The sequence below is a fragment of the Semicossyphus pulcher genome, unplaced genomic scaffold (assembly GCF_022749685.1).
Source record: "Semicossyphus pulcher isolate SPU_LCO1_2020_fin unplaced genomic scaffold, fSemPul1.0.p SCAF_14, whole genome shotgun sequence".
NCBI lineage: Eukaryota > Metazoa > Chordata > Actinopteri > Labriformes > Labridae > Semicossyphus > Semicossyphus pulcher.
This window is the reverse complement of record NW_027211648.1, coordinates 14756824-14813888: the sequence shown is the minus strand read 5'-3', so window position 1 is coordinate 14813888 and position 57065 is coordinate 14756824. Positions and strand designations below refer to the sequence as shown.

General features: G+C 41.9%; 1 protein-coding gene across 1 annotated transcript; it reads left to right on the top strand.

Annotated features, from left to right (window-relative positions):
• Positions 1-5913: 5913 nt before the first annotated feature.
• Positions 5914-53844, top strand: mboat2a (membrane bound O-acyltransferase domain containing 2a). The gene is made up of 13 exons (XM_069662377.1): positions 5914-6083; positions 29528-29673; positions 34034-34111; positions 40664-40759; positions 42636-42691; positions 44987-45041; positions 45856-46042; positions 46551-46743; positions 47171-47274; positions 47365-47429; positions 47649-47781; positions 49103-49254; positions 51399-53844. Exons 1-13 carry the CDS (start codon positions 6000-6002, stop codon positions 51577-51579), a joined length of 1530 nt encoding a protein of 509 aa, XP_069518478.1. The 5' UTR covers positions 5914-5999; the 3' UTR covers positions 51580-53844.
• The last annotated feature ends 3221 nt before the right edge of the window (positions 53845-57065 follow it).

Sequence of the window (57065 nt, the reverse complement as noted above, 5' to 3'; positions counted from 1 at the left end):
GAGAGTGCTGCATGAATGGAGCACACAGGCTTGTCATCTTTCCTGAGTCAGATCGATACACAAACCAATGGGGACATATTACATCTAATGTAGTTATCAAACATATCCATGATGTATCACTTAATTTATTTTATCAGGTTAGACAAAAGATAAAGCTATGAGCCTGACATCAGCTGAATTACTATGATAAGTCCCTGCCTCTTTGGCCTATTGATTTTATTGCGTAAAGTCACCTTGAACACAAGCTGATTATCTGTCATTAATCAAATAATCTGTTCTCTTTATTCGAATGAGTTACGCCTGCACGCACAGACCCTTTAAAGCTGCGGTTATTTGCTTTAAAGGGCCAGTTCACCGATTTTCACCCTCAGTCTTATCGCGCTATTATGAGGAGCTGACGCCACTATGGTAGGAAAAAACTACGTACAACGCGTCATCTGACAGAGGCCAGGATGCTTGCTGAACTACACTTCCTCATTTTAGGACGCCCGCCTCCGATGTCATGTCTGGTACAAAATCGTAAGGTTTGAAATCTAGACTGCAGACCTGAAGATTTTTTAGACGATCCAATGGTTAATTCTCGTCATATTTCAGATTCTGTACCGCTCTGAGCCATTGCCTGCAGCAAAGCAGTAGTATTTCACTGCAGCGTCTCTCGCTGGGCCATTCCTTTCAGAGGGAGGGGTGCAATGCACGCTGGGTGTTGTAGGAATGTAGAACGGGCGAAACCACGAGCTGTTTGTACAACTTTCTCCACAGCTATGGCGCCAGTTTCAAATATTATTGCTTCCATTGATGACAGAGAACACCAGCTTTGACTGACAGTGGCTTTTTCCGGGGACAAATTGCTCCTTTGAATTTGCTGTTAAAGCAGAGCCAGGCCGGTTGTTTTCCCAGACTTAATGCTAAGCTAAGCTAACTGGCTGCTCAAAGTGGCTTAGTAATAAATCATGTAGACAATAGAGTGGTATTAATGTCCTCTTTTAACTCTTATAAGGAAGCAAATAAGTGTATTTACCTAGCTGTTTTTATTATTTCAAAGTATATACTGTATGTATAGTAAGATTTCCTCATGCTTCTGACCTCATAATCATTGTAAATGTCTGTTTCCATTCAAATTTAAAGATAATAATTGAATCTGTGAAACTTTTCAGGCCTCCTTAAATTCTGCTACACTCCCTCCCGATTACACTCCCATCCTCTCCCTCCCCTGCAGCCTCTATTGTGTTTCCACTTTGCATGCTGCACTGGTTTGTGCAGTGCTGCCCAACTTTGGTGCACAGGTTTTGGAGTGAATATTGTATCATATATTCTCCGCAATAGTCTATGATGCATGATTTCAAAAGACTATTGTGTATTTTATGCAATGTTTGCAGAACTGAAAAAAACAGAACAAAATGTAGGCGTGGAATATTTGACTGGAATTGAGCTCTAGAACCATGTTTGAACGGGTACGCACATAAACCTGACACCTTGTTAATCTCTCCTGCATATTTTTCTTTTAGCATCCTTAAAAGAAAGGTAAATATAGTTCTTCTTTTAATTAAGATATGTCATCAAAGACCACATAAGGCTGGAAAACCGAGGACAACAAAGGCATAAGGACAAATAACGTCACACAGTAAGTGAGGGAGAATGAACGACTGCCCCGCCTTCATCCAACAATGAGCTTAGAGAGCTCATGTTTCTGACACTGAAATAGACGGTGGTTACAGATTTGACTCCACACTTTCTAAATGTATTGTTGATGTGGGAGAAGGATGGGTGTGTATTTCTGCACTCAGCATACAAGAGTCTCCTCTCCTTGCCTCCTTGTTGGAAAAAGGAGCAGACACACTGGTCAGCAACAATGCTGAGGGACCTTCAGTGCCTCATTTATTATTTATGTAAAGGAAAACAAGAGTATTTCTTTGTTTTTGGATATTACACAGGATGTTTTAACATGCAGGAAGTCTTTACGAGTAACCCCAGTATCCCAGGGCAGGAATTTGTCAGGGCTAGAGCATATTGATTGGGTAACGCTGCGTATTGATTGAAAAATATGGCCTCAGTCTTAAGCAACAGCTCAGTGATTCCTGCAGAGGCTGTTTTGAGTGATGCTGTTAACGTGCTCCAGGAGAAATCCCACCAGGGTCTCAGAACCAGTCGAGCTTTCTGTGCATGCTTTGCTAACACAAAGGAAGACAGGGGAAGACTCTTATACATAGAGGCCTGTTGTGGTAAATAAACAGTACACGTCTATCTCTGTGGACTATTTCAAGAGGCCTCGTTCAGCGGGGAGAACTCTGGCCCTGGCCCCGAAACACAAAGACACTTCCTGTCTGATTTGTAAAGAGAAAAGGCTGCACGTCCCTGGAGGAGCAAGCTGAGTGCAAAACATGAACTATTGACTATATAAGGAGCTTATGGACTCTGTCACCACAATACAGATCCGTCTTACGGCTAAACAAATGTCAGTTAAAGCGAGATAGGGAGACATTTTGGAGGAGAAAACAGCAACAGGAAAAGGAGAGAGTAAGTCATCGGCCTTTTAAATAGATTATGCTTAGTCTCGCCCTGCTCTCTCTCACCTCTCTTTAAGTAAGTCTGAGAGACGCAGCCAAGATTGAGGATGAGGGTGACGCGCCATGCCAACTTAACGAAGTGCGCCTTCTCTCTGTGATTGCGGGTTTAATTGGATATCATTGAAGAAGAACAAAAGCGCAGTCGAGTGAATGCAGTGATACTCAGCCTGCCTAGCTGTCTGCCTGTCTTTATGTCTTACTCTCTGCCTCTTTGTGTGTGTATGAATGATTAATGGTGATTGTATAAGAGCTGTAGTACATGAAGTGCATGGTGAGTGTAACAGAGAGCATAGTAATAAGGAGGAGCGATGGGACTACCAGAGGTACTTGGAATAAATATTTAACCTACAAAATGAAAGCCCTTCACATACTTTAAATTAAGTGGATTAAGTGGATTGGCGCATTTTATTTACAATTCATTATTGCTAAGAGATAATCATTCTTTTTTGTGTAGCACACACTTTTTCTACTTATACTATCTTTATTTTGTTTGTCTGTGTGTGCATTTATGCTGTTTTAGGTGTATATCAAATATGCCTTGACATTTAAATAAAGGTTGAATAAATGTATAAGAGGTGCAACTTTTTCTCTGCTTTCAAATGAATATAAGTTAAATAACAGTTTTTCTTTGCTCTGCCAGCTTTTCTTCAACATTTTATGGAGTCCTTTTGCAGTCAATATGATGTGCACTCTCAAAAAATGCAGCAGTGATTGCTAAATAATTTAATATCCCCATCCCTTGCAGGCAGACACACACTTACAGTATATACTCTCAATAAGTGCTGAGTCATTCTTCCACATACAGCCTAGGTGATCAGGTTCACTTAAATTTGATGCTTTAAGGCAAAAATGCAAGAGGTTTATACCCAGTGTTGGTGTGATGCTAAATCATATGTTGTATTACCACTGAGACTGCAGCAACTTAAAGTGTAAGCAAATGTAAAGTAAAGGTGCTAATGCTGCAAAAACACAGAAACCATAATTCACAAAGTAATTCCTGAGAGACACATAAACTTTATTTTGAAAATATTAATCATGTTTTCTACTCATGCTCATTTAGATCACTGATTTATTTACACTGAAGTCATGCTGTTTAATGTAATTCAAAGAGTCACTTTCCTCCTGCTTGAGCAGCTCTGTTGGCCTTGCTGCACCTCATATGATGATCCATAATTCCTCACAGGCTCAAGCTCCCCTTCCTCCTCCCTTTCCCCCCTGTTCCTCCTCTGCTCAGTCATAATAACTGGAACCTTTCCTCTAGGGCACCTGAAGGTCTTTACTGTTAAGTGCTCTGCAGCTCTGCTCTTCATTCCGCTTTGTCTCTCCTCTCTGCACTCATTTCTTAGAGCTTGTAAACAGCTCATTATTCTGTGTTGGGATGTAACAGCGGCCTGCATATGGAGCTCTCTGGGGAGTCTTGCTTTTATATCTAATCTAGCTTCAGTTGCTTGTAGTTTGTATGATCAATATTATGCTTGACATTATTTACTGTGCGTCCTCATCACTTAGCTGATGCTCTTTATGATAATTAATAATACAGAGCACAGAGGTTACAGTCACAGAACTCTGATATTATTCCTGCCAGACAGGTTTAGAGATAAATATGAGAAAAATAGTGGAGCCTTATTGTATGCTCAGCTGTCTACTGTGTAGGTGAGAGATATGCATCTTTAGTTATTGTCTTGTCAAAAACATTTAAATAAAGCTGTTGTTACAGGACCTTCCATGGCCTGAATTAACAAAAGGGGAAGGTTGCAAACTCAGAATGTCATTAGTTTGTAGGTGCTGCCCCCTGTTGGTTGCTGTGAATTGTTGCAAACCTTCCTCGAGCAAAACATTTCTATATCCAGTGAAAAATATCTGGAATCAAGAAAGTGTGATCACAACTTCAGAAGACAAATTTAAGATTATGGTAGAAATATATAGATTAAAATAAATACATCATAAAAAAAATCAGGCTATAAACTTATTCAGACAAATACATACAATGTAAGTAACCAATTGTGTCTCAGGTTCTGGGACAAGATACTTTAAAGCACTAGGTGGTGCTAAAAGATCAGGAAGGAAAAATGGCTGCTTCTGACTTCCAGGGGCTATTGCATAACAATTCTGGCAACCAATAGCTGTCTAATTCATAAAAAGAGTTCAAATTTCATAAGAATTACTTCTTTCCATTCACTCTACGATGCATTTTTTTCATTGCAGCTTCATAATGTATCGCAATCAGCATGTTGCAGGGCAGAGTAAGATCCTGCACTATATTCTTATTCGTTTCTTTTTATTTAATCTGTTTCTTTTGCTCTTTCTGTCCTTCATGTAGGGCCAAACTTGGAACACAATGTATATTCAAAATACACTTAGTATAATATAAGCTAAATTGGACCCTAAGCAGTCTACATTGGTTTCCCATTGTCTATTGTCTACCAAATGCATGTAGTTGTTACAAATGATATTGCTGATTGTGATGATGCAGGCCTTGCTATTCGCTTTCAACCTCAGCCACTGGCCCCATTGTAGTCTTTCGCTTTCCAACTCAATCCTGCCCCAAATGCCCCCTTACGTCACACTTTTCTTCTCAATGTGTGGAATGCTCTAAATATGGGAGTGGTGGGGGCCACAAGAAACACTGTTCAGTCCAAATTCAATTTGCCTTAAGCACTGTAAATCAAAACCCCTCTTTCATGTACAAAGTGGGATTGGCTGTTGGATTTCCCGTTCTCCATACGATAGGTCAGAAAAGATGGTTACGGAGGGCCGGGCTGCCATCTCTCCACCCACATTATCACCATCTTTATTGTCGCCAAAGACACTATGCTATCAAGATAATTCACGTCATACACGACCGTTATAGTGACCATTGTGTCCTTTGTGGGTAGCGTACAATTAAAATAATAAAAGAAATAATAAGAAGCCACAGGGGAGATTAGCTGACGGATGGTTACAATGTTAAACCTTTAGTAAATTGATTTTTGACAGCAGACATACTACGCATGCTCACCACAGGGGCGTCCGTTGAGTTCTTTAGACACTACTTAAAACGAGTGAATTGGCATGTTTTAAAGCCTTTACCAGTAGGTAATTCTGCTAACACATATAACGTTACATCGGTAAGCTAATTTAAATCGAAACTGTATTCACCACAGCAATATAAACGCCAAATGTGAGGCACTTTAACCAACTCCTATTCGTCGTAGTGTGTTTCCTGACGGCCGTTAGACAAAAGAGAAAGTGGTCTAGCAGTGAAAATTTCGAATCGGTTCAGTACTCTTTGTTGGATGTGTGCTGTGGATGACAACCGTCCAGCCCGTCGCAACAACAGCAGCACCAGCAGCGGCGGCGGCAGCGGTAGGGTATTTATCATCGCAGGCAGCAGCCGAGGGGAGTGTAGTGAACCGGGGGAAGGAGAGAGAAAGGATTTACGGACACCGACCAAGCATGGCTACCCAAACGACAACAGCATGCACTGGATCCACTCTGTTGCAGCCTATCAGCGAAATCATCAATCTCCCCCTTGACCAGGTATGATTTTGGATGGAGATAAAATCGATACACGAGCCGCTCGAGCGTCTTTTAATAGCATATTTGTATCCCAGTTAGCTAGCATCTGTGTATGTAACGTTAGCAGAGGCTGATGATGCGCAGTGCTGTTCTTCTCAAACGTTAGCTTAGCCTTCATACGTTGCGGATGTATGGAAAACGAGAACACTAAATCAGTTATTTCACTTTCTATACTCTGCTGCTAATGCCCCTTGTCTCGTCCCTTTGATGCCCAGAGTCTAATCCAGAGGTTCCCAAACACAGACATCCTTTGATCTGTCTCCAATTGGATCATCAGTTTAATCTGGATTGACTAGTTACATTTCACCTAACACAAACTTGAAGTTAGCTCCAGAATAGTGTGTGTTTAGGCCGCTGTGATTAATCTACCTTATGTAGCATTTTTCTATGAGCTGAAGAAGCAGACAATCAAATCTAAGGGACTAAACAGCCTTAAAATGGTTTCTAAAATGGAAAAGGTTTCCAATGTAGTTTCATAAATACCAGATTTTGGATTTGGCTTTATTCCAATACGGTTTTAAAGAGGTCCCTCAGTTCAAAGACACCTATTTTACATTGTAATTTGGAGAAAGCAATGCAATTCCTGTGTTATTATGAGCCAAAGCCTGTTTTTACCACTCCATATCTGCAGAAGCCACAGCTGCACAGTTGCAAACTTACACCAGCGAGGAGATCGTCAAAAACATGTGGTTTGCTGTGTTCACTTAGGCAGACTACTTTGCTGCTCATTGGTAATGAGAGAGGGCACACCATCTATGTTAGACCTTTCCCTTATTAAAGCTTCTGTAAGGAACTTTTGGTTGGTGTTGATTTTGGCGCCTACTATGGACAAAGCTGTACCTCTTATCTCTTTGCTGATTTTGTCCTGTACATGCTTAAGTGGTGGATTTTAACGAAAAATCTCATCCTGCTTTCTTTAACAGTCATTTCACTCACTTTAGATGTTTGCCCTGGAAAATGTAAACAAAGGCAGCGTGCAGTTATTCGCTTCATCTGACACCTACCCCCCACCAGCGGTTTCAGGCATTCAAAATAACTATATAGAAATAATCAATATTGTCGCTGATGGTCTGGTTTGCTTTTGTAGGTCATATAGAGTTATCAGAATTAATTTCAATCTGCTTCATAACCAGTGAAAAACTCCTCACTGGGGCTTGAAAGCAGCTGCTGACACAGGTTAGGCAACTGCAGCAGTTCTGGTTAGTCTGGAATTATTGGATTATATTACCTAGTGATAATTGCTCGAAGTGGAATTCGTGTGCAAATATTTGCATTGTAATCACTTTCACATTCATACCATACCCACAACATTGTGCTTGCTTAGACAGGTGATTGCAAAGCTCATCAGAGATCGCCTGTGGTGTTGTGTGGAAACGTCCAGCTATGTCAGCATGCACCAGTAGCTCAGGGTTTGTTATATAGGCTTCTGCAGGGAAACACCGATTTCTTCCCTTGTCCGCCGTCGGCTCAAGTTTGGGTCGTACTGTAATTTGTGGCTTGTCTTAGGAAAGTAAGGAACATCCCATGCTAACTACAGTGGTTTCCCCTGACTACAGTGTCGACTTAAACACATGGGAATCCGCTGTCATGCCCTTTTAAATGCAACAATCAGAACGTAGCCCTTTTTTTGCGCAGAGCAACAAAATATACATTTTCCTTCTTTATTTTTCAGCTGGCATAGTTTTGCTTTGCATTTTTTTGGCTTGTGATGGCAGCTTCAAAATCACTTATTCCTATCTTTCTTTATAAGCATGGGGTCCCATTTAGATGAGCCTATTTCCTTCTGCTGCCAAGCATTTTTACATGCAAGCCTCAAGCTCATGACTCATGCTTCTCTTCCCACTGGACCGAGGAAAGCCTTGTTGTATGCACCTGAGCTTATATAGGATGTTTAAATTCTCAGCTGTGACCTGGTAAACGTGTTTAAAATCACATTAAAAAGTATTTGCAGGCTCTCACGTCTCCCCATAACTTTTTTTTACCATGATCATTTCCTAAGCAGCAGGACTATTCAGGCACCTAACTCTTTGTCTTATTGTGCTTAAAACGACAAACCTATCCAACCATCCTTTCATCCTCTGTACCTACATGTGCAGGCTGGAATGCTTCATTTATCTCACTCCGCCCGACAAAGCTACAGCCTATGTCAGGAATGTTGCAGGGCGGGAATGTTCTTTTAAAAAGGTCTGTTTTGAATCAGAAAAACAGCACCTGAACTTGGCATGAGCCTTTACTGTGCCTCTCAGAAGTGGAACAGTCAGTACACTTGGGTTAAACTGCACATAATGCTTTACTTTGCATTTGTTATAGCAATAAATATTTATAATAAGTAAGTAGTTTAATTATAGTGTGAAATGACCCTCTAAAAGGACATACAACCAAAGCTAACCTGAGCTCAAACTAGTGTTTTGCATCTTTAAAGCTTCTTAATCCAACATGGCCGCTGTAAAAGAAGCGGTTGTTTCACTTTAAATCTGCATGAGTCTACTTTATAAATTAGCTTAAATAATCATCCACTGTTTTGTGTATTTGTTGATGATAATATTCCTATTGACTCTTAGAAATGTTCACCCCAGGCTATTCTTAGCTGTTTGTCTCCATTTGAATGTTCACTAGCTGAGTTAGAGAGAATGGCATTGTACAAATGGGACATATAATCGCAGCCCACACTACTTTGTTTGACAGGTGTCGCCCTTGTGAACAATGTGGTTTGTTTGCTTCCTGCCAACTGGGTGCTCTGTACTGTGCCAGAGCTGCTGTCAACACCACATAAATCAATACAGTCACTCAGATACACTGTGATCTGTGTGGCCCACAGACATTGACACTCATTTTGATGAAGCCGCTATAGTGTGGCACCCCTCTGTATGTCGTTAGGACTGTATGTATCCCATGGGAGAGCCAGGCCTCTGCACCGGCCTGTGTCAGAGCTATAATGGGAGCTGTGAAATCTGAACTGACGCTCTGCCTCTCTCTTCTTCTGACTCTTTCTTTCTGGCTCTATCACAGACAGCCTGTCCACTCTCAGTAACACGCTCTTAGCCCTCTCAACACATTTTTGTGCAGCAGCTCAAAAGTTATCTTTTATATGAAATGTGTGATTTATTGGCTCAAAGTACACATCAAGATCCCGAGCTGTCTCTGCCCAGGATTCTGCTGTATTTCTGTATTTTCATGTGCTTGTCATAAACCTTGTAGGGTGAAGGCCATATCCAGTATGAAGGGCTCCTCTTAGTCTTGAGTACATTGACCTGACAGTGTTCATTAAGAAAATCCTTGACCTTTTACTGCATCTCATCCGGCCTCTAGCTTTGAGATACATTGTGCAGCTATCAGTGAAGCCCCTTTTATATCAAGTGGACTTGCAACCAATTTCTCTGGTTATCTTTTACATCACCTCATATAGGCTTTTACTGATGCCTTTTAAGAGCAGATGCTGAGTACCGATCTATCCAAATCCCTTTAGGACTTAGCATTGCATTTGATATTACATTAACACACTAAAGAGCCATCTCGCAGATTAGCTAGCATTTTCCCAGGGCGGCTTGTAACTGAATCTGGTCCAAACTCATCCGTTATGCTGATGATGCACGTCATTATCTCACCAATTTACGTTTTGTGTTGACATCATTTGTGTAGTGCCACAGGGTTCGATTTCAGGTCTTGTTTTGTTTTCCTTTATATTGCATCCATGGTTCTTAAAATCATAATATTGAGTTTCAGTCTGAAATTTCCAAACCAGTTGACTCATATGGCCTCCTGAGAGTCTTGCCTTCACCAAGTGTAGTTCCAAATAGAGCTGATATCATCAGGCCGATAATGGACTACATGAATATATGTTTCACAGTAAATATAATGGAGAAAACATTGCTTGGGGTTAATTATCGCTCAGCTCCAATCTGAAATAATGGGAACACAAAACCCGGGTCCACACGCTAATCTCCGCCCCCTTTCTGGCGCGATGCTGCCTCCCGTCTCCATCTAAGCAGCACTCGGACATCGTTCCAAATTTGTCGGCGCTGAGTTTGATAAATAGACTGAATGATACAATAAAGACCTAACCACTGTAACATCTTCACTGGCCTCCATGCTGCTTACCAAAGAGTTCTTTGTGCGTATTATTGTTAACTGACCCTGTTTCCGGCACGTTTGTGACATCAGACGGTGACGCAGCAGAAACTCTCAAACTTTCAAAAACTCCATTTCGGTCTCGTGCCAAACATGGTGCGGCTAAATAACAGCATAAGAAATAGCCTGATTAAGCTACTCAAGCAATTGGTCTGAAATGCAAGTGTCCATGCCAGGAACCACTAGGTTGAAGCATCAGCTGCGAAGGTCTTCCACAGCTGCAGCTGTTTCAACACGCAGCAGCTGGGTGCCTGATGAATCTCTCCCCTCGCTTTTCACACACACAATGAACTCTATCAACTCGCCCTTTTGTTTGTGCAGCTCTTCATTGTCTTGAAACCCCCCCCCCCCATTGCTTTGTCACCTTACAATGCAAACAGGTCCCATTGTTTTTATTTCATTAGGGGCTAAATCTTAAGGAGAATGATGTTTCTGTTGACTGATACATGCCCTTCTATACTGACAATTTAGATCAGTTATTGTATCTTTTGTTTGTTGGATTACATGCTCAAGGTCTAGGCAGTTTGATTTGACTGAGGTTACATCCAGCAGGTTGACAGCACTACTGTTTTTACCTGTACATGTCTACAAGATGTATCTCAGGAGCACGGCAGTGTGGAAATTTCCATCTGCACTGTGTTGTGTTCTGTACAGAATCTACACCTGATACACTGACTGTTGTGATGTTTTAAAATTGAAGGTTTCTTTTGCTGTCAGGGTTATTTCTTTGACACAATAATACATGGAAAATATTTAGCACGTGGATCAGTGAGGATTTGGGGTGATGCAATGTTGTTAGTGTCAGCAGTGACCTTATGAAGCTTGGACATCTTGTCTGCTCATTATTGTTAACAGGACCGTGGTGGTACTGTAGAGTTGTTCTAAGAAACAATGTCCGATGGCTACGACAAATGACATAAACAAATGATAAAATCAGCGTTGCCTTTTCATAATAGCAGACTTTAAATGCATCTGAAGATAAATCTTAAGCCACCATGTTTGTTTTGTAGCTCAGCCATTTTTTCATTTCATATATGCACCAGCCTGGGTGTACAGGCGATGCTGCCGTGTGTCCTGTACTGTAGTCACAAAAGGCTCCATCACCCAGCTGTACAATCACTCTTCTGTTTATGTGACATATTGGATTGCCGTTTGTCACAGTCAACGAATGGCCATGTCTTTTACCACGATAACAAGCCTTCTTTTGTCGTTTCTGCTGCATTTTCCACCAGGCTTTTGTGCTGTAGGCCTCCGAGCCCACACAGCGCCGAGGGTTTGACTGCTAGCTTTTCTTTTATCCACTTACAATTCCAAATAGGTTGAACTGGAGTTTGAAATAGGCACTTAAAAGTCAAGTGTAAAATTGAGGTCGCTCATATCCCTGAATATTTTCCTCATAAGCACTAATATTAACATTTCCTTTAGATGACTTCTCCCTAAGGTTCTGGGTCCCCAAAACCCCCGCCTCGGGACCACTGGTCTTACTTTACAACCCTCCTCAGAGGTCTCTGTACCTCCCCAATGTCTTTAATTGGCGGCCCTCCTGGGAGTCCTATCCCTCCAATTGATTTCTTTCCCCCTCGGCTCCCTCTAATGGACCGCTGCTGGCTGCTGTCGTTATTATGGTGCACAATCAACACGAGCATGTGTGATTCCTCCGGGGGAATATGGAAAGACTTGGCTGTGTTGTTAACATCACTGGTTGACAACAGGCTGGTTTTTTTTTTTGGCTTAGAGTTTGTGATTATGTGTTTAATGAAGCTTGTTCGTAGCAAGTGTGACATTTAATCTAGAGAAAAAGAGTTCACCATAGAAGTGATACCACATGTTACTGAGGACAAGTAGCATTGTGTAGTGCTCTATTATGGATACATATAAACAGTACTTTATTGACTGATTTAAGGTTTATTGCATAATAGTAGGGTAGACCACTAGTGACCGTTTAAAGCTTCTTCTTTTCTTTTAAGCTGTAATAGGTAACTATTTAAACTAACTTTTTGTCATATATGCTCAAACTGTTACTTTAAATATGCAGTAGAACATGAGAGAGAAAAGAGAGAGAGAGAGAGAGAGAAAAAAAAATCCTCTTCCTCTGGCTCCTCCTACTGCTCCTAATGGCATTTGCAAGAACCCAACGCTCCCGAAACACACAACCAATCAGAGCCGAGCAGTCCCTCAGGCTGCTGTCAATCACACGCTGCGCAGCACCACTGCTCTGCGCATGCTCACACGGTCAAAGCTCCAGCTTCATTTCTGCTGTATTTGTTTCACACTGCTGAGATGTCTGCGGTTACTGTGACGTTGTGTTACGTTGGTGTTACAGTCGGGCTAACGTTAGCTTGTTCTCAATGTGGCTGCTGTTCAGCGTTGTTTCATGGCGGTGTGAAAATATCTTTGGGAAGTGCCCAGGCAGTGTTACGGTTTCAGACTTTCTCCTGATAGTTCCTCGGCCTGTGCTCTCATGGCTGTATGTTCACAACATCAGCGTGCTTAGTTGGCTCTGTTTTTTCACAGTTTCTGTTAGCAAACTAAGTGCTGGTGGTTTTGCCGCTGGTTTGATGTGCCTCTGCTGCGGTTGTTGTCGTTTCACGTTTTTATTGTATATCTGGCTCCTTCAGTTGCCGTGGTTACTAGCTTGCGTGCGCATGATAGCCTCCTCTGCGAGGGAGGGCTTTGGAGGCAGGACTGAGTGCCGCAGAGAAAGAGGGGGAGGCACCTGGAGGTTGTGATCTTTCAAATTTTGAAGCAAAGTCCACTCTCTTCTCCATCTTACCTACTGCAGCTTTAAAGCAAGCCATGATGTTCAATCCATGATGGCTCTGGGCTTATGGGAAATGGTGTTTAACACAACTTGAACTAAAACAAGTGAAAAAATAGTTTTGATTTGTTATTTTAAGATTTTTTATTACAGTTCTTATATGGAGTAACCCACACAACACAGTTATGAGTAAAATGTATTTTCAGCTATAGCTGTATTAAAAATGTAAAGTGGATTTTGAATAGGGCTGACGGATTATAGCCAAAATGACGAGCCGTTTCAGGGGACCAGTGTTTCGGAGTGACTTGCTGTCAAGTCTTCCTGTTTCAGCTTAACAACAAGCAGTGTTCACAATGCGACTGAGCATTAGTAGCCTACATGACATGTTTGCACAAACAGCCCTTCACAGACGTAACAGATACGTATATTTTCAGCTCGTAATGATAAACAACAAAGAGGCATTCATGAGGACAGCTACGTTTCCTCTTCCTGTCAGCTGCTGTAGCTACGACCACTACAGACGCATTCGGTTAAAAGTCAGGAGTTAACATGGTCACTCATTGAACCGCAACACTGTTGTTTACTCTTCCACTCTAAACTGCCTCTGCAAGGTAGGCGCTCATGACATGACATGCCAGCTCCCCCAAAAGTCAAGTGAAAAACTCACCCCATGAGGGAGTGGCTGATAGTTAAGGAGGCACTTGATTGAGTTTTCTAAGGGCGGAGCAGGCATTTTCATCAATATCGCTATCATTCAATTATTTACTTGTGGAAAGCTAAAATCATGATTGGGGTTAATACTCGGTTAATTGTGAAGCCCTAATTTTGAACTAGATCTTGTTACTTCCCAAACAGATCTTTGGAGCTCTGCTTTTCCTTCAGCTCTGTTAATGTCCTTCTCTGTATTATGAGGGTTAATGCATGTAAATGACTGCCATGGTAGTGGGTTCACTTCCTCCCCGCAGTAAACGCAGTCATGCAAAACGCAGGCCGGCTCTCTTACTGTTGTGTAGATGTGAAGGGAAATCTGTGCATCTGTCATTCCTCCTCTCTCTGAAGTGCTTGGCATCGCCATAAAAGTGGATGTCCACATGACTCAGCTTACTAACTCATTAGTTGTGATGGTAATGGTGCGCTGCTATGAGGGTGGATTGGGTTTCTGTGCTAAAAAAGCCTCCACTTTCAACTTAGAGGACCAGTTTAATGATGGCATGGTGCACGAGTAACAAGACAAATGTGATGTTGGAGATTGCAAATGAATGCAAACAAGCATGGCGGCTTTGCAGATTGCTGCCATCTCTTACTTGGACAGTATTTAGTCCGGCTGGAAGGTATTTAGCAGGCTGAAATTTGTTCGCTTTTATGTTCAATGTCAGGCCTCTTGAGTCTGTCTGAGCACTGGACCCTATAATTTCTCTACAAAAGCCTCCTATTATGTTTAACAGCTGATCCTTTCTGCTTCATTCACTGTTTTAGGCCGGGAGTCCAACAGGATGAAGGGGATGCATCCAATATAAATGAGAGGGCATGAATATTTATTGGTGTGACTTTGCACTGGCACTTGTAATTCAGCTGAGGTAAGACACTGAGGGCATTCAGCTGATTCACCTTCACAGGAACAGATAGACTCTGTCACCTTCCTCTTCAACGCCTCTACTCTCCGATAAATAGTCAATCCGAGTATTGATCATCTCTAACCACAAGCTGCGCTGTCATCTGAAAAGTTCGGCCGCTTTACTCCTCGGGGCATTCTGCCATTGATTCCTTTGAATCTGATCACCTGTGCCATGAATCAGTTGTATACTGCGCTATTCAGTCCCTCCAGAAAGTTGCGATGTTGTGTTCCCGGGAGCACTCAACAAATTCAACCAATAGCTGCAACTTTTTCTCAACCTTGCAATATATAATTACCGCAACTTATCTGCAAATTTGACCAACCATCCCATATCACTAGCCTCAAACTACAGTGTCTTTAAGGAGACTCTGTACAGTGATTCCATAATAATAAATCCAACACTTGACGTCTTTATTATTCATCCATTTTTCTGTGCTGAAAACTGTTAGCCGTCCACTTAGCCACTTCCTGATGCCTTGCGTTGAGTCGACTGACCAATCAGAGCCTGTGTTCCTAACTTTCCACCAACCACAGGCTCTGTTACTGATGTTTGTGTCAGCGTAATTGTAATAAATAAGTGCAAAATGACTTCAGTGTCTTTCAGTTTTTTGTCAGAAGACCAACGCTGATAGATGCCTTAATGGAGCATTTGTCCCAGTCGCTCTCAGTGTGCGAAAAAAACCACAGTACAGTCACATAAAATGCCCGTGAAATCCTGGAGGGGCTGGCTGCTAATGTTGGGTTCTTTGCTTGTATGAAACTTGCTCTACATTTGCAAGATGCCGCTCCAGTCATAAAGTTTCAGCAGCTTCTATCACCCTCGTGTGCATGCCTCCCACTTCAGTGTGTCTGAGCTGCTTCTGCTGCTATTTTTAAAGTCCAAATGTGAATGAGATAACACTTAAATAACGTTGTTTCGCTTTCACGGTTTGCGCTCGGTCTCTCTCGTGAGGTGTGAAATAGAAGAGAGATCAGAAACCAACTGAACACGGTTTGGAACAAGCATGTGCACCCACAGACAGGCTGCATCTTGTAATGTCACTAACTCCTCAAGCTGTAAATTACGCTACACCAAAAGTCTTCTAGCGGACACTGCTGTTGTCAGTGCTGACATATCAGAGCAGCAGAACAACAGCTGAACATTCACCCAAGCAGAAAATGCCAGTTACTTAACATGCTTATGTAACAATTATCTAGCGTTTACCGACTTTTGTAACATTACAAACAAACCTGCTTTTGTGCAGCGTTCACTTCTGAAACTTGAGCTTTATTCTGAAGTTTAAGTGCCGGATTTTGATTGTTAGTTGCACATTCGTTATAAAGCTGAGAAGTAAACACTTCAGTCTGAAGATGTGAGTGCTTGACTGCAGATTCTTTCAAGAGTGCCTTCAGGCGTTGGTAAGGATGTGTTGTTTAAAGGTTGTCTCCTCACTCTTAGCACCCATTGAAGACTTTTGCATAAACGGTGTTGTATCATAGCAACTGAATGCTTTCCCTTTTTATCTAGGTGGTGGTTGCCAGAGCAAGAAATATTGTGCTTCTTCTCTCTCAACTCAATTTCCCTGCTACACACTAACTATTGTTAGAAAGTCAAATATAGGTAGTAGTCTTTACATGCTGCTTAGGGCGATTTGGCTCTTGGCCCATTGGCCAACTTCTACTTCACACTGATCTCAACAGAGCGACCAAACGGATAAAATGCCTTTGGTAACACTCAGACCTTCAGGTTGGATGGAAAATAATTAGTGCTTGATATAGAATATGGTATATTGTTTGTTCTTTGTTATATGTATGTCCTCTTTTCTCTTAAGTGACAGACAGCTGCTGTTATAAAGGCATTAATGTGCTGCCTTACTGGGCAAAATCTGCCATCTTGCCAACTCTGTCAATCTATTGTAAATGAAATGTATGTACTGTAAGGGTGTCATTATCCATCTTTATACAACAGTTAGTTCTGACCAAGTAATCTGACTGGACAAGAGGAAACCCATGAGGACTTTTCACTCTGTGTATCACTCCGCCTCAGCCTGGTGTTCTGAACGCTGTTAATTAACATTACAGCAGACTTATTTCACTGGTTGATGATACATTAAAACAAACAGATGAATTTACATCATACTAAGTGGCAGCTCTGTAGTAACCTGTAGACACAGGGTGCAGCAGAATGTTTGGGTTGCTAGGCAACACAACTCCAGTTTCAGTTAAGTTGTGGAACTAGTGGAGCTGGTTGATATTGTTTTGTTGATTATTACCTTGTACTACTATTTATGGCTTGTTGTATAAAAGCAATATCACACTGGAGGTCGTGATGTTATACGGAATATCATCACGGCTGTGATTCAGTCGGAGGCACGAGGATGCTTAATTGATGGTTTGTATTTTTTCGGGAGCTCTGCTTCTGCCAAACTGCCTTTCATTTGAGATAATATTTTTGAGTACAAATTTCTTTGAAGCTGAAATATTTTATAGACTGATCATGGATGACTAAACACCCTGTCTCATATATTCTCCATACTGCTGAGTGACACATGTGGCCTCATGTTGAAACAACACGAGGGTGGTGATTAAAGTTTGGTCTGCCTCAGATGTTGCTGGCTGGAGGATTTTCCCCTCAGTTTTTGTATGAATGAAGTAGGGTGAGCAGACACTAGCACACTGATACAAGCACATTTTTAAAATCTTAGACATATAAAGCAATCCTTGACAAATAGATGGAATATTCTCCACCACATACAAAAGCCTAAAAATAAATCGCAATGCCACTACAAGTTGCACCTCTCTGATCTCTCTGCTAGGAACCTAGTCATCAACCTAATGCAGTTCTGCTCTCTTCCTTGTGGCTTGCTAAATGTTATTCCAGACAAATGCAGCAGTGTAATCCACTTGGATTGGTTAAATATTACTCATTATAACAGCAGAGTTAAGAGTTGTTTGCGTATTTGCTACATAGTGAACTAGCAAGCACACAGCTAGCAAGCAGACAGCTAACATACAAGCTGTGTCTCAATTCAGGGCCTGCAGCCTTTGAAGGATGTGGCTTATGGAGGATGAGTCATTCGTAGCCTGTGTAGAGCGCTAAAGCCCAGCTGAAATGAGACGGTCTGTTCTACAGAGGATTTCCTGTGTGCTTCACCTGCTGTTCCCGCCCTTACTCTTGCATCACCAAACGCCGCTCCCTGTTGCCTAGCAACAGGTAGCTAGCGGGCTTACTAGCAATCATAACTTTTAAAGATAATTTGTTTCAAGGCCCCTTTTGTTTGTTTTTACATTTGTATCGCTGTACATTTAAAAGCGTATTCCTCGGCTGCGTAAGAGTCCGACATGTCGTTTGAATTGGGGCGCAGTGAATCTCTGTATATGTTGGAAAGGATGCACCCGATGGATCCTTTGTGGCCCGGGAAAAGGAGGCCGCATTTGTCCACCGCATCTGAAGGAGCCTGCGAAATGGGACAGCCTTCAGTGCACATCTATAATCGGCCTTCAAGTATGTCCTTCGAAGGATGCAGCCCCTGAATTGGGACACAGCTACAGCGTCCTGAGCTAGCAGGCCACAATCCAGGATCCATCAGACCTGGACGAATGGCTGTTTTCTACCTCACTACTGCGGCTATCCAGTATCCTTCTTTAACCTAGACTGCTGGAGTATGTCGTCATTTATTTCACAGAATGCCTCGATGACTTGCCTCCAAAATTGTCCTCCCTGTGTCTCTGTGTGCAAATAAGTCATATTATAAATCAAATGTCTGCACCGCTAGCAGTTGTTTGCCAGAGGTTCTGTGCACACCAAAGAGGCTGTCAAACAATGCTCCCTGCATGTATTGACTCAGCAGTGTAGAAGAAACATGCAACCACAGGCAGCATGAATAGATCTAATAGATGACATCATCAGTCTGTTGTTTCACCACTTGTGGTCACAATGTGGACCGTGCTTTCATTAAGATACTGCAGACGATTTGCGTTTACCTCCGTCTGTGTCTCTATAAAGATGCCAGTAGATCTCCTGTATACAGCTGGCTGCTGTTTGCTAGGAGTTTCACTTATGCAAATGGGCAAGTGGGGTCAAGTGAAACTTGTCGGAAATGTAAAGAAGAAGATAAATAAAGAAGGAAGTGAGAGAGAGAAACGTCTACTCTCGATGGTACACAGGCGGTTGCTGGACTTTTTCTGTAGAGAATTCTGCCTAATTATGTCTAACAAGGTTGGTCTTTCCTCCTACATCTGTTGCTCTGCGTTTGTTGTTGCACTGACATGGTTACAAACTGTACATGTGCGTTAGTGCATCGAGCCAAGGTCACTCATCCTGCGGTTATAACATTATTTTTTTAACATTACTCTTTCCCCTCGGGCTGCTGAGAGCACGATGACGACGCTTCAGACCAAAAGCAGGCCTGTGATCTTTGCTTGGGTTGGCTTCATGTATTCCAAGAAGGGATCTACACACACACACACACATACACGTATTGTGTGCATGGTTCTGGCCCAGTGCTGCTGGCTGCCTTGTGGGGAATGGCTGATTGTTTGGCTATTAATAGCCCGGCTGACCGTAGAGCCTGACTGGGCTCTGTGTGGATCAGCTCAGAGAGGAGAGCGCCACTCTGCCTCCTTTAGCACTCTGTGTGTGTGTGTGTATGTGCTAGCTGTGTGGCACTTGTCTCATGACTTCTAGGATCAACACAACCACACATTTAGCTTTTACGGATGTGATAAATCTGTGGTCGCCTGCTTGCAAACACAAAATCCAAACAACCCGTCGTTTGATTTTCTTCACTATTAAAGCCTCTCTTCTGCAATTATCGCACATCCACATTCGATTCAGCAGACAGGCTCGTGACTCGACATGAGGTGAGGAACTTAGGAGAGCGTCCAACTTATCCTTTCATCTGCGTGTGTGCGCGCATGTGTGGGGGGCACAGGGGGCACTGTGAGTGGCATGAAACAAGTCAAAGCTTTGTTGTATTGATGCGAAGAACAAGAATACTGTTGTTCTCATACTGTCTGCATGATGTACTGAGCGCGCACACACACACACACACACACAAATGTCAGCTTGTCTTAAGGAGCCACATTTATCTGCTTGAATGACAGAGGATGGAGCACCACTATACGCTGTATTCTTCAACGATGATTTTGATTGACAGCTAAATGTATCGCTACATAAACAGTGCATCTAATAGCTTGTGCGTGTGTTCTTCTACACTCTCCCTTCATTTTGCAGCCTGATTCTGACTCTGTCGCCCCTTTGCTTAATTTGCTAACACTCTTATCATCCCCTATTCGTAATCCCCTGTGAGAATTAGACATCAGTGCTCTCCCCACCGCTCACCTTACACGAAATCTGCTGACAACAGGCTGTTTCTGTAGGCGATTGCCTGCTTTCTAAGAAGGATCAGGACAGTATATGTGTATCCCAAAGCCACTTTTTGTGCAGAATACAGACTGTGACAGTAGTTGGGTTTAACTTCAAGGCTTTGAATCCCTCCCTGTACTCCGGCGGTGAATCTGCATGAGTCACTGTGGACGAGAGCTGATGGAAATGAAATGAGACTGTGCAGAACCGGACTAGTTGCATTGTGTTGGTGAGGGTGGGGGTGGGTAGTGACTTAATGACATGGAAAAAAGGGTTTTATGCTAATGACTATGTCTAAATATATCCCCCACTTTGTGTAGACACACACAAACAGATCAAGGCACACTCACAGGCGCAGACAGAACCCCACCGGTCGCTGTGAGTGAGGCTCAGACAGGGAGACGTATGCTGCTTTATGCAAAAGGAACTATTTTTGGAGCCTGCACAGAGAGAGTGGAGAGAGAGAGAGAGAGAGTACTATTTATGAAAGGAGATATTACCTCCGTAGTGGGTGGCTGTGGGTGTGTGTGGTGTTTCTTGGGCTCATTGAAGCAGTGAAAGTCATTAGCCAAGCAAAGAACTCTCCCATGGGAGAGGTGTCCTCAACCCACACAGAGCAGGTCAGACTCAACAAGCCAGTTTTATTCAGATGGTTATCTGTGTCAGTGTCTCATCATGGCAACCGGATGTCCTACATTTTCTCCAGACTTCTCGTCATAAACAGACAAATAATGGTGAGAAAGTATTTATATACAGGCCGTCTAGATTGCCTGCAAAACAGGTTTGTTAAGTTTTAGCCACAATAGCACTATGGTTCAATGGATGTTGGTCTGTTGGTCAGTCGTACCACCACTTTGGCACTAATAGCACTTTCTTGTCTTGCGACCTCTCATTTACCCTTTCACTCACACATTCACGCACTGATAGCAGAGGCTGCTACGTAAAGTGCCCAACTGTCAGTCATCACATTCACACACTGTTGGCTATGCCACCGGAGGCAGTTTGGGGTTCAGTGTCTTGCCCGAGGACACTTTAACATGTAGACTGAGGGAGCTGGGGTTCGAACCACAAACCTTCCGACTGAAGGACAACCCGGCTCTACCACTGCCACAACTGCCCAACTAAAACAACAGCTGCTAAATGGATTGCTCTGGAATTAACCCTGACTTTTCTCTTACTTTTGTGTCAAACCCCTAGCGCCACTGTCAGGTTAGCGTTTTTGGTTTTGAGTCAAATATCTATTGGATGGATTTCTCTGAAATTTGCAAATATTTGAGAGCTTCATGCTAATTCTCTTAGCCTTACCATTTAGCCATTTTCCTGTTTCTTCTGGAGGTCGAGGGGTCATCTAACCCTCCAAATAGCCTTTGAAATGGATTTTTTTCAGATGCAGATAAGTTGTAGGAAAAAATTCCCAGAAAGCTTTGCAAATAGAGGCAGTGAAACTTGGAACTTAGCAACAGAAATCCATAATTGGATGATTATAACAAGCATTTTGGAAAAAATGCTATTCGTAATGTTATAAGAGCTTGGTGCAAGCGATGATTTGTGAGTGACAGTACAGTTATTTTTCATGTCACTGTAAAGTTTGATAAATGACATAATGAGCAGTGTCCCGCTTCCTAGGTAAAGATTTCAACCCCGACCCCTTGTAGCTCTGTCTCTAACCTCTGTAATCATAACTCACAGAGCCACTAACATGGCCGCACACTCTTGCTTTTGTTTCTAGAAAAGGAAAAAGGAAAAGCCATGCCCCGAGGACAAATGACTCGCCATCTGTCTCTTCCCTCCTTCACCATCCGTCCTTAATTTCTCCACAGCCTCACTTCCAGGCTGCAGCGCCTCCTCAACGTGACATTTCCAGCTGACATGTTAAAGTTAAACATGAGCTGAGAAAGTTATATATAAAGTGACCTTTACACTTTGTAGTAAATTCTGGTGGTGGGTGAAGCACTACTTTTGGGGCTATTTCAGGACAAACGGAGAGAGAGAGAGAAAACTGCGAGTGAATGAAAAACAGGGAAAGTGGAAATCCTTTATGTTTCCCTCCTGCACACGTACACAGACAGAGAGACATGCACTGTATTTTACTCCACAATGAGCTTCAGGAAGCTGGCTTATCTCTGTCTTCCACTGCATCCACAATGACTTCCTCTCTCCCTTTAGCTCTTTCCCTCTGCCAGGCTGTGTGTCAGTCTGTAACATAGAAGCTGAGCATTCTTAAAGCTGAGCTGAGCCCTGTGCCGCTGCTGCCGCCGCCGCCGCCGCCGGCGGGAGGAACTGCCTCAGAGATTGTTGGCCCTCAGCGCTAATCGCTCACTGGCGCCTACCGCCCATCATAGCATCTGCATGTTGTCCGTCTGTCTCCTTGTTCCACTCCGTTCTATGTACACTTTAATTCTATGTGATTGATCCGCTATCATCACAGGGGTGTACTACAAAGCAAGATGAATAGGTCAGCCAGGTATGTTGAGCCTAAAGCCAGGATTTTCAGTGTCACAAAGCTGGCGCTCTTTAAACCTGAGTGTAATGTTTACAACATATCCAAGATCAACATCGGCCCTCCCTTCCAGAAGCTCCTGAATCTCTTTATGTCCGTTAAATAAAATGTTCAACTTCTTCTTCAACCTCGGATGTTTTTATGTTTGCTTATTCGGTCTCGCAGCGGTCACATGATCGAAACGTCATCACCCCACCCACTCGCTAACGGCGAATGTTGCCCGCTGCGTTCACACATCGGCACACCCTTACTTTTTGCAGACATTTTACAGGAAAAAGTCTGCGTAAAGTCTGGGTGAAAAATTCGGCTGTTTGCGTTCACACATGCAGCCCACCCAGAGAATATCAGGAAATATTCAGTGCACATGTGATACAGAACATTCCTCTCTCTGTTTAATTCAGAAATTTCTAACACTTACAATTTCACAAAGCAGATCATCCCTACACTGAAAGAGTAATGAACTCACAGCTGCCACAGACACTGTGGATTTGATTTTAGCTTCGTCTGCATTTCCTTCCAAATCTGTTTTACACTGTTGGTTTTGCAGCTAAAACGCAGATTATAAACTTTTATCTCTAGGTAGATTAATTCTTTCTTCAGGTTCTTCCTTAACAGATTAGGAATCTTTCATTGGAGGCCAGTGTCTGACCTAGTTGCAATTCCTTCTTATAAAGTTGAAATCGTGCACAAATGTAAAATCTAAAAGGGGGCTACAACATGTGGTTGTCAAGTTATAATTTAATGGGAGGCACGGAGAATAAGTATATTATATATATGTTAATTTATGACCTAACACAATATGTTTCTGCACAATACATATGTTGAACTTGTTGTAAACGCCTCAAGTGTTGGGATAACTTGTTGTAGCTTCAGGTTGTGTTCTCGCCAAACATTGTTAGGGGCTGTTTTTAAGCAAATAGCAAATAGTTTGTTAACACAGGTGACAGGAAATATTAGAAACAAATAATGGTCTCTGTCCTCTGCCAAGTCAACAGTGATAGTCATGAGAGTAGCAGGTTTCTAAAACCTCAACTGTCCAGCATTTATGACAAGCCCTGCTTTGCTTGTATTTGCATAGTTTCATGGTTTGCACCACGGTCACACCTTGTGCCACACTTCCCCACTTCTCTCTTTCCACTGCCTCTTTCTTTTCCTCAGGAACATATTTCAGAGGGTTTGCTGCAGTGCACTTATGCAAAACAGTGGCTTTCTGTTTTTCTGTTGTTCCCTTTGAATCTCCTACAAACAATTCTGCAGCACAGATATTCTGCCCCACATTCTGAAACAATAAGAGCGCCGTACCCCAGGGTAAAGTTGACTTCAGAGTGAATCAATAATGGAAGAGGAGCTGCATGTATTATGAATGAAGAAACATCGCACCCTGGCATAAGAGCTTGTCTATTGCAAAATGTTTATTCAGTAAACTACTATCCCGGCACTGGCGAGCAGATGAGTGGAAACACATTTAGCCTCGTCTTTTAACAAATCCTGTGAATATCAACAACCATGCTGTCTCTTTAGGCTTTCACATCTTATTGTTTTTGTCATGCAGCAGATTATTTGACATGATAGCATAACTTTGCAGCATGCACTCAGGAGGCAATAACAGCAGTTGCTAGATATCCCACAATTATTGGATTTTAAGAGTAGGGCATCTGTAAAGTAATACCAAATTCCAGGATAGCCAGGAGAGTGCTTTGGTATCGTCAGTCCACAGAGTAAAATCACATCTGTGAGTAAAATGTAGCAAAGCGATGAGCATGTGGTCACATTACATAACAGCTGCTCAGGAGAGACAACTGTCCCAGAAACAGTTGTGTTTACTTTGACACTTGATTTTTCAACAGCTCGTATTAATATCCAATGTCTACTTGATATATCACAACATTTGTGGATCAAGCGTCATTCAAAAATGCTGATTTAGTGGTACTATGGCAGCTGTGAAATCTGAGACATCTCCAAAGCTGAGGATGGGCCTTGAATGAATTGAAGAACTGTCGTCATCTTTACCAGTAGCTATGTTTACATGCATGTTGAGATTATGTGTGTTCATGGTGATCTTGAACAAAACAAGAATCTCATGTAGTCTTTGAATAATTAATGAATCTAAAGTTGATCTAATACAGATACCATTATTGTTATCGGTACCATACCATTATCTGTATCAATACCATACATCTTTATCGGTATCGGTACCATACCATATCGGTACCATACCATATCTGTATCTGTATCGGTACCATACCTTTATCTGTATTGGTACCATACCATATCTTTATCGGTAGCATACCATATCTTAATCTGTATCGATACCATACCTTTATTGGTATCAGTACCATACCATTATCGGTATCGATACCATACGATATCTTTATCGGTATTGGTACCATACCTTTATCGGTATCGGTACCATACCATATCTTTATCGGTAGCATACCATATCTTAATCTGTATCGATACCATACCTTTATTGGTATCAGTACCATACCATTATCGGTATCGATACCATACGATATCTTTATCGGTATTGGTACCATACCTTTATTGGTATCGGTAACATGCCATTATCAGTATCGATACCATACCATGTCTTTATCGGTATCGGTACCATACCATGTCTTTATCGGTATCGGTACCATACCATATCTTTATCTGTATCAATACCATACCTTTATCGGTATTGGTGCCCTACCTTTATTGGTACCATACCATTATCGGTATCGGTGCCATACCTTTATCGGTGTCAGTACCATACCATTATAGGTATCAATACCATACCTTTGTCGGTATTGGTAGTGATACCAGTATTGGAACTGATACCGGTATAGCCATACTAGTAAGACTTAGACTTAGACTTAGACTCAACTTTATTGATCACTTTGGGATGACTCCCTCTGGGAAATTCAGTCATCAGAGGGAGTCATCCCAAAGGGATCAATAAAGACTCAGATACCGGTATTATATCTGTATCGGTATCGATACCAGCACTATTGGTATCAGGCCCCTATATTGACTATAACAAGGTATAAGGTAGGGGACCAAAATGTATTAACTCCCTCAAAAAATCAACTGGTTTTAGTTATCATGTGCCGATCAACAACAACACAGTGCTAACTGAGATTGTATTGTTGGTAAAAGCTAACAAAATGTCAGCAATATTTTTCCAACATAATGTGTATATTCTTTTATCACATTAGTATCGGAGGGGCGCATGGTATCAGCCAATACCCAAGTCTAGCTATCAGAATCTGTATCTGGAAGGAAAAACTGGTATTGGAGCATGTCCACATGAATCAGTAGAGTTTTTATGACACTGTGTCAGTGCAGTTTCAGGGGGCCTGATATCTTTGATAAACCAGCTACTAATCAACAGCCCAATTACAAGCCAGCACAAGGAGACAACCGCAGGCTTTTTCACAGTTGGACAGACTGATTTTTCACGGATCTCATCATCATCATCACCAAAGAGGGGTCTTTAAAAAGCCAGCTTAGCTTATCTTTTCAATACACACAGATAAGCTACTGGAATGTTGCAAGGTTTAAGTTTGGGAGGATTGTCAAATATGAGCCCCTTACTTTTTCAGTATTGACATCAATGGCTTATTTCACTTGTTAATTATGGAAACAAAGTCACATTTTGTCAGACATGTTTTTGGATTTATGTGTGCAGGCCTTAAATTGGTGTATAATAACAGTGAGAGTACAAGCTGTTCTACAGGTTTTTCACAGAGACACCTGCTGTTTTTATGTAGCTCCAAATTATGTTTTGCTCTATTATATGGTAGATATAATCAACACTGTAAAAAGTCAACTGCTGCAGTTTTATTCTTCATATTACACAGAAAGCTTTGAATACATAATTCAAACACAGTCAGCTTTCAAGTAGTCACCCACAGCTTTGCTCTGCTGCAGCCTTGAACAATACAGTTCCTCTGTCACGCCCTTCCAGGCTCCCACATGGAATTCCTTCCTTACAAAGCAATGTGTTGATATCCAGGGAGGGGCTGATCTCGCACCGTCTTGCTCTCAGGCTAGTGCAAAGACAGAAGTTGTAGTTCCTCAAGCTCAACTTCAAGTATATTTGTCATCCCACTTCTAAAGTCAAGAAACACTCAGTTTATTTTTTAGTCTTTAAACAAGCTTCAATTTCCTGTGACTATTAAAAAATAAGCCTGATTCATGCTGTCACCATCTTACTATTTAACATTGCTTCCTATTTTTTGCCTCTGTGGGCTGCATTTATAAATCAGTGACTATAATAAGTGTCAGATGTTTCCCAGCTTGCAAATGAGCCAGTCAGTCACTCTGTGTGCAGGCACAAGTCAGCTTCTCATTCAACCAAAAACTAGCGATGTCCTCCCCTCTAAAGAGAGCAGCTTGGAGTAATCAAAGCGTGAAATGACATCCAGAGCTGTGGATTGGGTAAATACGGTCTGAAAAAGAGGCTTGCATGAGAAGCGGGGAGCCAGGGGAGGTCTACTTGATCGTCATTACCGGGGCGTCATATTTTATTTTTAGCACTTCAGATTTATAAGAAGGAGGGAGGGATTTATAGTTGAACTTGGCTCTAACTTTGCCTGATTTGTTACACTAGAGATTGCCCAAACTGAATCAGCACAACATGGAGTTATTCACATGAGGAGGATCAATTTTAGACTGAAACTAGGCCCACATACTCACTGTATTATTCATGGTTGAATGATGGAAATAGCTCCCAGTCTGAACAAACTCATTTATTTGCTCATAGAAGGGAAGGTTTGTTTGCCTTTGATACTAAACGGCCCTGCAGGTGACAGGTAGTTTGCCTTTTGATAGCACAGGGCCGCTATCTGCCGCTGAAATGACACACCTTCATAGTAAACAAACGGCCAGCAGCATGACATGGATTACTACTTTTTGGGTTTTGCTTAGCATTAGGCGCTGCTCAAGGCATTTTGTTTTACATATTCCTAAAGGATTATTTGTGATTTATCCTCCACTTAGTCCGATTCGGGGTCCTCCCTTAGCTCCTGTGCATTGCGTGTGTAAAACCCCCTTATATCTGCAACATCTGATATGATGCTCTCGGGCTAATGCTGCACATGATTTGTTGCTACATCTGTCAGTCGTGCAGACTAAAGGATACTTAAGGCTATATCTGTCCGCTCTCCCTCTCTCTCATTAATCATGCAGGATCCATAGATAATGGATGGAGCTCTAAGTGTCTCCATAGCCTTTCACTGCTTACTGGCCAGACGGATCTGTTAACATGACCTATATACAAGGACTGCCCATTGTGCATTCAGACATGCATCAGTGAACGTGACATCAAACAAACACTGAGGGGTTTTTAGAGGATAAGTGTTCTGTTCACCTTTTACAGTATTGCCATGCATTTCCTACTTCTCTTTGGTCACAAATCAGCCTTTAAATAATCTGTTGTTTAGTCAGGGTATTAAAAAGATGTGCACACCCGCCATGTTTGACCACAGATCTGAGGTGATGTCACCGTACGGGAATAACAGCAATTGCCTTGCCAATTGCAATTACTCACACAGACCCTGGGTGTTATGTTTGTGTGGTATTTGCATTTTTCAATGGATATTAAAGAAAAAGAAGGCTGAAATTATTACTGTTAGTGATAGTGTTTGTGTGCAAGTGTTTACTTTGACAAGGAAAGGAACAAAGGCACATACGCAGATCCTTAATTGCAAGACTCATAAAACATCATCCCTGAGTCATCACTGTCTATGGGCTCAAAGTGCATATGCAGACACATGCACAAACATAACTTTGTGACTCATCTCAGTAATTATGTCAGTCTGTGTTGATTTAACAAAATTCATGTTGGTGGTTTAATCACAAAGTCTTAAAAATAGCCTCATTTCCAGAATAACAGGATCCAGTTAGATCCATAGAATATAATAAATACAATAAATATGTCCCTGTTTGCTACATACACAACCTGGTTCAGGATGAGTACGGATGAAATGTTGGTAATCAAACAGAGAGGTTTCCATTGTCCTCCCCTCGATGGATCCAGTCAATCTCGCTACAGTCTGGAGTAAAGCCTCTTTGCTGTGCCATTTAGAGACATTAGAGATGAAACAAGGTCTTAAGCACCAGCTCTAACTCAGCTTTACTGTGACCTGTCAGACACAATGTACTTTCTCAAAAAGTAATGTACATATATGAAACACAATAATAGAGTTATATTAAGTAAAGGCTGATATCTGTTGTCTTTACTTAGAGAGAGAATGCAACATAGCTTGCTTCACCGAACCTGTGTTTTTGCATGTTTTAGCTGAATTACTACGAAACCTTCACCTGTAAGTGAAAACTATGAATATCTTGTATGAAGCTGTGTTATTACTCTCCATTGTAATGGTGAATACAACTGGAGTTACCTTAACAAATATTTGTTTGTCAGGAAAAACTTTAATCTATCAAAGAAATTACCCTTAGCAGCAATGTAGCTAACAAGCTAATACATGAAAACAAAAAAGTAGCATAATACTTTAAATAGAAAGAGGTAACACACAAGTCTCTACAAAATATATTATTTCAAAGTTAGTATTATGGCTTTGTTAAAAGACTCGGGTTTTGGTTTTCATTTTTTGGTGGTTAATGAGCTAATTGTGACTATGCAAAGAAGTTAGGTTTCTAGCTAGCAGGTTAGCCAAGTAGCTAGTAGCAATAACAACTCCATACTTTACTTCCTGTTTGGGTTGAATTCTTAACCCCTTATGTGACACAACTAAAGGGGAATACATTTTACTTTTTAACAGCAATAAAAGTTTCAGTTTTGATATGTATTTGAACATTGAGAGACCATTTAAAGAATCATTTAGGGATAAAAAAAAATGTATGCTACTTTCATGCAACTGAAGTCTGGGACTTCTCTGTTGTGTGTTCACAGTTTGTGAAGTATCCTCTGAATTTCTACGATATGTGCAATCTTCTTCTACACATTTGTGGTTCCCATCTCTTATTATTTGTCACTATTTCTAAAGTCTCGGCTCAAGGCATTTATCCATATGTAATCTGTGACATTGTTTGTTGGTGTCCTTCCGTGCAGGTTAACTTTGTGGCATGCCAGCTGTTCGCCCTGCTGATGGCTGTGTGGTTTCGGATCTACCTCCACCCCAGTAAGACCAGTCCTTTCATCAGGCATGTGGTGGCCACTCTGCTGGGCTTCTACTTGGCTCTCTTCTGCTTCGGCTGGTGAGTCACCACTCTGTTTACCCCGCAGCTCTTTTTCTTGTCATCGCTGTCATTTTATACTCCGCTCCTTCCTTCCTTCCTCAGAATATCCTCCTACAGTATTATTCAGTGAAATCCTTTTCCTGCAGAACGTGGCCATGATCCAACTCCACACTATTGTAAATACATTACTATAACCTCCTTTGTGGTTTAAAGGGATGTTGTAAATCTCATGGTTTGGTTATTTGTGTATAAAATTTTATGTAATGAAACAGTATGTTATATAAGAGTCCACTTGTGCTTAGTGATTTTCTACATGTGTCACAAGGTGTTTCTGTTGGTTAATTAGACAAAGAGCAAGTTAATTGGAAACGATTTTGATAATGTATATATCTTTGAAATAACTTAATAAGCAACAAAGCCAAGCATTAGCACAATTCTAACTTTGATATTGATATGATATTAAAGCATCTTCTATTAGTGTCGCACCAGAAATTTGAATACAGCACCTAGGGCATTGAGAAATATTGAATATTTGTGTGCGTAATACACAAGTGATCTGAATTGATCATTAAAATTATCTTTAGTTACAACCCCTTATTTCAGCTGTATTATTTACATGTATAAAGGTGTACCCTTTGGAAGGAAGACAAGTCAGCTGTCTATGATAGCATGACATCACCAGGCGAAACACAGCATGATTTATGCCTGTGCTGCATAAAGGTCATATAATCATTCAAGACTAAGTCCAAATAAACTATAGTGAGTGGAACTGCAAAATGTTTGGGCTTATGTTCAGGGGAGGCCCAGCCCTGAAAGTGTTGCTAACTTGCTAGCATAAGCAAAATGCTAACATGCTGCATTTGAATGCTCTGCTACAAGCATAAGGACAAAAAGCTAGTGAGTATTTGATTTAGTTTGAAACCACAATGTGACAGTTCTTCAACTCCATTTTGGAAGGATTTTGAATAATATATTCTTTAATTGAAACAGCATAATGAACAGAATAACAAGGATTAACAGATTGGCTAATTGATTAATTTAATTAAGTTAATTCACTGCGTAATAGATTTCTTTTTATTCCAGTACTAAATATCTATTAAGCAGTCATCACTTACAAAGACCTTATGGCTCATGACATTATTAGTTTTTACTGATCTGTTAGCAGTTAGCTGATCTGACACGAGAAAATTAATTTAGCTTTTATAATCAACTGTTAGTTATTTTTCTGTCAGTCAGCTTTATTGTTTGAACTTGAGTTTTAAGGTAGATTTTCCCGTGAAGGGCCGTTATGAAATGAGCCTGTTCATTAATATGGATTGCTGTATACTCGCTGATCGATGGTTTGAGTTTGATCTGCAAAACATGTTAGTTCTTTCTTTGCTTTATTTTGAAAGTCTCAGTCACTCCCTTTAGTTTCCTGTTTCTTTTTCTGCGTGTGTTCTCCTGTCATTTCTCACACCCTTGTCCTTGTTTGTTACTTGCCCGCTACCACCCTCCTTTCTCCTCTCCTCTCACTCTTGCCTCCCCCCTCCCTGTCCTCCCTCCCCCTTCTCATTCTCCCTCACCCCGTCCTCATCTCTTCATCCTTGCCAAAGCAAATGGGTCGATCGGGTAGTAACTGATATCCAATTAGAAAGCTATTGCCCTGTAATAGACAACCCACTGTACCTCTGGCAGAGTGCCTCTCAAAGTACTGCTGTGTGTGTCTGTGTGTGTGTGTAAGAGAGGGAACCTAGGAAACATTAGACAGACAGTCTAGTTGGAAAATGCTAACCAGGTGAAATGTTACCTGGTCATCAGGTGGTTTTATTTGATCACCTTGCCAGCAGACGGTCTCATACATGATGCATCTGACCAGGAGCTGTGGTTGGATCAAGTTGTTTGTTGTGGCTGAGAGATGATGTTTAATAATTCATGACTGAATCAGGAGCAAGACCAGCTAAAGCATAGTATTACAGTATTATACAACAGTGACTCATATTGTTTGATAAATATCATAAATAATGCAACTCTCTTATGTTTAAAATACGTTTACATTCATAAGGTTTGTCCCTCTTCTTATGCGAGTAGAGATCAGCTTTTTTTCTCTGTTATGATATGCTTGGATATCTATTGCTACTAATGCTGTAGTGTCATGCATGTCAGATATTTGAAAGGGATAATTATATTAGTACTTGTAATAATTATATTAGAGATACATACAATTTATTTTATAACAATTGAGAATCACATTTGAACCTAATGTTAGAATTGTTTAACAAGCCCATCAGGAATAAGATTGATTATTTCCATAGTTATTATTAATACTTTTCACAGCTCCTGCTGTGTCAGTGTGAGATGAAATCATTTACAGTGCAGCAAAATCGGAAATGCAATTCATGATCTTTTTTTTTTTTTTTGGCCTTTTATGTCTTTATTAAAATGAGGACTGTGGCTAGTGTTGGAGGCAGAGGAAGACAGAGTGGGGATGACGTGCAGCAAAGAGCTGAGGGTGGGAATCGAGCACAGGGCTGCCGCATCGAGAACTGTAGCCTCTGCGTATGTGTGCGATTTAACCGCTGAGCTAAACCAAACCGGTGCCCCTATTTTTGATATCTCAAGTGGTTAAAGTTACACTAGTTACAGTCCTATAACATACAGGATGCAATGGCAGATGTCTGAAATTGACATTTTAACACGTGAGAAAACAATGACTGTTATGGAAAATTAAATTAAAGATATCTGTAAATCAGATTTGACTAGTCCAAATGTATTTCCACCTAGAAAAAAACTTTAGTAATATGTCAAATTTGCTTTACAGATATCTTAAAATAATATTCTCACTAGTCTTCTCACATGATAACATCTCTAAATGTCATTTAAACTTGTGAAATGTGTCAGCCTTAGTGGTTAAAATGTCGACATGGCCTCTGGAAGGTGGTGATCAAAAACCTTTTACCAGATCGCTCTTTGCTGTACAACAGTTATATATGAAAAAAGGAACCGAAACTTAAGGTAAGTCAGCTCACATGAGTGAAGTGACTGTACTGTGGTCAGGTCACTGAGCTGTGAACGGGTGCTGATATATTTGGCAACCAAAAATGTTTTTGTGAGTTATGTCTGTGCCTCTGAGAGAAAAAGCACATTCTAAAATTATTATATTATTAGGGAAATTATTATTTCCACATTTTAACACCCTTGTGATGAATCCACTTGATGTATGACCGAGACGAGACAGCCTCTTTCCTCAAATGGGCGGAACAATCAATAAATGAAGTTAATGTGTGTGAGAGCCTGCCAAACAGTTTATACGCTGCGGTAATTAAAAGAGCATAAGCTGCTTTAAATATCTATAAACAAATACTTCTTCGACTATGCGGTATTTATTGTGCTCAGTGCTGCAAGATAAATATTTATGTTACACAATAATGACGGGGATAAAAGTGTTCATATCACTAAATACCGTGTGATGCAACTTAGAGCTATGCACATGTTAGAAAGGGACCGAGCCTGTGTCTGTTAGTGCAGCTTGCTCGTGTGATATGCATGAATGGATCTATGCACACACTTCCACCACATGCACACACATTATAATAATGTAAGCTTTCATTGCACACACACTTTCATTGTTCTTCTTGGGGCACCTGGCTGCAGCCCATGGAGGATCTGCCTCGCACGCTGCTGTAGAGCGAGCTCGTTTTAGCTTTTTAGACATGTCTCATATTTCCCTGGCTCACGGGTCAGAAATTAACAATGTCTTAGAATTGTTTCTATCTTTCCCCCTATATCGGATATTACTGCGTTCTTAACCCTTTTATTTGCCGGCCAACTCATTTAATCCGCCCAGCGTGTCCTCCATTGTTCCCTGCAAACCCCCCGATGCCCTTGCCATCTTTGTTGACTCACCGCTAACACATTGTGGCATCTCCCCTCACCTGGAGGGCTTGACGTCGCTTGCATCACACACTGTGCCCTTCAAAGACCCATCTGGTAGGTGCTGCTGCTATTGAAATGTGTGTGTGTGTGTGTGTGTGTGTGTGTGTGTGTTTGTGTGTGTGTGCGATAGCAGGGGACACAAGTCAGAGTTTTCCAAATGCACTGTAGTGACGTGATATAAGGAATCTTGCATCTGGATGGGATAAGAATCATTTAAGAACATTGTGTGATAGTGACTGTCTCTGCCGCACCCTGTGACTGCAGATGACACATTAGTGGAACAAAGGTCTGGCTTTACATGGTTGATGGTGTGACTTTGGTTTCGTAATGATGTTTTTTCCACTTCCTACGAGCACTGAGAGCATATAAAGGTTAAGTAATGTCTAGTATAAGGAAGAAGCATGTGTGATAGAAAGAATGCCAAATAAAAAACTGATCATGTTTGTCGTCTGTCTCTCCACAGGTATTCCCTCCACTTCCTGGTGCAGAGCGGCCTGTCCTACAGCGTGATTGTCTTCGCTGGCTTGGAGAACATGCACAAGTAAGTGCAAAAGGAGCCTGAATAAAATGCTAAATTAGATTAAGAAATGTTAAAGGTTTCCTCTAAAAAATCGGCCTCATGCTTCCTGGAAGCGTCAGTAACATACACAGTGTAAATCGCCGAATCATTATCCACTTAGATAAGCTCGAAAGGTCAAGTGGAAGCATGACGGAGACGTTTGTTGAAGCCAGAGACACAAAATGTTCTCTGAAATTTCGAAATAGATGGTAGATAATATCAACGCTTCATCGACCAATCTTCTGTTTGCGTCTTTGTTCAGTTGTCTGTTTTTGGAGCGCACAAGCCTGGGTCACGATGATGATTCTGCCCCTAGGCTTCCATCTGTGACCATGGCTCATCATCAAGATTTACACACACGTGCGCGCGCACACACACAATGTCTTTGATGATATTTTTAACCAGAATTCAAGGTTATGAGAGCAGGTGTAAACAGTAGATGTTTCCCCCAGGGGAGGCACTTTAAATAGACGCTAACAAAACATTAATCACAATAGCAGCTGCCCTCAGAAAGAACAAGACGACAGCAAACACAGGACATGTTCCTCCACATTAGAATATGGCATTACAACATCACAAAGTCATAACACATTTATTCCGGGAGGTGTAACCCTCCGCAAACAGCATTAGCGTGCTTTTAGCCCGGTGTTCTGGGGTAGATAAGCGGCGTCTGCTCGCTCTCGCTGCAGCTCTTATGGAGCCGAAAACTGTGGCTGTGACGCTCAAGCTAAACCAACACACCTAAACCAGCGCATACAGAGATAAAGTTCAGCTGGGCCCCGCTGGATGAAGGAGCAGCTCGGGGGGCAGAGAGGAGGAGAAGCTGGCAGGCAGGGCGCTCTGACATGTACATGTTTACGGAGGGCGTTGAACTCTCCGGTTTCTACAAATGATTTATTATCACAGGCGGCTACTGGTTGAGATTGAACTGGGGCTCTATGTGTTTGGCCTCTGCCAATGTTTAACCCTTTAGTCTTTGCTCACTGATGCACTGGAGTTGGTTGCAGAGACACTGTATGAATATGTATAATTATTTACCCTGGTTTCTTTCTCTACACAGCCCCATACTTTTTGAACATGTACATGTAGAGGTCTAAATTTAACATTCTGCTCTATCTAAGTGCTTAAAACAATTCACACAACGGCAGTTATATATTTGCGATGGTAGTTTAACTTGTCTTTGTTTCAGTTTTGCTTTCAAGTCCACTTTAAAGAGGGACGTAAGTCTTTCCGCCTCTCTCTTCAACGTTGTCTCCGATGTCCATCCTTTTAAAGTTTTAACTGCATTACCCAAAAGCCCGTAACTTATGCTAGTATGCTGAGTACAATGAAACATTATCACTATCACTATCATTCTGAAAATATACAATTATAACTGCATTAACACCTCGACTATGAGACTTTCCCGCAGCAGTGACAACACTTTGTTCTTGACAAACTTAAGGCACACACTCCCAAACGTGGGCCTATAAATAAAGGAAACTTCTGGAAATATTTACAAGTGAGACATTGTGTTAGGACATTTAAGAACAGTGAACCACTAAGTAACCTTTTAACTCAAGTCACCTCAAGAAACTCTTAAAGCCTCAGTGTTTTACAAAAATTCTAAGCACTGCACAAGGGAGTGTTGTAACAATCTTCTGACCGTACAATTAATATTAAGATAATGAGGAGTTAGATATGATATCGAATGTGGGGGGAAAAACATCCAATATAAAATAGTATAACACAGAGATGACTGGACACTAACCAGGCTTTAAAAGGTGGGAATTCTTGATGACAATCAATGCTGGAAGTGTAACTATACATGATCTGGGATCAGGTTTTGGAGATGTTGGGAAGTTGGCTTGGTGCCACCTTGCCCATACACCCACGGCTTTGTCTCCTTGGTGACAGGACAATGGTTCCTAATATAAGTATTAAAAAATGCAGTATTCTGTGCTTAATTCAGCTGCAAGACTGCAAAACAGGTAGAGCTCTAGGTGATGGTGAATGGACTGATTAAATAAGATCTCATCATATGAAAATGTAAGGAAGAATTAATGCCGGGGGAAGGGCAATGGAGATATGGGGTCAATTCTGGCTACATGTCAAATCGAAGGTACAGAATGATAATGTGAATAATGGTGTATTTTTCATCTCCAAGGTCGTATTTTATGTTCAGGAACGGCTGTCATATTTTGTATAAATGTCGTGCACTGTATCTGCACCAAGAATTGCTTTACTGCTTAAAAATGTTCCAAAAATGTGAATAAAAAAAACAACAAAAGGAACACACTCCCGGGAGCAATGCATTCTGGGAAAACGACAAACAGCAAACACGTCCTGCCCCTCAGATACGCGACCCTTGGGGGGAAATGTGTACAGTGAGTGCGGTTTGACAGCTTTACAGAGTTGCTAAAAGCTCTTTTTTTCCTGGACTGTGGGAACGGCTGTGAATGCAGCGTGGCTCTGAATGCTGTCTTCATTGTGAGGCATCAGATTTCATACTATTCGCTCTCGTGCAGCTCTGGATCTCTCACTCACTCACTCTCCCTCTCCTCCACTCCTCTCATTGAAAGTTAACCTGCGGGATGAGGTGAAAGGACGCGGAAGGTTCTAGACTTGCCTTATATGGGAACACAACAGCACTGCCTGCTGGTTTACTGCAGGAAAGGAGAGTCAGGGAAGTGTGAAATTGTTAGTTAGGTGTAACCAATGGAGAAGGCTGTGACTGTAATGCAAGTGCCTTCTTTAACTTGTACTAGTGCTAAAGACACATGACATAATTATAATAAAAAAAGATTCAATTTATTGATTTCTGTACTCTAAAGTCTATTTTACACATTTTTCTTTGAGGATATTCTCTCTTGGTGGAGCAAATTTACAGCATAAACAAGCTGATATGCTTCTATAGTTTTAACATATGCTCTTTATTACCTGAAGCGATGGGGGTCGACTGACTGGACAAGTTTTAATGCTGACAGTTCAAGTTTTCTCCCTCCAGTTATTTACCAAGCAGCTAAAGAACATAAAGGCAGAGCCAACACTTTCCAACACAGGGGCAATGAACTTAAGCTCTCTGGTAGGGTGTACCTAGTCATAAAGAAAACACACCCTTACCTGTATCTCATGCTGCAATTACAACAAACTGATTCACGCTAATACAAGATATTTTAATTTCTATCTCACATAAGCATGCAATTTAATGGTACTATGTATTAGTTTTGGTGTGAGTGTGCGAATTATCGCCTCACAGTTGCATGCTGAGCAGATGGAAATTTCCTCTGGATCTGAAGTGTGCCTCGAGGCATTTACTATGTGTACACAACCTCAGACACAGGTCCTGGAGAGTTGGGATTTATTTATAGCCTGTTTTTCATTTTCATCACACCGCGTCCAGTGTTTATCCTTACCCGCGGCGCCTGCGCTGCTCCTTGTGTACACCTCAACCTGTCTGCGTCTGTCCCCACAGTGGGAGAGCAGCCTACTTTTAGTCTCAGGCTCCATCTGATGCCTCGAGTGGAAACGAAACAACCCCCCTTTGAGCTGAGAATTCCACAAACACAAATCAGACGAGGATAAAGACAGGATCCCCGGTGGGCCCTCTGCAAATATAGCTGCTGCAGCACATAAAGCTCATATGCTCACTGATAAGTGCAGCTGTGCGCTGCCTGTGGAGAAAGCTGATCCTGGTGAAATGGGGTTTGTTGCTAAGGATTGAAAATGTTTGCAGAGTCAACAGAAAAACTATAAGATTGTTTTGCACGGATAAAATGCTAAAATAAAGGTACTTTTTTGAGCTAAAGCTAAAGCCATTTTTGTTGGTTATGATGCAGCAACTCTTTTGCAGAAAAATATTGGTGTTCACATTAAATTGCCAGTGCTGAAGCGGTCTGAAACAGGATATATATTGGCTGTTAGTTTCAGAAAATGTCCAATTAGTGTAAGTGTAACAGAACATTTTGTCTTACTTTATAGACAGAGAACTAAAATATAAGACATAACGGAATAAAGCTAAAATTTAGTTACCCTGCGCCTTGTGTACCTGCCTTCAAGTCCAGTTTAATTTGCTTCCCATAACGAGTCCAATTAACTTGGATTAAACATTGAAACAATGCGTTTTTTTCTAGGAATCAAGTCACATAAATACACCAGAAGCTTTGGGACTAGGCGTGGAAATCACAGGGTAACTCACGATACGATACGTGGCCCATGATAACGATAATATCACGATACAGTGATTCTGTGATAATTGATCTATTGCAAGACAATCAATAATGGTACATCCCGATACAATATGCCCCTAAAAAGATAAAGTGAAGAATGAATGTATTTATTCACTGCAATTTGGTGTCAGTTTCACAACACAACACAAACTGAGAAGAAACAATGTAAGTGTTTACAGAACTATAGAACAACTGTGAAAACAAATTAGGATTTGAAAGTGACGGGTGCATCACAGAACTTCTTTTCAGACATAATCCCGCTGTCTTCTTCTTCCTCTCCTTCTCCTTCGGTGTGTCCGAAACCGCATACTAATCATACTAATCATACTAACCGTGATGTAAAATTGAGTATGTCATGCGTTCCCATCTCATAGTATGCAATTTTGTGTATGCGAGAAATGCCCGGATGTATACTAGATCAGCCCGGATATTTGAGTATGAGACGGGAGCTCACTGGTTGTATTCAACCACCCCAAAATGCATTGTGGCTACTCAGCTTCTACTATGGCGGAGATGGACCGGAGATCAGACCGGACATATGTGAACGATTAAGTCACGTGATACGGAGAAGACGGCTCTGAGTATGATGCCACCGGCATCCTAGTAGTCAGGTTAGTAGGCAGTATGCAGTACATACTGTTTGAGTATGTAGTAGGCAGTACGTTAGTATGCGGTTTCGGACACAGCACTTATCTTCTTTCCTGCTGTCAACTTTTTCTTTGGCCAATTAATTTCCTTTAACGTTACCCTCATTCATGTCACGAGCGCCACCGTGAGGAACCATGACGTAGTGACGCGGTTTAGGCACTCTGTTCAGGACCTACATTTTTTAACCACTCAAATGTATTTAATTAAAATCTGTGCCGTTTGGACCTGAGGCGGAACGAAACATCACAGTACGTCTACATGACACAACACAACGGTATAATAGTTAGCTAAAATGACAAGCAGACGGCAGTGCAGAAGAAGAACAATAGAACAATATTCCCTCTACAATTAATTCAATTAACAGCAGTTTAAAGTGCAACATAAATGCAGCTTCATCAAGTTTCAAGAATGTAAATGTAACTGTAGCTGTGATTACCCATGTTCTTCAAAATAAAAGCTCAGCATAGACTTTGAGCCACAACTTCTTTTTTTCAAGCACACATCCGCGACCCAGTGAAAACAGCTCCGTGACCCACTTTTGGGTCCCGACCCACCAGTTGAGAACCAGGGGTTTTTGGAATTTCCTTTTTTTTTTTGTTTAATTCATCAAACATGCTTACTCTGTTTCTTCTGGGTACTTGAAAGATAAGAGAGAGTGGACGATACTAGACAAATACTCGGGTGCAGACTCATATCTTCCTCTTCCCACGTTTCCTGTCTGTCAAATAATTCACTGCACATTTAGATGAGCCCTGTTGCTTTAGGGCTGTTCTGGGAATACTGAGGCCTTTGTAAAGAGCCGTGCAGCCTCCCAAGAAAAATATTGTATGCAATGCAAAACATGCCAAGTGTGGGCTGGATACAAACACACAACTCTCAGAGCACATAACAGAATTGTGTTATAATTACCTCCTCTTCACACAGAGCCTTCCCCTGCCTTCTCGGAGCGTTGTGTGGTTAATAGTAGTGTGTAATCTTTTTCTGAGTTTTTGGAGATATAGATCTTGACAGGGCTGAAATATTAAATCACATGGCTTCACAGTGTGAGAGGGTTTTTTATTTTGTGTTACGAATGTTCGGCAGTAGACATCAGAGCATGTCTTGGCTGCATCCTCAGCTGCAGATACAGTAAAGGCTCCCCCGAATCAAGAGGTCCCGTTGTGTCTTATCAGCAGTGCAGCCTCGCTCCAGCCTGTGTGTTGTATTCCTTCTCAGAGCAGCACAATCCTCTTATTGTTGGCAGCAGAGGAATGCTAGCGAGCTAGCTTTGACTTGGGCTGACTCTGCAGCAGCTTTGTACATCAGGCTTAAGTGATGCTTTGTCTTTTGGTCTTCTGCTGAAAGGTTGCGTTGTCTTCTGTCTCCAACCACTGACGCTGACATATTACTGGAGCCTCCTCTGTTGCTCCATTGTCCAATTTTCAACCCCCTCCGATTTTGCTGTTGCAGAGGCCTTCTTCTTTTGTACTGTACAGCAAAAAAAAGTCCTTGTTCTACCACGGAAATGAGACGTGAGGGATTGAGGAAATGTACTTTTTTCTACCCAGAAATTGCTGAGATTCACATTTAGTGATAAAACATACTGCAAGCACCAAGATTTAATTGTTGTTTATGGCCTTTGAATGCAACATTTGTAATGTGTAATAATTTCTTCCTCCTTTTCTTCCTCTCTCTACAGGTACTGCTTCATCGTGACGCTCGGATATCTGATAATGTGTCAGATCACACGAGTCTACGTGTTTGACTACGGCATGTACTCTGCTGATTTCACAGGGTAAGCAACACAAAGACCACAGATCCTTTTATGGACCTTTTTTTGGTTCTTAATTTCAAGCTGAAGACTAATTTTGAAAGCTGAAATGGAGAACAGATGAGGCGTAAAAGGAGAAGTTACCAGTAAGAGTCAGGGGATTATCTGAAAGAAGAGCGTTTCACCGAAAGACACCGCTGTGTCCGCAGGAGGACGTCAATACTGGCTGTAGTTCCTCCTGGTTGGTTCCCAGTCCTCCAGACTGTCTGACAGTTTAAGCAGACAGCATGCACTCCCTGCAGGGTGGGGGTGGCTTGTTGCTTAGCAACCTAATGCAAACTCATACTGCCTCTGTGAGGGGAGAGATTTCCCTATTACAACCACCTCGTCTGCTGGGCCTCAGCTTTTTCTAAATATGTCGAATTCAGATTTTTAAAGAAGTCAGTGTTGCCAGATGTGCTCTGTTCTACCGGAACAGGTCATCTATAATTTCTCAATACTTTTTTATTAAAGAGTAGAAGATCTTTGGCCTGATGGTGGCTTAACCTGATGTTGCTACCAGCTGTTTTCATTCAGGAAATCATAAGGGAACATGTCCTTGCTGATGCAGACATTAACATGGATGTTGTATATATCCAAATGCAGGCTAGTAGCAAATGAGCGCAGACTTTAAAGCAGATGTTTTTTAGGAAGCTACATGAGTAGCACAGGGCCAGATTTAGCCTGAAGAACAGAGAAGAAGAACAGAAATAATAGCTACAGGAAGTTCAGAAATGGTCTGCAATTATCCCACAGGAAACTTCCCACTACAGCTGATACTATTTCTATTATTACTGCATAAAATGGCATCTAAGGTCAGCAAGTAAATGATGCCAGCAAAACTTTACCCCGACTTAAAGCTTTAATTGTAGGGCTAGCAATCTAATATGTGACTTCTCCTAAACTAAAAATCAAGCCTTTAAAGTAAAATTTAAAGGGGGTGTATTATGCTAATTTCAAGCTTCATATTTCACTCTGTGATGCCTGTGGAGTAGCTTAGCATCATTTACAGTTCTTATAATTTTTCTCAAACTGGTGCTCTGTGCAGGCCCTCATACAGCCTCTGCCTGAAACGACTCAGTCAGCTCTGTCCCTTTAAGAAACCCGGCCCCTACAAGCCCACTTTCTTCTGATTGGCCAGCTCTCCGAAGCCTGCTAAGGCTGCACTTTGTGACGTCACAAAGTGCAACGTGTAGAAATGACTGTGTGAAACCTGGCGTTCACAGCAGCCTGCAGACTGAGCTGAGAAGCCTGGGGATTACTCCAACATACTTTTACGTACAGATTTGAAACTTCACCCACGTTTAGTCTGGACATCCAACATTGTAACATTATATATATGTCTTAAAATGTGAAACAGCATAATACCCCCATCTTTAAATACATGAGAAAACACAATAGCCTTTTTTACACTGCGGTTCCGCCTCGGCACCGTAACGAAGCTCCGTCCTCATGCCAGCTTTGTCATTCTGCATTGGACCACGCAACGCTGGCGTAAAGCCGCCCCAGTGTGTGTTTTTAACAAAGCGTTCCGCCGTTGCGGAAGCAAAACGTGTGCGAGGTGTAAACAAACAGCACGTGCTTCAAATACACACACACAGCGCTGTTCTGCCCTGCCGGCTCTGCAGTTTCCACAGACGCCTTTTCGCCTCTGTTACTACCTCCGATACTGGCTCAGAGGCGGAACGACTTCACCCCACCATTACACCTCCGTGCGTTCTACATAGAAGATGAAACACGACAGAGGCGTAATAATCCCGCCTCGAACTGGCAGCGTTAAAAGGGCTAATGATTAGCTAGTTTTATATTCCATGGTTTTTCAAATTCACAATATTAAGTTGTCTTTTAATGTTCCCATCAGGCCCATGATGGTTATAACACAGAAGATTACCAGCTTGGCCTTTGAAATACATGACGGTAAGTATCACGAAAGCATGTGTGTTTTCAGTGTCCGTGTGTGTATGTGTGTGTGTGCGCAACCTCTGTGGGAAATAAAGTGGCAGATGTGACAGGAGTGAAAACGGTTCAGTTCCCTTTGGAGTTTAACGACAGATCACATGGCCCACGTTTCTGAGCCAGTAGTCAGTTCTGCCGATGGACTAGTGAACCAGAAAGAGAGTGTGAACACGGTTATGTAATGGGGCATTGACCAAGCATGCACGCTCTCTCTCCCTCTCCCTCTCCTCTCTATGTGGGTAATGGTTTAATGGCTGACTTTTAACACAAGCTAAACACTGTTAAACATTGCAAAGTGATGCTATAATCATTCATCAGCTGATGTTCCGCTATTACTATAACAACGTAAATGCTAATGAGCTAAAGATAAAGATGGAGACCTGACACAAAACAAACAAATGTGGCGGAGTATGAGAGAGGCTTAGAGATTCAGAGGATGAGAGTAAATCACATCTTTTTAGTTCCCACTCGGAGTCTTAAGTCACTCTTGGGATATTCTACACTGAACAAAATCAGCACTGTAATAACGCTTTGTATATTAGTGTGTATGTGTGTGCGGAGCTTTAAATATGTTCAGATCACTGATTCTCCGCGCTAAGTGAGTCTAATGAGAAACTAAGACTGTAATCCCCATCCTCCGAGAACCGTCGCACCCTGACACCTACCTGCTGTTTTAACACACACAACATCTACACACTGCCAAGGATTTTGTAACATGTTTGTACAGTAAAATACTAGAGAGAGACTTCCAGGTTTTCAGAGTTATTATAGGCATAGTGAAGCTGCTTTACAATTCTTATTCTAAAGATTTATTTCATAATTTATTACATACATATTAGAAACACAATTTTATCCATCTGTCAGTTAATCTGCTAAACTCAACACATAAGTAGGGGTGAAATAAGGGGCATGTATTTGAATGCACCTTATGTCGTAATTGTTTGTATGTTAATGATGCAGCTGTTATGTTAAAGGCAAATTTCCCTCGGGACAAATAATATAATATATGTTGAATCTTGTTTGGGATCAGAGGTTAAATTGTGGCCAAAGGTGCAGCATAATTTAACTAATCATAGCCTTGAATGGGGCGCAGGTTTAGCTCTGTTGGTAGAGCAGGTTCCCCCATGTACTGAGGCTACAGTCCTCGACACACTAATCTCCCGGTCTGCCGATCATTTGGTGCATGTCATCCCCCACTCTCTACTCCCCACATTGCCTGTCTCTCTTCAGCTGTCCTATCAAATAAAAACAATGAGCTCTGTACTCGACCTTACATGTGGACCGTGATGCTAACACTAGAGGCCAACTGGCCATGAATGTAAATGAGCTGAAGTCTTCATACAACAAAGAGCAGACTGATTTATAGAGAGACATTTAGCCCACATATACAGACCTTTACTAACCCTCCAGAAAACAACATTAGCAGCTATCAGGATGTCTGGTTAGCGTGTAATTCGTTCAATATAAATATAAGTCTTACAATATTTATCAGTAAGGGGCCAAGACATTATGTATAACCATAACGCAGAAGAAAAGAAGAAAACTTCACCTATAAGCTGCCTGGCCTCTCAAAGGAGCAGTTTGCCCCTAGAAAAAGCCACTGTCAGTCAAAGCTGGTGTTCTCTGTAATCGATAGAAGCAATGACATTTGAAATTGGCGCCATAGCTGTGGAGAAAGTTGTACAAACAGTTTTGCCCATTCTACATTCCTACAACACCCAGCGTGCATTGCGCCTCTCCCTCTGAAAAAAGGGGACGCTGGAGTGAAATACTACCGTTTTCCAGTCGTGGACATTGATCGCTGCAGGCAATGGCTCAGAGCGGTACAGAATCTGAAATACGACGAGAACATACCGGTGGATCGTCTAAAAAATCTTCAGGTCTGCAGTCTACATTTCAAACCTGACGATTCTGAACGAGACATGACATCGGAGGCGGGCATCCTAGATTGAGGAAGAGTAGTTTAGCGAGCTCCCTGGCCTCCGCCTGATGACGCGTTTTATTTAGGAGGTTTCCCAGGGCCCATTGGAGAAGCGGATAGCGTCCTACCATAATGCCATTACCTCCCCATAATAGCATGATAGGACTGAGGCTGAAAAGGTTGACACCTGTTAGCTGGTCATGACTATGCACTAGCAGAGTACATTCAATGCATAAACCTGTGTTACATTTACTGCAGCTGGTTTTCAAACATGACTTCCAGGATTTAAATGTATTTTTATGTGACATCCGTCGTCTCTTTGTGTCCGTCTGTAGGTTTGACCAAGCGCGACGTGCAGCTGACTCCCTCTCAGAAATACCTAGCTATCAGGTATGTGACTCAGGTATGTTTTTACTGCTTCAGGTGATGGTGTCATACAATTAAGCTGAAAAAAGTCAGCATGGTCTCAAAATCGAGTTAATGAACTCAGCCTCTTTTATTTTAATAAAGCCTTTATTGCTTCCTGCTGAGGAAATCACCACATCACCCTCCCTCAGGCTTTCCCTGGTGTTTATAAGCAGCTGTTAGACACTCGGTATCCAGGATACCACACGTTCACACTGCTCTTGCGTGACCTGTATTGCAGGAATGTCCCTACCCTCCATCTATCCTGCTGCAGATTCCTCTCCCTGACTGTTACTATTGGAGATTGTAGTGCAGCTGAGGTGCAGAAAAATGAAAGCAGCAGGATTTGAGTGCTGAGATGAGTAGCTAACTGGGAGGTCATGTGTAAAAACATAGCTGAACAGAACAGCTAGCTAGAGGCACCAAATCTTTGTTTCATAAACCTTTGCTTGGTGGCGAGTCGACGCTTACTCTGAGATGGCTACTGTGTAGATAAAGAATTAGCAGTCAAAACAGGAGATCCTGTTCAGGCAGTTGGGTTGCTTCCTCACCTAGCGGATTAAATTCAGCACGGAAGGGTAGGAAACCACATAATCTTCAGTGTCAGTCAAAGCACTCAGGCCCTCCTTCTTTTCGTAGACAGTTCAGTAGAATACCACACTGGTTTCTCAGTGTAAAGGAAGCCGTCTACATATATTTTATTGTATTTTAAAAGGGTTTGCTACTACAGCACTACAAGAAAACGTTCAGTTTTTCCCACTAATATTTCTGCTCTCGTTTCTCCCCTGTGGCCCTTAAGGCGGATGCCCAGCCTGCTGGAGTACCTGAGCTACAACTGTAACTTCATGGGCATCCTGGCAGGCCCCACCTGCTCCTACAACGACTACATGGCCTTTATCGAAGGCACGGGGTACCAGCCACGACACCAGGAGAACGCCAACGGCAAGGAGAACGGGAAGTACAAGCAGAGTGAACCCTCACCCAAGGTACAACACAGATTTAACAAAAGCGCATATGTTATTTGATGTCTGCAAACAATGAGGTGAAATAGACCTGCAAATAAATTCTGTAATGCTTGAAAAATAATTAATAATATGAGAAAATGGGAGTTTAAACAGTGCAATTATCTTTTAGATGCATGTTTGGATAATAGAAACAGCTGCAGTCTGATCTATATGTGCTTGCTTCCCTTTAAAGAGCAGTGACTGAGACATTATTCAGAGTTTAATGACGCAAATGTCTAAACCTCAAGGTTATCTGTGTTTCTTACCGCATAACGCATTAATAATTTAAATATACTCCCAGATATGAGCGTACGTTTGGATCAGACAAAGAGAAAGAAACAGACGTTGCTAAATATAAAACATGAGAGGATGCTCGCGGCCTTGAGTTAACCTCCAGTCAAATTAACTACTAGTGTCACTTCTCATCATGTGTGTGTTGTTGTTGTTGAATATAATCCGTTTTAACCGGGCTACTTCTTTATCTTCTCAGAATGATGTCATCTCCAAGCTGTGCACATGTGCCATCTCGCTGGCCATCTATCTGCTGCTGTGCAAGGTGGTCCCCGTGGAGCTTGCCATAGACGACGAGTTTGTCAGCTCCACACCCTTCTACGTTCAGGTCGTCTACCTTTACCTGGCCATGCTGGCTCTGAGGCCGAAGTACTACTTTGTCTGGACACTTGGTGGGTTCGACTTTTGTTCTTTTGTTTCTTTTGAGTGCTGGCGAGTCAAAAGAATGTGTTAAGTAAAACAAAAGAAGAGCAAATATCTGGAGGGAGAGGATAAGAACAGTTGTTTTTATTGGCTTTTCAAAATCCAAATTCGATCAAATGTGAACTAGTATCACTAGTAACACTTGAAAGTACCTTATAGTATCATCCAGTATGTAGAGATGCAGCCAGTATTTTCCTGATGTAACAGTGCCATCTAGTGCTACATTAAAAACTGCATCTCTTCATTGTTACCGATGACAAATGCATGTGATGCTGCATCTCCATCTGTTTCTGTCATTGCTGCACAAACTAATGTATTCTAAGGATGTGGAGCTGCTGTCGTCCTCTTACTGTGTCTGCTCGAACACTCAGAAACATTTGTTCCTTTCTCCTGCAGCTGATGCGATCAACAACGCAGCTGGGTTCGGCTTCAATGGATACAACAAAGATGGCTCCCCACGGTGGGACATGATATCAAATCTCAGAATACTAGACATCGAGGTTCGGCTCTTTTTCGGAGACCTTTTACACCCACGTTGAGTCCTCTTTTCTTCTGAAGCCTAAATGTGTTTTGTTTGGGTTCAATTTCAGTTTGCCACCAGTTTCAAGACTTTCCTTGACAACTGGAATATCCAGACAGCGCTCTGGCTAAAAAGGTAACAGCATCCACATTGTTATACTGCAGAGCGTTGCTGAAATATCTGCATTAATGTATTATCATATCTGAACATTTGATCTGTAGCATTTAAGTTTAAATCGCACTCAACTAAAACTACAATATTAATGGTTTTAAAGCAAAAATGCCATGTAATGATTTTGCTAATGTGTCTAAAGTGTACCACACCCGTCACAAACAGTCCTGTTCTTCTCCCCAGGGTGTGCTACGAGCGCTGTGCCATCAACCCCACAGCTGCCACCTTCCTGCTGTCAGCCATGTGGCATGGGGTGTACCCCGGCTACTACCTGACCTTCCTCACTGGCATTGCCATGACCATGGCTGCACGTGCAGTGAGTACAAACTGTTACAATTACTGTCCATACACACAGGTGTAAAGAGAGAAATACATAGCTCTCTTCATAGCCACCAGACTCTGTCGACAAAAACAGTAATTTTACCTCGCAGAACACGGGAGTTGCTGATGTTTTACCGCTGCCTTGATCGGTTAGTTAATGTTATTGTGTGGTGTTTTAAATAGTTCGGTTCCGAACTGACATGTGTTACGACGTGTAACGAGGCAGCGGTAGATAAGCAAGTCCCGTGTTCTGCGAGGTAAAATTACTGTTTTGTTAATGGAGTCTGGTAGTTTTGAAGAGAGCGATCTAACGGCTGTTTCTGGTTAAACAAAAAACGTCGAAGGTGGTGTTTCCTCTGAACTCTCTGCTGTCCGATTCATGGTTCACTTAGGTTATGCGTCGTGCCCGGGTAGTTGCAGGCCAGCTCTCCTTCTTCGCTTCGGACTCTGTGAAAATCAACCAGCACTGCTGCTTTGCATGACGCGATGCATGACACTTTAATCTGATTGGCCTGTTTTTGATGAGATGCATTTGATTGCCGTCTGGTCCAAGTACTTGTAATTCCTTACTTCCACCTACTGTATGTCCATACATTATCTATTCATTGAGACCAATAAGATACAAATCATCATTCAAAAGTGATACATTACTATATGCAGCTCTGGAATCATCATATAGAGGATGAATTGACAGCCATAACTGCAGTTTTGCCAAGAAATTAGATGCATTTGTTTTCCCCTCATTCTGCAAATGTCTAAGAGCTCTTTACATTTACATTCTAGCAAACCCACAATCAAACAACAAAGTCCCTTTTGGAGAGTGAGGGGATAATGATACCACTTATATGTCATGTGAAACTGTTAGTCCATAACCACTAATCTCTGCTAAGCCAAACCTCCTCACTTTAGTCCTCTGAAAAAGGATATCCACGTAAAGAAGGTGGTGAGGGTACGAAAAAACACCCACACTGTAATTCTGGATTATCTGCTCTACACCAGCACAGTAAATTTGTCGTGCAGGTGAGTTCTAGCAGGGACTTTTCTTCTGCTTAATCTAAAGGAGGACAGGGAGAGCGCTGACCCAGTTATAAGCACTGGCCTCTGCCACACGTACGTGTCCAGAGATAGATTCCTCTGAAGACTTATGAGATAGATAAAAGACGGTGAGAGAGGGTACAAAGAGAAGGATGAGCAGATTATGAGCAGTAATGCTGCTGCCATGAAAGATTGCAGGAACTGGGTCAATTGGTTGAGTTCAAGTCTAGTTCACTTGAAAACTATGTTGGGAACTCACAAGACATTTTTCTTTCTTCCAGATAAGGCACAACATCAGACCGTACTTCCTGGCCTGTGACGCCTACAGGAGGATCTATGATGTCATCACGTGGGCGTGGACTCAGATTGCCATCAGCTACACAGTGGCGCCATTTGTCCTACTTGCTGTAGGACCATCACTCAAATTCTACAGGTAGGTTTTGACACTACTACTGTGTCAAAGTGCTGCTATATTGAGCATTTAAATGAAGGTACTGGCCTCAGTGTAGATATTAACACATTTTCATTAGCCTGGTTCCCTCTTGTCAGGCTGTAACTGTTAACGAGACAGCTTAATGAGCGCAGCATGGTGAGGATTGATGAGGTGGAAATTAAATGAGCGACCTTAACATAGCTCGGACGCTGCCGTACAATGGTCAGCGTCATTCAGATGAGGACTGCTGGTACATCAGCACATGGCTGCTAAAGAGGCGGCATAAAACCAACTCATAAAAGATGACGGGATGTGGGAGGAGGAGGAGGCAGTGCTTCAAAATATGCACATCCACATCGATTAGGTCAGCGGCACAATACGCATGTACTGAATGTACTGAAGCTAGAAGGTTCCTGGTTTGAATCCCAGTTCGGACGCAAGGTCCTTTCTGTGTGGAGCTTGTATGTTGTCACGGTGCTGTGCGGGTTCCCTTCCAGTACTCCGGCTTCCTCCCACAGTCCAAAGACATGCTCGTTGGGTTCATTGGTGACTTTAAGTTGCGCGTAGGTATGAATGTGAGCGTGAAAGGTCTCCATGTGTCAGCCCTGTGATTGAATGGCGATCAGTCCAGGGTGTACCCCGCCTCTCGCCCAATGACAGCTGGGATCGGCTCCTCCCCGCCCATGACCCTGAACAGAATAAGCAGTATAGATAATGAATGGATGGGTTAGTTTGATACAGAGAGCTGTCTATCATTCCTATGTCAGGAAATTAAGCTTTATTAACAAATGTTTTGTCTTTGTTTTGTCTACTAACCGCTATTTTTTATATCTCTTCTGCTTATATATGATAAGAAATCATTAATGAACGATCAACGTCACAGAGTTTTAATCAATCGGCCCACCTTACTCAAAGCTATCATCCATGTTTCAATTGTTGTCATTAGAGTAACAAGACTAATGTTTAGCGGGTATAATGGTTACCCAATAACTGTATTATAAAGGTGAACAACGCGTCTCCATCTACTCTCATTGTACAAAATTGAAGCCAAAATACCCCCGAGGCGCTGTCACCTTGCGCTGTTGACGTTTTTCGGGGCCAGAGTCTGCACAGTAGAGATCAGCAGGTGGAGCCTACGATGTCCGGCCCCATCCGCTAACCAAAAAACACACTTAACTTAGGGGAAAAAAACCGGCAAAGATCCCACACACCGGCGTGTTTAACAGCAGAACAGCTTCTTGTGTTGGTCTGAAGCAGACGCTCACAGATATGAAACTTCAATGACTGTAGTGGTTGTTTTAGTTACGTCTCCTCTCAACATTCCTCCTCTACTCTGCTAATCTGGAACAGATCAGCTGCAGGAGTCGTATTTGTCAACAGATCTGTCAATCATCCTTTTGACAGCATCAAATAACTAATTAAAAATAAAAATGAACACTTGGACATAAGTCAGCATCATAAGAACTAACTATAATGACAGAAACCATTTTTGAGAAAAATGTATTTGGCGTGTATTTTGATTTTTTAGTTTGACTCATGTCCCATCTGTTAACATGGAGGAGGCGGGCTTTATGACCTATACTGCAGCCAGTCAGCAGGGGGCGAGAGAGATAGTTTGGCTTCACTTTTAGGGAGCTGTCATGTCGTCCATCTTTTTATAATCTTATATTTACCCTGTTCCCTATCTTAATTCAGTGTGTTAGCATGCTAATATTTGCTTATTTGTGCTAAACACAAAGGAATCAGGAATCTGGAACACATCGGACAAACATTGTGTTACTGCTGTTAAATGCCACTGCACTAAAGGTTCACGGACCATAAGAAGCTATCCTATGGGGAACATGAATGTTTGTTCAAAATTCAATGCCAATTCATCCAAAACTTAATAAGATATTTCATTTAAAACCAAAACTGTCAACCAAGTTAGGGGATAAGCAAAGTAATTAGGATTTATCGTCTGTGGACTATGAATGTCTGTACAAAATGGCAAAAACAAATGAACATTTGTGTAGCTATTTTAGTCTGGTGAAGACACCAACATTGCGAGCCCCTGTTTTTTTAGCATTACAAACCCATGCTCTACACGTTTTCTTCTTATTTTCTCCAATGATGACTAAAAGAACTTTGTGTTGTCTAATCTGCAGGTCCTGGTACTTCTGCTTACACCTCCTCTGCCTCCTGGTGGTAATGGTCCTTCCTGTCAAATCGAGACGCCGGCAGGCCAAAGAGCAGCAGGACGGCCTACAGAAGGACAGCCTACAGGACAACCAGACAGACCACAACAGCACAGACAACAACTGCAACCAGAAAGACAAAGCCACATGAGGGCTCGGGGGGACAGCAGCAGAAACACTGAGACCAACTAGAAACCACTGAGAGCTGGAGTGTGGCGAGTCTGTTTACCTGAACCAAATATCGGACGCTCTGAAAATCCTTACAGACAGAAAACACAACTCAATGTTCTGTCAAAAACTTCCAGTAGCAAGGATGACAGCAATCTCACTTCTGACATGGATAAGAGACCAGGATGTAAGAAAGGCCACAGTGTAAACTAATGAGTGGTAGTGGTTACTTTACATTACATTAGTGGAAATGAAGACTTCCAAGCTGCCTTAAACCCTCTATGTACTCGTCTGGTGGATGGCACGCTGCAAGAACCCAAATGCAGTTCCCCCATTGTGATGTCAGGCTATAGAAACAGAATAGAAGTGCAGTATGTGGAGGGTTTTTGTCATTGTCTGGATACAAGCCTCTGTTAGGTGGAAACAGGAAGTGTGTTCATGTAAAAGAAACATAACCTTTATCATCAGCTGCCAATTTCAAACAGGCCTTAGGATCCTCCAAACATTGTTTGATTTCTATGTCTTTTTTAAAAACCTTTATTGGAGAAGAGTTCACATTGTGCGTGTTTTTTTGTATGTAGATGTTTGTGACGACACTATTCCAAATCCATTCTCAATGCTTTTTATTTTTCCCGGGATGAATTGACTTTGCCTGAAGTTGAGAGTCCAAAAGTGGGATTCAGATCGTGTCCGTCTCCAGCTGTGGAAAGTCTAAAAGAGGAGCTCAAGTGTAACTGAAAGGAGTTCTGTTTCTTTTTATATTTCTCATATCTGCTGCTTTTTTTTTTTTGTTTCTCAAACATGACTCATCAGATAAGCGTGTGTTTCAAAGGGAGTTTATTTAACCTGTTGTGATTTTGACTTAAAGATTTGGGTTCAGGGGTGTGTTTTTTTTTTTCAGTTTTTTTTTTTTTCATATATTTTTCACACAAATGTTTTGCCTCGTGATACAAGTATCCAAAACTATTTAATTAACTCAACTTAATAATAAAAATATATAATTGGGGAAACAACAGTTGATTGCTAACATGACTGTTGATTGTACCGTTTCATTAATTGTCTGAAATCCAGTCAAATTACCACGTTCACTAAAGATTTAATTATTATGAAGGATTTTGTAGCCATAGATTACAAACCAATTGAATGTAAAAGTTTCCAATTGGATGCACAGCGCACAAAAACACACATTGGGCTTTAGGCTGCAAATCACGTAAGAGTGCAATTCATGTTTTTTGGTGAGGAAATCCACACTCATTTATATATGTGACTTCACATTACTGTACAAAATTCAAAGACTCAGACCAGCCGTGGTGGTAAATGGTCTTTTTCTTCGTATTGTGTGCACTTATGTTAGAATAGAGAATGTTTCAGGGTGCATTTACTGTAAGGTGTAAGAGACACTGGTTTCTCGTGTTGCGTTGGTCCACGGCTCACCATAAGCCTTTCAGATCATCCAGTTTAGTCTTTATGCAGCAGTTCAAACAGCCACCTATTGGATTCATTTCTGTTTCATTGATGTAGTTAAGAAAATTTGGAACTGGGTGATGCAACAGAAAAGGCTCCTCACTGTTGTTTAAACATTTGAGAGAGACATTTTTACGTATCCATTAAAGCAGGAAGTAGTCGGGGGATTTCAAGCCCACAATATCATAAACAGTTTAAAATTGTGCTTTTTTCCCCCCCAAATGTTGTCTGTAATTTTACGTTGATTTGGTGCATTTTGTCGTGTAAAATAACAAGCAGCAGAGGCGAGCTTTGAAGTATGGACCTGTTTCATTTCTTTTAAAGGTTTTTCTAACATTTGCATATTCCTGCCATAACTGTGTGTGTACCAGTGTTCATGTGAGTCGTACATGTCGATGTGGTCTCATGTAAACTATATGTGTAGCCTGGGCCCTGTGTAGGCGAGTGTGGCCCACTTAAGGGAAAGGGGATGTCATTCTACAAAAACATAGCGATTCTTGCACTGCATGGCCACCCAAACCAGCAGATCAATGCAAACTGCTCCATATGTCCAAAGTGCCAAATCAAGAATGGCGCATTTGTTTTTGTGTGTATGTGAGCATGCGTGCCTGGGCGGGTGTTTGTGTGTGTGCATGTGTCCATGTAGTACGTGTGTGCGTGCGCCTGTGTAACATAATGGTTATTTTTGTGTCAGAAGGAACTTTATTGAAAGATTTGTATAACAGTACATTAAAATTCTGATTTACGTGGCAAAATAAAGAGAAATTATTTTTAAACACTAAAACTTGTATTTGAAAAAATGTCTTATTGTTGTCGAGTTATGGAGATTAGTATTGGCATATAACATAGACTTTTTTTCAATGGATATTTAGGGGTCTAAATAAATACTGTCTACTTTATGTGCACAATATTAACATGACACGACGCGACACCTCACAAGAAATGGTGCAACGCAGGGCTTTAGGAAAAGGACAGGTGACAGCAACAGAAACCTGGCTGTCAGAGCAACGCCGTTGCACACCTCTGCGCATTTAATCAGCGCAGCCGAGATCCCATGTGCAGTCTCACAACGTGCTAGTTTAGCCACTACAACAACTAGCCAGTCGCAACGGATTTCATTTCAACAATTAAGGATACGAACTTAGTAGTGGTTTATAAACTCACGTTTTCTCATGCTCAGACGTCTGCTTACTTTAACTTTTTTGTCAGCAGTAATCAGCAGCACCTCAGGTGTTGGAGAAAAATAACAGTGAAGTTTGAGTATGGATAGACAATAAACAGATTTACACAACAATGACACACATTTCTTTTCTGGTCTGTACGGTTCTTTCACAGCCACAGAGAGAGAAAGTTGTGACATCGCAATGGCGGATCATGGAGCATATTGGACCTCCAATGACGTGACTCTCTGTCTATACGGCTCTGGATACTTTGTTCGGCGAATAGGCAGGGCTGCTCCTGCGCTGCTCGTCCGCTGTCCTCACCTACGTCCACAGTGCACACCAGCACCTTCAAACACGTTGTCATCGGCCTCGTAAGGACAGTCCTTGTCACACAGGCCCTTAACACACCTGGTATTAACATGTGGTTTTCGTGATCGGATCACAAGTGGACAGCCTTAACTACAAGCGTGAACACACCCAGGGCGGATTGAGGACGCATTCAGATCCGATCACTCAGGCCACATACGGAGGTGGCAACGATCATCACAGTTTAAAAATCTGGGGATTCTGCTGGTTTAGCTCAGTTGGTAGAGCATGTTTGGTGCATGTCAACCCCTACTCTCTAATCCCCATATTTCCTGTCTCACTTCATCGGTCCTATCTTATAAAGGCTAAAGGCAAAAAAAAATCAAGGGATCCACTTGCAGTTATCAGAGTTTAATCATGCAGCGTCGTGATGACTCTGATCTGTGTGTTTCTCATGCTCTGCCCCTGACTCAATAACATCGCGATATGTCCGTATTGCCGCGCACAGTTAAGTATATACTCCGTCTCCATGCTGTCATATGTCCTTATGCCGTGTAGTTTGTATATTTCACTGATAAACACAGAGCTGAAGGAGTATCAGGCTTCATGATCAAAGTTTCATATCTCTTCAATTTGTACTCATCATCACAAGTGGTCACTGAAGACGCACTGAAATGCAAAGTGTGATAGCTAAGCCAAGCTGACCACTTGGAAGCCGATCACGTTAATACCAGGTGTGTTATGGGCCACATTGCCCACAAAAGCACACATTGACCTAATGCGGTCAGCCACATACTAGGTTTTGACCTAGTCTTGTTGAAGTTGTATCTGTAGTCATCAACCTTTTCTTTGTTTGTTCAGCCATAGTAGATTACTGTTTACTTGCAACACTTGCAGAGACAGGAAAAGCAGCCGCTTAGCTCCGCCTACCCTCTCTGGCAGACCAACCACTGCTGGCTGATGGAAAACGCGTCACTAACTGGGCGCTGCTTGTGATTTTTTCCGTGAATGTTGCCACAGACACCTAGTCCATAATAATACTATATACTGCAAATGCAAAGGCCATAGGCTCAGTTACCATGATGTTACCTCATTTGGCGATAAATAGTGACTTAACATTTATTTAAATGAATGCCACTATGTTAACATGTCAGAAGCATGTACTTATCTTCTTCATCCAGAGTGAAAAGCAGCAGCTCATGCGGTGGTGTAAGATAAAAGTAAAGTTTGATAAAGAATGGTAAGTAAGACAGTCATTGAATTATTGGTTAATAAAATGCAGCATATTCAGAGGACTTAATGATGCTAACTGTTCAGTTTTCATGTTGCTTTCACTGTTTTTTTCTTGGCTGTCCGAAGTAGCCCGGGTAACAAAGATGTCCACCGTCACAAATTGCAACTTGTTAATAAAATAATTACAAAAATGTTTATTACAAAGGGTACTAAAGTGGCAGCTGGTGACTCTGGCAGGTTAACAATCGTGATGTCTTTAGGCCATTTTGCTAACAAGATGGATGTCACATCACCTGCTGATTACAGCCTATTCCTCGTCCCTTTGTTTACATGTTAGAAGCTCATATCGTACCTTTTTTGTCCACAGTGATCAACAGCTGTTTAGGAGTGGGGAGTGTAATAAAAGTTTGACAAATAATGGTTAGTGAGACAATCATTGAACTTTTCGTTAAGATTGGAAAAGAAGGAAAAGAAGGAATAGCTCATATTACTTCCCTTCTACGTCCAGAGTGAATTACAGTAGAGGGACTGATATATAATGTTAGTGCCATTTACCTAACAAGGACATACTTACCTGTATGTCCTTGTTAGGTGAATGGCAGGAGCTGCTACAAGATGTCCTCTGTTAAGTCAGGTATGGTGGTTTGTTCTCCGGGTTCTTCTCGCTGCATGACGTCAAATAAACTCTTTGCCGCAAATTTCCCATCTTCTCGGCCAAGCTGAAGGTTCCTGTCCTGCTACGAGCATGAGGTGTCGACAGCCCTGCCAGACGCAAAGGCTACCTGAGGCATTGCCTGTCCTGCGAGGCATAAAGGCCGACCCTCATGATCCAAGAAAGGTCAATTAATCCATCGTGCCTAAAAGTAGTCGATTAACGTCCCAGTGCAAGGCACTATCTGGGACGTTTAAAGCCCCGCCAGGCGCAAAGGCTCCCTGTGGCTTGGCTTGCCTTGCCAGAGGCAAAGGCCAGCCCTCTGGGTTAAAAAAGGGTCCATTGTCCGTAGCTCTCAGAAGACTCAAAAGAACCGCTGTCAGATTCCGCTTGATCTTCAAGCTGCGTATGCAGGCAAATGAAGACGTGCAGGCTCAGGCTCAGGCTCAGGCTCAGCAGGAGCAGCATGATATCAAGCAGGAGCAAAACCAGGAGGATAAGTGTAAGGATAAGCAGGAGGTACAACAGAAAGATAAGCAGGAGCAGGGTAGGGCAAATAATAAGGATCAGCAGGTGAAGCAAGAGGATCAGAAGACTCAGAGGACTCAGAAGACTAAGAAGAACCGCTGTCAGATTCTTCTTACTCTTCAG

Bases quoted from the DNA above. Each gene is read 5' to 3' on its own strand.
- mboat2a (XM_069662377.1), top strand. From the start codon at position 6,000: ATGGCTACCCAAACGACAACAGCATGCACTGGATCCACTCTGTTGCAG. The intron at 42,692-44,986 runs GTAAGTATCACG...GTCCGTCTGTAG, and splicing joins GGCCTTTGAAATACATGACG to GTTTGACCAAGCGCGACGTG. The intron at 46,043-46,550 runs GTACAACACAGA...TTATCTTCTCAG, and splicing joins AGAGTGAACCCTCACCCAAG to AATGATGTCATCTCCAAGCT.